The sequence below is a fragment of the Protomyctophum parallelum genome (genome assembly GCF_964188405.1).
Source record: "Protomyctophum parallelum genome assembly, chromosome: 4".
Classification (NCBI taxonomy): domain Eukaryota; kingdom Metazoa; phylum Chordata; class Actinopteri; order Myctophiformes; family Myctophidae; genus Protomyctophum; species Protomyctophum parallelum.
Window position 1 is genome coordinate 31,420,462 of NC_139700.1, and position 60,948 is coordinate 31,481,409.

General features: G+C 43.5%; 1 protein-coding gene across 1 annotated transcript; it reads right to left on the minus strand.

Annotated features, from left to right (window-relative positions):
• Positions 1 to 42,189: 42,189 nt before the first annotated feature.
• c25h12orf75 (chromosome 25 C12orf75 homolog) lies at positions 42,190 to 60,682 on the minus strand (the record flags this gene model as incomplete). The annotated part of the gene is made up of 6 exons (XM_083764160.1): positions 42,190 to 42,233; positions 42,784 to 42,818; positions 43,978 to 44,057; positions 46,668 to 46,703; positions 48,037 to 48,061; positions 60,640 to 60,682. 5 exons carry the CDS (start codon positions 60,680 to 60,682, stop codon positions 42,814 to 42,816), a joined length of 189 nt encoding a protein of 62 aa, XP_083620286.1. The 3' UTR covers positions 42,190 to 42,233; positions 42,784 to 42,813.
• Between the last annotated feature and the right edge of the window lie 266 nt (positions 60,683 to 60,948).

Sequence of the window (60,948 nt, forward strand, 5' to 3'; positions counted from 1 at the left end):
AATTACAATACCATTCACCAAATTATGAGTACAAACCACCACAAAATAAATGGAAATAGCTGCTCCACCAGCTCTCCATGTTCACTCATTTTGCCTGTGATAGCTGCCAGGTGCCATTTTGTCCTGATTCCCTTCATGTACACTATTCAAGGGGGGGTCCATTTTTTTTTTTACAGAGGGCTATTAGCTACTAGTGTTGTGCCACATTGTGGACACAGTGTACATATATTCACTTATATTATTAACTTAATGTATAATTTTCTTCTATATTTTGTCGCCCCAAGTTGAACATGGCTAGATTTCAACTACTTTTATCGCAATTAAGAACACAACTTATAACCTGTGGTCAGACAGCATAACCATAGTATATAATGATAATTCAAAAAATGTTGTTTTTATTAATTTTTCCCTGGCTGTGTGGTGCATTTATGACTATAGACCTGATGGTACTCTAATGAAAATGATTGTTTCCGCTATACTCTGGTACTCCAGCGAAGGCTAAGATCAATTTGCCCTCGTGACCTACACTTCGAAGACAACATCACGACCCTGCCCACTTTTACTGACCCACAACATCCCCCCCCCAGTGACCACCCGACAGGCCTTTAATCAAGGCCTCCCATCTTCTCACTTGAGTCTATAACATGAGTACCTTTAAGCTATATAACATACAAACACCACAGTTCCCACAACTCAGTGCGCGTCCACACTTCACTGCAACAACTCTTATACAACAAACAAACTATGAGTCCGACTGATCCCAGCCAAACCTCACCCACACAGACCACTTGCGCACACAGTTACCGACCAAGCGTTCTGTCACTTGCGTCCCCCCCCCCCCTTTTACCTCTCTCTTATGGAGGGAGGTAAAATCAATATAAAAATCCCTCCTAGATGGTGTACACACTTACAATATCCCCTTTAATGTGAACCCCACCCCTCTTACCGTTTTATTTTATTTTAGTCTGGTTTACATGTATTGAATACACTGGGGTTTTCCCCTGAACTGAATTCACACTTTGCAATTTATTCAGTCATTATTATTTTAATCAGACCCTACCCAACCCTCCCATAGTTCACGTACTATTATGTTTTATACTTGACTTTATTTATTCGATTATTATGATACCTTTCTCTCCCCCCCCCACCCACTGCATGTGAAATTGAATATTATTGGGGCTTATGGTTTTGTAAATTGATTTCTTCCCAGATATCAAGCTTAAGGCCTGTCTACCGCTCAAATATTAGAACATTATTCCCCCCTTCTTTTAGAAGCGCACAAACGCGCACAGTCCAGATGGCAAAAAGTATTGACAGAAAGGCTATCTATGTTTTGTGAAGAGTGAATTCCTACTCCCCGGAGTATTTTTTACTTAATTACAAATTTTAGTATCTTGAGCGCTACTGGGTATCACGTGACGTCAACTTCACACATTCTCTATCACACAAACCATCACACAAACCATCACACATGCACGCGCGTGCACACACGTGCATATGCGTGGCGAATATTTTACACGACATTCACTCTCAACCATTTTAATATGCATACAAATACGTTTTACAGAAGAACATAATCAAAAATGTACAGTTATTTTATTTATTTTTTTGTCTTTTTCTGGATCCTTAATTTTCTCTTGTCATGACTATAGCCTTCCCTGGCTTTTCTGTGCTTATAAAGCAACAGATCTCTTAGCCCCCTGGCTTTTGCCTTCCCTGGCATCTCTGTGCCCTAAGCAACAGATCTCTTAGCCCCCTGGCTTTTGCCTTCCCTTAGGCTTGGTTGATGTATCGATATTACCATTTACCGCGATATTTGAAATCAATATCTATAAACAACTATAATTTGCCTAATAACTCAGTGCCCATGCATTGACTGGCACCGACGCCGAATTTCCAGCCAACCTAAAAAAGGTAATTGATAATACCGATATCAAAAAATCAATATCACCCAAGCCTCGTGCTACAATAATGTCTGATTAGGACATATTGAATTCACCATCTCTGTGCTTATAAAGCAACAGATCTCTTAGCCCCCCCTGGCTTTTGCCTTCCCTGGCATCTCGGTGCTACAATAATGTCTGATCAGGACCTATTGAATTCACCCCTTCTCTGTCTGATCAGGACATGGCCTAATGGCTCCTCTGTGTCTAAGAAACAGATAACTTATTTACATAATATACATTAATCCGGATATCTCCCTTCATTAGACACTCAGGACCTTGAGGTTCAACCATGGAGCCCTAAGTTTCCATCCTTGAACCACAGTTTCCCCAGTGAACTCCACCTAGTAACTCTATTCACCAGACCCCTTATATAGGTGGTCGGCAATTATTAATAATATTATTATTATTTATTCTATTATCATGACTATTATTTTCTATCTAGTTTCCCACTGGCCAGGTGAGAAACTGAAAATATTGTGGATATTATTATTATTTTCACAGCACCACTTGATTGATTGATTGGTTTTTTTATATTTATATATTTATTAAATCACCTATAACCCCTTTTTAGAAGCGCACAACAGTGCACAAAGGCGTCTTTTTTAAAGAAAATTCCAAGCAGCAAAAAGTATATAATATGCATGTGGGCGTGGCTTATCTGGGGAAGCGCCCAGGGAACACTTGAGAAAAGGAAATTATGATTTATGCCTCCCGGTTCAATAATTATTAAACAAACACATGAAATAGGCTGTTACCAGGCCACCGTGTGGCCACCTTGTGCAATTTTTCAATTAACTTTTCGGAATTATTATTATTCTCCTCTCCAATGTTATGATGAAATGGAATGGTTATAACCTTTTTATTAAAAGTAAAAATAAAAGTCAATTAAGTCAAATGTCACCTGTCTATACGTCAAGATAAGCGAGCAATCAGTCCATGTCAGGTAACTATCAGTTTCCTACTGTCCAATGCAGAGGGAATAGCCGGTCATCATATCTGTCTACTGGTCGTCAGAAGAGGAACATGGTCTATGTTTGTCAGTCAAAATAAAACCAATAAATATTAAATCAAATCCAACCAAAATTATGGGCTTTTATAGTGCCACCATGTGGCCAACTTGTGTACTTATTTTCCAATTAATTTTCATAATTATTATGACACTCCTATTATATTTTTGTAACCATGGCGCTTACAGTTTCCCAAGGAAAAATGTTTGCTCCCCTTTGAAAACGGTCTTGTCTGGAGCTGACGTCAATGTGTTAAATGGTAATAGTGAAATCTACATTTTTCACAACCTTTGTTTTTAGGGCTTATTTTCACACAACCTTTGTTTACACAACCTTACCCACCTCACTGACACCTTATCTGACTCCATTTGCTCTCTCTCTGGGTAATTTGTGTCCCCCAAAAACTGGGGAGGTTGTATTTTATGATTTGACATAACGGGACAACTTGTGCATGTCCAGTGGTGGAAAGTAACCAAGTACCTCTACTTAAGTACTGTACCTAAGTACAACTTTGATGCCGATACTTTAGCACTTTTACTCAAGTACCTTTTCAACTCCGTACTTTACTTGTGAAGGAGTAGTTCTAAATTGCAGTATTGGTACCTCCACCCAAGCAAAATAACTGAGTACCTATTCCACCACTGTGCATGTCCCAGGTTGGCATTTTTTTTGACCCACTCAATGTCGCAAATCCCTCCTCTGAGTGGCAGGACTTGGTGTACTTTTCAATTTATCAATATTTTTTAGACAGGCGCCAGGCAGAGACACAACAAAACCAGTTCCCATCACATTCCGGGCCCAGACGCACACACACATTGCACACACACTGATAAGAAAAGCGCCTCGCTGTGGCAGGGTGTGTGGGGCACGACACTGCACTAGCACACACACACATTCAAATACGCATGCCCACACACACTGCCCGCACGCACACACATCCAACTACGCATGCACACACACACAAAGGCGCATGCACAGACACTGCACTGTCATCCCCACTGCTAGGCGCACATACACACACATTGCACGCACCTTCCGCTTCCCCTTACACACCGAGTCACACGCACGCACACGCGCGCACACGCCCGCACACACACATACTTTTACAGCGAGCGCCTCCATTTTCCATTCTTTTTTTTCAGCAAAACATCAAAATCAACAGAGCTATACCAGCGGGTATAGGATATTTCACTTATGCAAACACAACACAGTTGGCAACAAACAGAGCATAGCGTGTTCACAATGGTATCACATCCAAACATTTATCACTTAAATTTTCTCCACAGTCCCACATTTTTAGCTTGAACGCTGTCTACACCATAATCCCAGGCTGGCAGAAATCTGCATCAACATGCATATTTTAAAGGCCCTTTCTAGCCAGCCAATGGGGCCATGTCTAGACGGCTATACTGGTCAAAATGACCCAACCTGCTGGACAAGATAACCGCTTTCAATCACGTCGCGGGTCGTCACGCTGATGCGCCATCCTGTTGAGAGGGTTATCTAATAGTCCAATAAACAGGCTGTACACTTAAAATTATGGATTCACAAGATCTGGCATTTATTGATTGCCCACAATTATCCCAAATTGAATGGTCATGTGATATATACATGTGAACAGCAAAGACACATATGAAAGCAAATACGACCTGTTACGTCACGAATTCGGATTCGATCATTATCAGTCCACAGATTTGGGGGCCCCGCGAAGCACAGGACAGAGAGCTTGTCTATCCTGGAGAATTCTGACGTGTCCCTCTCTGCCCTGACAATATATACAGTACAGTAGCAATCTCACTGAAGTGACCTTGCATACACACAGCTCAGGCGGCACACTCTGAAAGTAATGGTAACTGCTTGAAGGGTCTACTTTACCCCACCACGCTCTACCCCATGGCAGTGGCTGACTGGATCATGTGTTGTCGATCTCAATTCTGGCAGAGACCTTTATTGCATGTCCTCCCTTACTCATTTCCTGTCTCTCTACTATCTTATCTTAATAAAGACAAACCCCTACCTCCCTATAAGAAACTAGAATGACTCAGTCATAATTGCCAGCTGCAGCAAGCTCTCGTTTATGAACATCTATAATCAGTTTGCGTTTGCCTTCACACCGCATTCAGTTTTTACGGGGGCAAGTTTCGAATTGCAGCCGTCCATAGGTGCCCTTTGAAAGCGGTTTTGAAGGAGTCATCCGCAGCAATTGGAAACGCAGCAGGGACCTTTATCAATGTTAAAATTATACTCCGAGCAGTAGTTAGGACGTCACATAAAATTAGGGTAACGTGCATGCAGTGTGGGTCGGGGCCATTGGGTACTGGACCCCCCCTTTCTCTCTCTCTCTATCTCTCTCTCTCTCTACGCACGAACTGTTCTATTAGGCATGGAGGCACAGCGCTGAGCGCACTGAGCGCAGACAGCAGCGCAAAATGAATCCGACCTCCAACATTTACAAGTTTATCGAGGTGAAGAAAGTCCCTACTCCCCACACAGTGACTGCAGCTCCATGTTTATGCAGATACAGAATATTCTGTAGGCTACACTACACTGCATTGTTTTTATGTGTTTCCTTAAGCAATTGGTAAAATATGCCTTCTCCGTCTCCAACTGTGTTTCCTCATCATTCATCCGCCACATTGTTTGCTTAATTTCCTTTATTTGATGCGGGTTGCATTCACACCTGCAGTGAATCGAAGTCAGGTGCTTGGAAGCTGAGGCGAAACCCCCGTTTTTTTGGCGAAGTAGCAAATGCTTTTCTTTGATCTGCATCAGACTTCGATTGAGCCTTCACACCTGCCAAACGAAGCGCACTTTCCGGCAATACGCAGCAGGATTGCGCAGGGGGGTGACATGCAGTAAAGGCCGTCGGGATCGGGAGTCGAACCCGCGGCACACTGCCAGACTGGATTACCAGCCAAGGTGCCTGGACCACTGAGCCACGGCCCAGGCCTAATGTGATCGTCTGACCATGATGAGGGCTTCAGTCTCCTCATTTGACCACATGTATCCATATATATAAATATAAAATATGCCTTCTCCGTCTCCAACTGTGTTTCCTCATCATTCATCTGCCACATTGTTTGCTTCATTTCCTTTATTTGATGCGGGTTGCATTCACACCTGCAGTGAATCGAAGTCCGGTGCGCTAGGACGCGAAGTGAAACACACGATTTTTGGCGAAGTAGAATGCGGTTGTTTAATCCGCATCAGAGTTCGAATGAGCCTTCACATCTGCCAAACGAGGCGCGCTTTCCGACAATACGCAGCAGGATTTGTTTTAATTACAGTAAGCCTATAACATTCTGGTGTGAATGCGACAGCCCCCAGGCACAACACCAGAGGGAGCTCCACTGATCTCCGAAACATGGTAATAAATTCAGTGTAGGCTATCTATTATGCCATCAACTCTGAGGATCAGGGTTATTATAGGGGGCCGCCACACTTTGTGTTAGGGACCTTTCTTTTTTTCCTTTACATTAACCACTTCAACCCACTAGCTATTCTGAGTGGTACATTAGTCGAAAATAGCCAATCATAAGTTCACAAGGCCTCACGTTATGAGCTTGAACTTGGACTGAAAAATGTCAGAAGACGCCTAGCTGGCCTAACATGTTGTTGTTGTGCCAGACTGGGGCCATGCAGTCCACTGAGTGCAGACCTCTCTGCTCAAATGGTCTGTAACAAAACTCTACGACGTCGGGGAGTTCGTCCTCCTCCTTTTTAGTGCCTGAGAAAAAACTGTATACAGTCCAACATTCTCTTTTATTGACCTACTTTCCAAGGTGGTGGTGACTGTACGTATGATATATGAATGCCGGACCAGGCCGGGCAGCGGGCTGACTGTGTGTGTGTGTGTGTGTGTGTGTGCGCTGGGGGGGCTGCATACCTCTGTTGTATGTACATGGAGTAGCCTTTCACCTCCCGCCCTGCCTCTGCACTGCCTTTGTCTCTGCCGAGAAGCTCGTAAATCACCGGGAGTCCAGCATGCGGAACAACACCCCCCGCTACCCCTACCTCCACCCCCTCCCCACCTCACCCCAAAGACAGAAAAAGGAGGGGGAGAGATGCAGGAAGGGGGGGGGGGGGGGGGGGGGTTCAGAGGATGGGGGTGAGGGAGGAAGAGGTAATGGTACAGTCAAATCCATGAATGTACATTCTAATACAGTATATTGACTGGGGTCCCTTGCAGCATTGACTGTATGGCTGATTGTGATGCTATGTTAACTATACTTTTGCTGGGGACACCCCCCGCACTTTCTTTACCTGCACACCAAACCTCGGATATGGTACGCGCTGCACAGCTTTTAGATGGTATACGGTACTCGCTGCACAGCTTTTAGATGGGCTTCTTTCGCAGAATGTTCGCCTCTTTTCACCAAATCTTTGCCTATTATGACATTCCCAGAATAGGGATCGAAACTAGGATCATGTGGTTAACTCCGAGTGTGTAAATTGACCCATAAACTATAAGCATTAAATTAACACAGCATTTTTTCTTTTTATTGGGGAGGGGGTGCTGAATCGAGGGATTCTTTCTGAGAATGAAAGCCAGCCCGCACTCATCCCACCCCTTGTGTGTGTGTGTGTGTGTGTGTGTGTGTGTGTGTGTGTGTGTGTGTGTGTGTGTGTGTGTGTGTGCGCACACACACACGCAACTGCACATGTGTGTGTATACATAGAGAAACTTTTATTTATCCCACAATTCTGTTGTCATGGCAGTACCACTGCATGAAACACAGCACAGATCCAGACCAAAATAGATCCAACTAAGATTAGCATGCCGGCGTGCGTGCGAGTGCAACGCATGCATTCAAGTGGCAGAGTTTAGGCACTAGCTAGCTACAGTGTGTTCGACAGTCTGGCACAAGTCTGTAATGGAATACAGAGAGGGAGAGAGAGCAGAGAGAGATACGCGGTGTCTTCATTAGACATTATTCTTGTCAGGTCAGGCTAAGGAAAACACAGACAGCAGAGCCTGCCTGGTGCATGGCCAGGGAAAGGAATGCATGTGAGTCCATTAAAGCCACTTGTTCAAGCCTAGAGGAAGAAAACTCACTACCTTCTTGTGTTCTCACACAGAGGTGCTGCATTAAGTGTTTTCAGACCCGAGGTCCCTTCCGGTCTTGACCTTTCGACCTTTCTCACCTACATGTCAAAAACGTCTGCCGTGCACTTCTGGCATATTGTTGACACGAGACAGGAGGGGCATTGTCTCGTTGACTTACATGAACTGACATGTTAACTGATATTGGCTCCAGGGCAAAGTAGATATGAGACAAAAGGTAAGCCGCCGTGACAAAGGATTCCATTTAAGCCAAAAAGGCGAACGCTTGGAGAGACAAATCACATCACACTATTGGCAACTATATCACATTTCATTGGTAACTAAAAGGCTCTTTGTCACACTCTGCACATCACTCTTTCTAATTTTGGATGACAAGCTTCGTTTGAGTAATAATATGGGATCCCTCCATAAAATGGTTTCCACTTGGCTCGTTTTTATTGCACCTTATCCACTGTTAACCACTTAAGCCCTATTTTATACTGTGCCTATTTTTGAATTGTATAGGCTTTGAGAAAATAAACAATTTTGAACATTTTCAGCTATAATGACATATGCCCAAAATCAGGGTATCAAATGTTGTCCTTAGGGGAATACTATCTCCAGACAGCAATGGAAGCAGTGGTGGAAAGTAACTAAGTACATTGCGTACTGTAGGCTACTGTATGTACTTAAGTAGGCTACTGTACTTATTATCTGTATCAATTATAATTTAAAGTTACTTTTTCTTTACTTGAGTATTTCCAATTTTCAATAGGCCTACTAGTTGCACTTCTCCTCCACTACCAGGGGAAAATGTTGTACTTGATCTTACTCCACTGCAAAACTAGTGCTTATAGTTCCTAGTTAGTTTGTAGATTTTGATTATTACAAAACACACTAACCACTTCAGCCATATAGCCTTTTGAAAATAGCAGATCTACAAACTCACAATGCGTTGCGATGCAATGCATTGTGAGGATCGACTATTTTCAAATGACCTTTTTACATTTTGAACTTGTGAATGAGTACTTTGGTACTTTTACTCTATAGGCCTACTTGTAACAGAGTGCAGAATTGAAACTTTTACTTAAAGAAATTGAGAACTTTTTTCACCACTGAATGGAAGAAAGTGTTTTTTGTTTAGTTTTTAGTTTTAGATTTTAAAGATTTATTTTTCGGCTTTTTATGCCTTCATTGATTGATAGTGAAGTCAGACAGGAAACGGGGAGAGAGAGAGATGGGGAGTGACACGCAGTAAAGGCCATCGGGATCGGGACTCGAACCCGCGACACACTGTCAAGCTACATTGATGGAGCCTATAGGTCCATGTGGACCGGGCCAAAGACTAGGTGATTTAACTCAGACCAGTGTGAGTCCCTGGACGGCCTATACTGCTCTCCCCATGGAACTTCCTCAACCACTATTGACATTTCCACTGTTTTCCCTCACACCCACACCGTCTTATCTCCATAATGATGTCATTCATTCCCATTGTTATATTTTATTTTGTATTTCTTGGCGCTTGAATGAGGAGAAAAACGGGGGTAAACCTGTTTATACAGTCAATGCAATAAACCCATTTAGAATAAATTATTCCTACAGCTTTGTTTTCAGAGTGTATAGAGTTGACCTCTCTGCTGTTATTTATAGTCCAACTATTTAACCACTTAAAGGCGTAGTGAAACGGAAATGGTGGGCATTTTATTTTGAAGTTTCAGCTTGTATATGCTGGAAATGCTGGCTGTGAAGTTTCTGAACCAATCAGAGCATTGCATCCCTCCAGGCTATGGGTCCTATACGTCCGTCTCATGCACAGTGGTTTGTTTACAAAGTGACAGAGAGACAGCAGAAACGCCAGCTGATGTTTTTCTAACCTGTACACAACCTATATACATTAGCGTGATGATTCAGTTGAAAACGATTATTACACTGTCTGGATGTCATCTTCAATTGGATTAAAAACGGAGGATTTCTGTAATCCTGTGTTCTGACGGAGACGCAGATATGGGAATAAAACTGGTGGGCTTCATTTTTATTGGCTTGGCTTATGTGGACTTTTTATATAAAAACGCACAAAAATGAGAATTTGGCATTTTTTTGGCATCCATTGTTAGGTATGCCCATATGATGACCACGGATATGGTCTAAAAGTGTGAAAAACATATTTTTTTATATATTCTTTCCGCGCAATGGTGTTGCACCGCAAAAAGGACCAACTCAACTCGGTATCAACTCAGTGTTTCAAGCTTTCTTTCTGTGCCATTGCGGGCAAGTTTGTAACTTGCAATATAATATAGGCTAGTTTATCAGGCATGCAGAGATTAATCATTTTTGGGTTGAATACCATTTTTGGGACCAAATACCAATGTCATAGGTCAAGCTGGTCAAAATAGAGAATGAATAGGCAGATTTTCATGCAAGCTGGTGGGAAAGATCAGTGGGCTTATTGGGTTAAAGGGGTCAAAGGTCAAGGTCACAGTTTAAGGTCACAGCAGAGAGACAGAACAACAGATGTTGATGCAGGCCTGGCTTCCACCTCCAGGTGCATTTGTGTTTAATAGAGTGTGTTTCAAGATTTCTCTAAATACAGAAATAAATATAATCCATTTTTTTACTGCATCAAAAGTAGCAGATCTACAAGCTCGAAGCGTGTGGCTTTGCGCCAAGTTTTGAGCTCGCAGAACTTTGATACTTTTGCGTGACGCCGTAGAGACAAAAAAGTAAAATATGGAGATAAGAGGTTTCTGCTATGATGTGAAGGGGTGGTCATGACCCCCACCCCACCCCACCCCACCCCACCCCGCAACCCCCAACATGTTCATGTGTAATCGCTCATCCTAAAAACCACAGCCGTTACACTCTGCATTAGAGTGATGATGGTTATCAGTCCACACACGCACACACGCGCACGCACACACACTGAAGCCCACACACAGCAACATGTCCTAGCTAGCAGGCATACATGTATGTGCGGGGGGAGGGGGGGGGGGTGTGACATGCTACTTACTCAAGTGTACCATTACATAAGAGTGTTCAAGCATTCTTCCCGGCTGATTCACATCATGTGTAAAAACATTATACTACCTGTACATAAAAATGAGCGTCTCGGACGGTGCAGCCAATCGGTGAGCCCTCGTATGAGTTTAAGAGGCGAGCAGGCGGGGACAGGTGTTGAGCTGTTCCCCAGGTGCAGCTACCCAGAGGCCATGCTGCTACGGTAACCAGCACTCAACCACGGTAATGACAGGGCCCTGTCGTTAGGGAGGTACATATTACGCACACACCGTGCGCACGCACACTCGCATATATACTTTTGAGATCGTCAGGGTTTGAGGATGTTGTGATTGTGAATACAAAATTAAAATTTCTTTTTTTTTGCCATTTAAACGCTGTAATCCTAAAAGCCGGAAATAGCGGATCAACATAGCTCACAACCTGTTGCAGCGCAGTCCGTTTTGAACTTCTGGAGCTGTTATTTGTTTGCACGCACGCACACTTTTCACACCTCCTCTCAGACAGCTACCCATCTCAGAGATCACATCAGTAGTAAACGCAGGGAGCAGCTGTGCACTTACATAAGTCCTTCCCAACCTGTCCACAAACCCATTAACCTTCAGACATCCAGGGTCAAATCAAAGGTCAAACCAAACCTTCTCCTTTATGCTGGCAATGAGCAGGGGATGATCCTGACCAAACACACTACTTTGTTTCCCCGACAATTAACCCCAGGACCAAGGTCATCGTAAAATAATGTACCCCATTGTATTTTGCACATTGCTTTATGACGGCAAAATAGCCATGTAGCATCAGGACCCGCTGTATCCGATAAATGTCTGATATTATTATGTTTACATTCTTTCTCGGACAGATTGATGGGAGATGTTTATGAGGCGAGCCACTTAAAGCCATGGCGGTCCAAAGCCAACATCAGACCTATCGACAGATGGAAAGGATATTTGCCACCTGTGTGGCGTTAGCTTGATCCACTGATAATCTGAGAAGACGGGCAGGTGATAAACACTGTCTGTCATGGATAACAGGTATGTCAGGACATGCAGCTGTTGTCTTTGACTTTCTCTCGTGGTGGGTGGGAAAGCTCTGGTCCATAGCGGTAAGGATGATTTCGCTACTCACCAATTCAAAGACGGTTTTGTGGAGTCGAAAGCCTACACACTAGACTGACCCCAACACATGTCTAAAATACACCTTTTGGCCAGAAAAGAATATATTTCACCGGAAGGAAAATCCCATCTGGTCAATGGGATTTTTCTATTGGCAAGATCTGTGTAGGGTGCAGTGGAGTTACTAAAACATATTTTAATCCCGGTGAAAAAAATAAACAAATAAAATCCAGCCAAAAAGTGAATTTTATATGTGGGGCTCAAAATGCGTCCACTATAGGGAAAGTAGGCTTTCAACTCCACAAAACCGTCTTTGTATTGGTGAGTAGCAAAAGTGTTCTTTTTATTTTTGCAGCAGTTGATTCGACAGGCTGTGCAAAGTCCCATAGCGTTACGGAGACATCATAACGCTATGGACTGGATAGGGGTGGGGGTAACAACACCACTGGCACATTGTGTTCCCAGGCCTGGCTGGTGACAGCATTAAAAAGAAGAATGCAAACTGGTACACTTACAACCACCAGCCCTGTAGTTATGGTGCTAGATGTACCTATAACCTATATTCTTCCTTGCTGATACCGCAATTCTGATTCCAACTTGCGTACTCGTCGATACCGAGTACCGAACCGATACCGGTGTGTAATTTAAAAGAACTCTATAGGGCAGTGGTTCTCAAAGTGGGGTCCAGGGACTCTCCAGGTTCCTCGAGTGGGTTCCAAATGGACCCTTACAGAACTGTAACTCTGAGAGTGTACACTCTCATTGTACACTCCTTTGTACACTCCTTTGTACACTCTCATTGGGTCCTTGAAATTAAAAAGATTGAGAAACACTGATCTAGCAACAAATATGTTGAAATGTATCAAAGAAAGCGCCTAGACCAGGTGTCTTTTCCTGGTTTCTAAACAGCTGGTGGATAATGATCGACGCTCACTTCAACTTGCAGCATCGGCAAAGCAGTTCCGGTTTCTTTTGCCGACGCTACAAGTTGCAGCCACGTGCGAGCGTCATTTCCATCCACCAGCTGTTTAAAAACCTGGAAGAGACGCCTGGACTAGCCTTTTTTTGACGCTTAAGTGTGCCTGCGCCCTATCTCTACTTGTCTTAGCGCCATCGAATACCTCAGCCACAATGTATTCCCTCCCCTGTACATTTCCCCCTGCTGAGGCTGTCAGACATGCAGTGACTGAAAGCAAGTACGAGTTAACATAACCGGCCTCTGGTCGATCCAGGATGTCATTAAAAAGATACTAGAGTCACCGCATGCTATTTTTAAACCTCGCCTAGGCCAGGGAAATGTTGACCACAGTCACAGTCAGCCAGTCAGCCAGCGAGCCAGGGTGTGTGCATGTGTGTGAGTGGACTGTGTGCGTCCGTCCGTGCGTGCGTGCATGGTCGACACTGGGCGTGCGTGTAGGTGTCTGTGCCACCAGGGTCCTGGTTGGTTGAATCTGGGGCGGAAACGGTCTCGACTCGAGCAGTGGTTCCCATTTAAACTAGTGAAAATAGAGCTCACAACGCGTTGCTTCGTGCTGTGTTGTGAGCTTGTAGTTCTGCTATTTTCACTACTTTTTTATGTCAATTATTGGATTTATTTGATTCATTAAATACTTTTGAAACATGTTGGAATTCATTGAATTGATAAAGTTGTCATTTTTATTTATTTATTGTAGTTTTTTTAAATCTTTTGAAATAATAATAAGGTTTTATTTTATGGAAGACACAAAAAAGGGGGATATTTCCCGACACACATGAGAATCAGTGGTCTATAATGGAAGAAAGCCGCCGAATCTCTCAGACACATATTATGCCTCTGTGATTACAGGCCCTGTCAGAGTTCATTCCGTGGTATAGAGATGGCGGTGCATGGTATGGTATACATGATCTCTTGTCCATGGGGTTGAAGGGGACACTGTGCAGACCTGGATGTGGAAATATGACCGCAGTGACCGCCCTGTGTGACCCGGAGAGCTTTAAACACAGACCGGCTCTAATCCTCCGTGTCTTCCTGGGCCTTCAAGGCAAACAGGACCCTTTAACCTGTTGAGGAAATAATGAGTTGACCATATTGGACATGCTCAGCGAGTCAAAGATACCTTGACACTGGCTTGACTTACATAACATAACATATAGGGATAACTAGAACATAATACTATACTGTAGACTGGACTGGACTGGACTGAATGGATATATATGTATAGGCCTACTTAAGGAAGAACATGGGTTGGTTATACTATTGTCCCGACGCGTTATTTCCCCACCCTACTGCAGTGTTGAGAACCACTGCAGTTGATTTCGTCGACTAAAACTAAGATGAAAAATGTTCGTCGACTACCTTTTTTCACTGACGAAAACTAAATGGAAACTAAATGAAAACTAACCTATGATGACTACAATAAGACTAAATATATTGACAATTTCGTCAACAAATAAAAACTATACTAAAATGTTAGAAAGGGACTAGTGGACAAGAGGTCCAGTATAATTCAGTTTACACTTGGTTGCATGCTGAAAATAGCGCTGCGACGCATTGTGAGCTTGTAGATCAGCTATTTTCAGCAAGTGTAAAATCAGCCATTATGACAGCATCAAGGCCCGCCAAAATACATTTTAGTCGACTAAATCAACTGTAGACTTAGTCGACTAAAATCGCATGCCATTTAGTTGACTAAAACTATACTAACACTAAGACATTCCAGTGACTATGACAACATTGATATTTGCTGCCAAAAACAACACTGCAGTGCAGTGTTGTTTGTGGGGAGCTATGGAAGATAGCAGCACCTTTTCAGGCCACGGGCGGCCCATATTTAACTGGGGACCCCGTCACCCCCCAGGCCCCCACCTTTACAAGCAGAGACGAAATGGTTTTATAATCGTCATTGGATCAGCAGCTGATTTGTGTTTTGTGTTTGACCTCTACTCCACCATCCACACCCTAACTTCTTACCGTACTTTGGATTCTTGGAGGATACCCCATCTGGTAGGATGTAATAGCCTACTTGTACTTCTGAATCCTGAAAAGGAACCATTTTGGACATACAGATGAGATTTCTACCCGAGAAAGATGATATACTTATAACCTAGGCTGTCGCCTCCCACCTACATGCAGCATTATTTAGAAAATAGTTCTACTTTCATTAAACTGTTCATTTATCTATTTTATTAATTTATTTTCCGGTTTATCCGGCTAAGATACTGTTGATGTGGAAGACGTCCCTGTAATTGTATTGAGATGAAAAGTCTCTGTCTAAACTTGTATCAATGGCGTTTTGATTTGTACCAGGACCAGGAAGTGTGTGCTCCAGGCATGCTTGTCGTGTCTGTTGGTTCGTTCCCTGCTGGGGGCGATAAGGGTGAAGGTGAGTAGGATGTGGGAGGTGGTGGTGGTTTGGCACAAGCCTCTGATGGTTAGCAGCAGTGCTTTTTGTTAGCTGACTGAGGCCAGAACATGATGCTAGACTCCACAGATTAAGAGGAAGGTTTTATGGAGCAAAAAGTGAGGGAGAGAGTAGAGAGAGAGAGAGAGTGGTCATTATGACTCTTAGAATAGAATAATTAGAGAGAAGCGCAAAACTCTCTAGTCTAGTGTGTGTGTGTGTGTGTGTGTGTGTGTGTGTGTGTGTGTGTGTGTGTGTGTGTGCAATTTGCAACACTAGATTTTTTTTTATAATGGGTTGAATTTAGAGTTGCAATACCCTCCATTGACAGCCCATTGATCAAATTGAAATTTCTGATCTGTTTGTATTAAACAACATTAAACATTGCAGCTGTTGTTTCCTAAAAATCCACCGTAGACATGTTATCAGCTATACTTTCTGTCAAGAAATTCCATGCAGGTGATTATTTTTCTAAGTGCTGAAATTTGGAAGCCCTCGTTTTCCTTAACGCGTCGCTTTCTGCCTCCATGTGCAAATTTCGAAACAGGTGGTACGCAGGGCCGTTCAGTGACTTTGACGAGCAAACGGAGTAGAGAGAGACAGGGAGTGACACAGTAAAGTTCGTCAGAATCGGGACTCGCTAGGCCGGACCAGGCCCACAGACACAATCATAATCGTATGTCCTACCCTGCGGGAGAAACGTTTGCCAAAAATAGGCAATATAAAAGCTCGCAAAGCAAATTGATTTGTGTAGAATTCAATTAAATAAGAGTGTACCAAGTGCACTCCTTACAGGCCCGTTTCATCAAGTGTAGAGGGTGGTAGTAGAGAGAGCACCTCCAACCACTGCAGATGTACTAGTTATATTGTATTAACATAATATATACTCTACCATACTGATTGGTCAATCAAAATACAAATTTATTGATTAAAAATAAGTTCTGGACTGCAGTTTTAACACACTGACCTAGTCAGTGTGCTGTACTCGTGCAGCACTTTATTTTTTAGGCCGTTAACGATCTCAATTCAAGAAATGATCTTCGGATCTTTAGATCTGTCCCACGTACAGTTATGTTTCTGTCTGCACGAATGCAGGAAACGCTCCATCAGCAACTCTGCGAGGGCAAATCAGGCAGGCGCCGATTGAAACGGGTAAATTAAGTAAACATCAAAGTGATGGAGAGCCCTAATCATCCACATCCGAACAGGAGAAAAGGGGTTTTGATAGCGGTTAAACACACATCAAGGCCGCTTTCAGGAAATGGGAAGTGAACACTGAGCGGGGCTATCATAATGGGCAAATTGATTTGGCTCTATTAACAATAGCATAATCAGGCCTTTTCAAAAATGTCCTGCTACCCATTTCCGCAAAAGTTTAAATAACTAATGCAGAGATTAAAGGTCCTATGAGTGTGTGCAAAATCATCCAGAACACACGGTAAACATTCAGGGGCCCATGCACACGCAGTCACACGTGTGTGCACACATGTGCAAACACATGTAGACACATATCGTGCTCTTGAGAGTTACCGACGAAATTGGGTCCATTTGGTTCTATTTGTACACTCTCTGAGTTACATTAACATTGACGCATTTGCAGTCCCAGACATAAAGGTTTCTCAGATCAGGCGACCCCGGAACAGTCACCACCAGGTATTGTCACCTCAGTAAAACTATGTGAAAACATAACCTTATTCCTAAACACCTCAGTAAAATGATGACTAACCCTATAGCCTTAATCCTAAACCTAACCTCAGTAAAACTATACTAAAACCGCACGTGAAAGTCTTAACCGGCCACGTATGTCGGACTAATGGGACGTTGGAAGATAACGCGTGGCCCCTAGGTGTTTTGGGGCCACACACACTTTTTTATGCCAATACTTTTTGGCATAATGTGGCATTTTTATTACACACCTTTAACTTCTTCTAGCGGAGTATTTATTTTTATATAACTGTGGTACTTTTTATTACTAAAGTAAAAGAGTAGCCTACTTCTTCCGCCACTGTTCATTAGGGGAGGATTAGAACCTTAATCCGAAACACAGCCCAGATGTCTGTCATCCCAAACCATAAACACCCCACTCCTCCTGTTCCAACCAACCACAACATCTTAACACATCAAACGCTCCATGGGTCTGCCACATCTGTAACCCCCCCCGAAAACCTCTGGGTGCTGCTATCCCCTCTCTGTCAGCGACCCATATCCCCAGGAGAGAGGGTCTGTTGTGGTGTGGTGGGGTGACTGTACCCCATGCGGTGGTGCAGCTGCACGCATGCAGGATGATTTATCGTTAGGTAAATTGTTTAGTGAGAGGGAACTGAACCCAGAGAGGCTGCTCTGATTATGGGTGTTTGCCTACTATCAGAAGATGGTAATGTGCAGTTCATTAGGGCTATATTTTCGTCCATGCTAAACCCCTTATCCCTAAACTACTTTGCCTTTTTTTCTTTTCTTTATTTTTTTACTAATTTGAAAAACATTTTTGAATAAAATTAATAAGTTGAATAGTTGAAATAGTAAAATAAGGGATAAGGGGTTTAGCATGGACGCCGCCGTTACCATTGACGTGCCACTGTTACCCGCAACGTGGCCTGCAAGTCAGCCGCTGCCCTAAAATTACGAGTATAGGAGCTTGCTGTCCCTTAATGGTATTTTGGTCCAGCGCCACTCGCTATCTATTGTTTGTTGTTTGTTTACACATGATCTATCTATTAATCTGTTGCAATCTTGTTGCTGTGTATGTATAGCCTACATTCAGACATTTAACCACTTAAAGGACCACTTCACCACTTTTCAACCTATCTTCATATAATTGGTCCTCACTAATGTTTTTTTTTGTTTTTTTTGTTCCATATAAATTCTTTATTCTATCCAACTCATTTGTAACTTTGGCAAGGTTCCAAAAGTTTCACATTCCCATGTTTGCATAATACAAGTGCACACCATCATAATCTGAACGATTCACAATAATGAAATGAGCCATTTGCATCCAATGGCAATGCACTGATGTGCTCCATGGAGCTTCACACGTTCAATCACATTAAAAATACATACAAAAAACAACTTCCATGCTTTAGGCTCTAGTCCCCTGAAGGAGGTCATGTACATATTCAGCTCACATGGCACTGCGGTTTCAGCCATGTCCCCGTCTTGAGCCCTCTACAACCACAGGTCTGTGACTGAATGTTTGAGGAATGACACTCTTGAACATGGGATACATTTTGAAATCTCTGGTACAGAGTACAGACAGGCCCCAAGAAAACACCTGAAACACCTGTCTTTATTTGCTGTATAGATCAGCACTGATCAGTGATTGTCTTGCAAGTGGAACTTAGATTCTTTGACCTGAATAAATCATTATACTGTATCATTTATGTTCTTGCATAGTTTTATCTCTGCTACCAAAAGATGACATATGTCATGTACAGGCAATTTCCACAGTGGAACATTCCTTTTGGTTATCAAACTGAAACCTTACCAAAGTTGCTTTTATCCAAGAAAAGCAACAACCCACAAGCAGGCACTGGAGTGAGGCAAAGTTTGTGGGCTGAAACAGCTGAACATGAAAATTTTGTTAGTTCTTGCATCAAAGTGGTGCTGGAGTGAACACCTAAGAATGTGTGGTCCTCACTAATGTTCATGATAAAATACCACAATTGTTTTATACTTGATCTGTGTGTCATAGGAGGGCTGTGGGCAGTTCATAAAGCCTACAGTTGAGTTGAGTTGAAAAAATGTGTGCTATTTTATCATGATTATTAGTGAGGACCAATTATATGAAGAAAGGTTCAAAACTGTTGAAGTGGTCCTTTAAACACTCAATACTTGCAGTAATACACTTGGGCCTTGGGCTCTAGTACTCGCAGTGGCCAGACGTCAATCTGCTGGTGCAAAAATAAATACAAATACAAATTTGCCCTCTGCGGATTGTGTGATATTAGTATGTTCAAGCCAGGCTACTGTACTTAGTGTTTTATCTATACACCAAACCTTCATAAAACATTGCCGATCTACAAGCTGACAACACAAGATCTGCTATTTTTGGGGAACTCTGAGGATCCCCTAGGGGTCCCGGACCCCCTGGTGAAGACAGCAGTAGAGGAGGCCATCAGGGATTGATGATTAGGGATAATTTAGGAAGGGTTTGAGGGTTTTTTCCTGTGTAGGGCCAGGCCGGGCCAGCTGCCTGATGTCTGTCCCACACTACAAGCCACTGGGGAGAGAGGGGGGTTATGGCCAAGGAGGTGAACTGATGGTTAGAGGCCACCCTGCAATCAAGACTACACACATGCTATTCCATCCCTTCCAACGGCATCAACAACCATGTGCTACAGTGTCACCGTGCCTCATTATAGATGACAATCCTGTCCATTCTTGGGGGTTAAAGGTGGTGCAAGTGATATGTTTTTGTGATATGCGGTTTGTGATATGTTGTGATATGTTGTTAAAAGCTTGTATATTCCGTAGCAATCAGAACTGCAGACTCAATCCCAATCTTCCGCAGTTGTCTGAAACCCGACCTCTTCAGACTCCATCTTAGCCCGTAGCACTTGCCCTAGCCTTGACGACCTTACACGCGTATGCAAAGGCTCAACTCATGTATAACTAATGTATATGCATTGTTTCATTATATAGATATTCCACTGACATTCCACTGTAGCTTACGTTTATGAGTCTTTATGACTATTTTAATGTATTACCGTGTTTTGGTTGTTGCTTACTGTAAATCACTCTGGATTAAGAGAGTCTGCCAAATGCCTAAATTGTAAATTGTCTAACGACTTCCCAGCTCTGCAGTAAACAGAAAATAACTTTTCAGGTCGGGATACCAATTTAGGCAGGAGAGGGAACCCCTTAAACTTAAAGAACCCCACAACAACCATTTATAAAAACCATTACATTTCTGCATCAATTTTATAGTATTCCAGTTCCAATTATTCCAATATTTTTCACTCCCCCCCCCCCCCCCCTCGGCGTTATTGTCTTGGAGGTGTCTCTGTATCATTTGCAACAGTCAGTCACTCATATTTGATACAGTCTGCTTCTAGCGAAAATGTAACTAATTCAGTAGCAGTAACATTAGCGTTTTCTCTCAGTCAGTTGATTCTTGATATCCATAGGAGTGAAGCGGCCGGGATGTTTATTTTTCAAACACAGTTCTTATATGAGGCGATCTAAAATCCCCCTATGAGGATTATAATGCAAATAAAAAGTACATGAACCTGTGGATTTGCGCCCTCTACCGATATTGACGTCAGACTCCGGTGCTCTATAGAGCGTCGCAGTCCCGCCCCCTCGAAGGACCCGGAAAATAAATCCCCGTAGACTTTTCAGAAAGTATTTATTTAAAGATGTTTACGCTGCGGACAAAGCCAACTCTTCTCGTGACAAATCATGACAACAAACATAATTTTTCGGGCCAAACAAATAATTAGAAAGTAGAAAAAAACACTTTTTTTGTTGTTTTTCTTCTTTGTAATTATTTGTTTGGTCCAAAATATTGTGTGTGTTGTCATGATTTCTCACGACAAGAGTTGGCTTCGTACGCCGCTTAAAAGGTCTTTAAATAAATACGTTTTGAAGTGCCTATGGGAAAATTGCATTGGGATTAATTTCCTGGTCCACTTGTTCTGAAAGGGGGCGGGACTGCGACGCTCTATAGTCTATACCATCCATTTTACCTGAGTCAGACATAACACAAACATCTAATTTAGCAGGATATTAGGATTCTGGGACTGATATATGGTACGAGGAAGCCAGTGAGTAAGTCCATGGGTACAAATTTGGATTCTACATAGTGAAAAATGTATGATTTGACACCAAGATCATTCAAATAGGACAAGTCTATGGGATTCTATTGCGAAATGCAATATTACTGTATATTCAATGGTGGCCATCTTGAAAAATGGCCACCATCTTGAAATTGTATTTGGCCAGATGGTTTTATCAAAAGGGCAAACCCTAAGGAGTATGTGTGCCAATTTTGGTGCTTGTATCCGCAAGTGAACGATTCACCTGCATTTGCATGTTATCTGCCCCGCTAACTGTAACAGAGAGTATTTCAACATTACAGTAGGTGATACTTTTACTTAAGTTAAAAAAAAAGGAAAAAAAAAATACACCGCTGAATGCGCTGATTGCGATCCATGAGTGGCAGTCGTACTGCCTGCCCGCAACGGTATGGTTTAACAAAAACAATAAACAGGGTAGAGGGAGAGAGAGCCTGGGTGATCCAAACGGAGAGACAGAGAGAAGGTAGTGATGGAGAAGTGAAGGGTGGAGGAATGGCGGCATAGAAAAAGAGAGAGGCACATAGTTTGTATAATCAGTCTTGGGACATAAGCCTAATGGACCCGCAATCTACTGTTTCCTGATATTAACTGCAATCAGCAATCAAAGTGTGCTGCAATTCACTGGCTTGTAAAAACACATTTTGGAACAGTGCATCTGTCACTAATGCTTGCTTGTTCCTACTTTTTGGAGTTCTCTGGCCCCAGACTCTAAATGAAAGGAAGAAGGTCTCTCTTGGGTGGTGCCTGGTGGATCAGCTCAGTTAGTGCAGAACATTAACTGATCATAGGGATCATGGGATGATGTAATAAATGTAATACAATATCACGATTATTGTGGTGAAAGTAATTGTGATTAACAATATTATTGTGCTAGTTAAAATATGCTTTAAACTTAAAATGCCAGCTGAGGGGTCCCTTTTTTATTTTATTCAAAGGTTAAAGCTGTATATTCCGATAGTAGAAAGAAAGGAAAGTTTAAAGAAAGACAGGTGGTTTGCCCTATTTGTGAGTGTGAGTGTGACTGTCCTGTGTGGCCTCTTCTTCAGTTCCTCACTCCCTCCCCTCTTTTCTGTGGACTTGATTGAGAGAGGTTCCACCTGGGGAACCCAGCTGAAGCTTAATTGGACTTGGAAGCATATGGAGTGTTCTGTTACTGGGGGTTGCTGGATTTTTTGCTTAAAGCTTAAAGGAGCATTTAGTGATTTGGGTAATTTGGAAGAATAACCCGGTCCGCCCTGGTAACAAGTTGTGCACATGCACGCACTACAGTGGGGGTGACATGCGACAGGCCAACAGCCCATACACCAAGGCCCGCCCCCGCTCGATCATGATTGGCGGAAGGCCCCTCTCTATCCTGATTGGATGAAGGCTTTGCCACCTAGCTAAAAACGAAACCTACGGTTTGTTGACCCCCAGGGGTTAACTGGGGACAGGGAGGAACTCATTATATGGTCAGCACACTCTATAAGGACGATTATCACAATAAAACAAATAAATAAGTGATATTTGAATTAAGTGAAATAACTGAATAGGCTATACCTTTAAGAGGTTTCAGATCAAGTGTTTTTTTATTTTGGGTCCTAGTCCTACTTTCCGTCACCCGGGTGTGAGAGTGTGACAGGAACACAATCGATCTTACTGATTATTAAAATAAACATAGTCTGAAAATGGCAAACTCTTTCAAAACCCTAATCGGGAACATATTAGGAACCACTGATGTATAGGCTACTATTACTTCGCAGGATCTAAACCAGGCTGACATGGAATAAAGCACATGGTCCATGTCATGGAAAACCATGTTCAGCGGTGCAGTATTCTCCGGCCCACACCCTCAGTCCCTCACTCACACCACCAGCATCATTCACTGCCATCACTGGGTGTGTGTCCCTCTGCCTTTCATCTCGACCCCTAATTGCTTTCACTCTTCTGCACGTGAGAGCTTGCTCACTTGGTGCACGCTCTGGGGCTGAAGCCTACATAGCTCCTATCCATAAAGTAGCGGGACGTCCGGAGAACATCCGAGTGATTTACAGTTTTGGAAAAGCCACGCCATGCACGGCTCCTCTCCTCTGGGCTATAAAAGGCAAATGAGAGTGAGATGTCCGGATACCGCGTGCTATATTAACCTACATTCTTTCCAATAGAGTAGAGAGAGCGCGAGCCGCATGGACTGACTACAACCACATGCTGAAAAGCGGCGGAACCCTTCCAGGGCCGACCAGAGAGGGCTCACGTGAAGGGCTAGATGCAGTCAGAGAGGGCTGAGTTAGTGGTCTGATAAAAATCTGCCCGGTGCTGCTGTTGGATACACAGAGGGGTCAATAACATTCCTTGGCCTCACAACCAAGCATCCCAGCCCCCCCCCCACCCCAACAAACCCAGACAGCACATGCACACGCACGCACGCACGCACACACACACACACACACACACACACACACACACACACACACACACACACACACACACACACACACACACACACACACACACACACACCTATCAGCAACCGTACAGTATTTAAATCAAACTAGATAAAGTGCCCATCGGGGCACAGGTCTCCACCAGGGCAGGTCAGGTTGTGGCCTCCTGGTGGCGCTATAATAGGCCAATGTGAAAAGGGTGTCATTTCTTCTTACGCCTTGGATTGGATGATTTGAGGCATTTTGTTCCAAAAATGGGCTTTGCAAAAATCCACCTGTTGGTGGCGCAATAACAGGCCAATGTGAAAAGGGTGGGATATATTCCTCAGCCTAGTAGGAAAGTCTGTGAAAGATTTCACGTAAATTGCACACTGCATTCATGATTTGAGGCTTTTTGCCAATCCTGCAAACTTTGAAAGCCAATGTTAGCCAATTAGGATGGAATATGAATATCGGACAGATCCGTCTTGAACGCATGACTATAGAGATACTGTAACGATTTGCGCACGCACGCACGCACACACACACACACACACACACACACACACACACACACACACACACACACACGGACGGACAGATCGTGCAAAACATACTCTCCCCCCATGCCTGCATGGTGGAGACAATTAGATAGTTTCTCAGATATTTTGGGAGCATACAGGAACCAGGAGGGTGGTGGGGTGGGGGTTGGGGTCAGATATGGAGAGAGCAGCCCCTGGAATCCCTGGGCAGAACCACAACATAGGACTTCAGAGAGTTTACTAGATCAGGGGAAACAATAACAATCTGAGATGACAGAGAGAGAGAGAGAGAGAGAGAGAGAGAGAGAGAGAGAGAGAGAGAGAGAGAGAGAGAGAGAGAGAGAAGTGACGCACTGCAAGCTTGTAGATCTCCTATTTTTGAACAGCCAATGTATTCATGGTAGCCTGACACTCCGTCTGCATTTTCATTTCGTTTCACTTCATTATTCGCCAGAACATATTTTCTTAATGGGCGTGGCTAGCGATTCAGGGCTGGAGCCAGGCTATATTCATGGATAAAGTGGTTAAAATATTTGTGATGCCACATTAAAGGAGTAGTTCTCACAAAAATGACATATTTTCTATCAATTACATACCGTACGATATGAGAGTGATTTTTTATTTTGTCGCATTCCTGAGCCAATATTTTGATGACCGGCAGAGTTGACACAAAGAGACACATTGAGGCTCCTATTGACCAGTCATCAAATTATTGGCTTAGGCATGCCACAATTAATTCAAAGCTTCATGTGGTGATAGAAAATGTATTGATTGATTGAAAATATAGTAATTATTTTGTGTTAACTACTCCTTTAACTACTTTTGCTGGGGTCCTGGGACCATAGATATTAAAAAAACATAGATGCCTCATTGGTCGCTGCAGTTTGTTGGAGAGACCTGACTCCAACGGGAGGAGGAAGTCAAGCGGAATCTCGGAAGGCAAGTGCTACTGGGAAAGAGGGAGTCGCGCCTCTGATTGGCCTACCGAACGTCCCCTTCTGTTCTTCCGTTTTGCTTCCGCTATGCTTCACAAGGAATCTCAGGAACGCTTGCCAATGCAATTCAATCACGCATCAGACATGTGTGTCAAAGGACTAAGGAGGAGTGGAACAATGTACACTGGGAGAGGAAGTACACCAAGTAGTGTGGAAGGCACGCTATACGTCACACTGCCACTCAAGTGATTACTGGCCAATCACAGCGCATCTTTTCCGGGACTTAGTTATCAGACCCGAACATACACTCTGTGATGCACGTTCATGCTTCCACGGTGCTTCGCAAGGAATCCCTGGAACATTTTGCCCTCCCTTGAGCACATACGCTCCAGAGCCGGAAAGGGCATCTGGCGTCTACCTTTTTATATGTCTATGCACGCATTGCCATGTCTCCCGTTGCCTCCATGTGGCCTTCCGTTGAGATACAGACGCCCCCAGAGCCGGGAGAGGCGTGTACCTTTATCTATTATATATTAGAGAACTTGTACCCAACACATGGCAAGAAACCCAAAGCCACAACAGCTACGTCGCTATTGCAACACCCACAACACCATCTTACACACTACACCCACACACACTCACACGGCAGTGACGTCACACACTTACCTTCGCAGTGTGCGGGACCTATCTCCTCCTATCGCGCCCAACGCCAACACTCGACACCACCCGCAAAAAAATGATCATTGCAGTGCCACCAAAGATGCCTCCCGTCCACACTCACAGCGGCAATGCATTTGTTTACTACAAACATTATCGCCCGAAGCACCCACACCCCCGGAACACTGTTGCCCTTTCACCACGCTAAATTCGCCAGGTCTATGCAAGTGAGCACAAATTACATGTGAGAAAATTCATTCACAAGCCCACAAATGCCATTCAAATGCCATTCAACACACACTACGACTCGCTTACAATTCGCAAACCTGGCAACACTGCCCTGTCTTCTAATAGGCCCACACTAGCTCTCAGAATCTCATTCTGATCTCCCGCAGGAGAAGAGAAACGAGGAAGGGGAGAGGAATTGTAGCCTCACGATTTTGCCTATTCCTTCTAAATCTGTGTATTTAAAATATCGCTCTCTCAGCGAATCTCTTAGTTACATCAACATTGTACTTTGTCAGTAGTTTGTTTGTGCCTACATATTACGATTACATGGAACGCTTTGGCTATTTTCGCCTGCCAGCCAACTGCCGAGTACACACGCCTGCACACACACGCACGCCTGGCTTGCACACACACACACACACACACACACACACACACACACACACACGCGCACGCCTGGAAGCCACGATCTCTCTCTCTCTCGCCACGCCTCTCTCTCTTGTCATGCCCCACACACACACACAGGCTATATACGCACGGCGGCGCCGCGGCAGCGAGACAGGACGTTATAATCTTGAGTTTCATTAAATAACTGTCTTTCTCCGCACACGCACGTGCGCACACAACATTATTCAAGTGAAATGTGTAACGGCAATATTGGGCTAATATTGGCTACCAATACAGGACGTTATGATCTTCACTTTCATTAAATAACTGTCTTTCTCCACACGCGCACGTGCGCACACAACATTATTCAAGTGAAATGCATAACGCCAATATTGGCCTAATATAGGCTACCAATATGTGGGTAGCCTACAGGCTTTTACCCACGGAATGAATATATATATATATATATATATATATATATATTCATCTATACCAGGGCTGCCCACACTTTTTTTTTTACTTCAGAGCTACTTTCAAAACAACCAGCTCATATACCCACCAAATAAAACTATCATCCCATTGCAGAAAATAGTTACAAAATGTAATTGAGGCTACATACAGTGGTGTCCCCTTCGTCTGTACCAGGCTGACTTCTATAGGTTTTGAAAGGTACCTCTCTTTTTTTTTTTTTTTTTTTTTTTTATTTACCCAGGGAAGTAGCTGAGCACAGGTGCTCATTTTCAGCAACGCCCTGCACATCGAAACACACACACACACACACACACACACACACACACACACACACACACACACACACACACACACACACACACACACACACACAAAATGTCATGTCAAAGGTACCTCTGGAAGCCACACCTCTGATTGGTCGGGTTTAGTCTTAAGGGGTGTGTTTTTTTCACCCACTGTGTAATACAATGAATGGACGGTAGGTGGCAGTAGTACAGAGGCCAGAGAAACTATAAGACAAACGCACATGGAATGGGAAATAGAGGGGGGGGAAATGGAAATGGTAGGGTTTTTATTTTTGGTATTTGACTTTGCTACTGATGATTGCATTGTGTGTTTGAGCTGACAGGCCCTTTTTTATGTCAATCAATCAAGTCATCTCAGGTCATCTCAAGCGGCAGATGCAAAAATAGTTTTTTATATTAAAATTATATATTTTTTTAGGGCCATGTCATGTGCTCTACCTGCAAAGCCTTTGTGATCTATAACTTTTGGGCACCGCTTAACGTCAGATCAGGGGTTTTGTCGGCCAGCGCCAAAAATGCTCCCCAACAGCATAATCGGAGCAAATACCGGGGAGTGTGTATGAGCCATAACGTGTTGACTACACTACACTACACTAATAAGGACACATAATAATAACTAATAACCCATCCGTTACTACATGTGGAGTCAACTCCCGCAATTTCCTTCTTCCCATAGTGCGCGGCAACGTAACTCTGGGATGAGCGGCCGCAAAGCGGCCGCAAAATTCTGGTATGTCTATATGCCTGGGACCCCACTTTGAGAACCACTGCTCTATAGGGGCTTTGAAGTACTGCACAGGGTTCAATTGCAGAACCATATGAAGCCAAAGTCACACCAAAGACTGTAAAAATGGGACCCAATGCCTCCCTGCTTCGCACTCAGCATCAAAGGGTTGGATTGGGGGGTCAAATCAACTAATCAAATGATTCCCGAGCGCGGCACGGCTGCAGCTCACCACTCCTTGGCTGCGGCTCACTGCTCCAAGAGATGGGTCAAATGCGGAGAACAAATTTCACTGCGGTAACGTGTGTGACAAATCGTACGACTTTGACTTTAACTTAATCGTACAATGGCATCTCTTATTGCCAAAAGTAACTGATTCTCAAATGGGGAGAAAACCTTGTTTTCGGCAAGTGACGGACGTGATGGTCTTACGACGAAGTATAAGCCAGGCTTTAAAAGTCGACAGTCAGGACGGTCCCTCACCCTCATGTCTGATCTAGCGCCGTTTCTCACCGGCCTCTGGAATGCGACGGATGACGGATCTATTTTCCTACATTGTTTCACCTGCTCTAAATGGAACCACATGCTGCACAGAAACCGCCTCTCCTTTGTCTGTAATTGAAAGCACATGCATGAGAATTTTTATATATATATATATATATATATATATATATATATAGTCTTTGTCGGGTGTAAGCATTATATGTCGTCTCTGTCGGGTGTATTCCTCATATATCCAAAACTGTTACATCCAAAACTGTTACTTTTCAGGATTCAAATTCGCTTTGAGCTTGTAGATCTGCTACTTTTGATGTTTTTCCGTGACACTGTAGTTTACAAAAAGGTATATATATATATATATATATATAAAATATCAGGATATGAGGTGCCACATTTCGGTGCAGGCCAAGTGGTAGGCCGGATCGGATCGGAGGTAGAAGAGGAGGAGGAGGAAGAGTTGACTCCACTGAACTAACTGACCCCGGCATTATGTGTCAAGTTCAGTTCAACGTGACGACGGTATCGAGTGTCGCCAGCTCCCTCCCAAAGCCCTCAGTCTTGATTTGGACAGCAGCGGGGAGGAAGAGGGCCTTGACATTCTGTCTGACATGCCGTGAGAACACGAGACCGTAACAGCTATGGGACCGCTGTTCCCTCGCCATGCTCTTGTGCTGTCTACGGGACAGCCTGCCGGGTCCTTGGGGCGCATGGGGTCAGGGTGAATCTTTCATCACACACACCTTCTTTCCTTCCATCGGCTTGCATCAGCGGGGAGAGGTTGCGTAATAGAATGCTTGCTATTTATTAACCACTTAAAATCTTCTATAATTCGCTGTACGTATGACAAATGGAGGAAAATAAAATGTTGCCTATAGGCCTAGACGTGCCCCCAAATAGGCACAGGGGTTAATGTGGTTATATAACCTTATTGGTCACGTTCATTTTAACAGGTCCCTCAAGGATGTACAGGAGGGCGGCACACTACACTGTGTATGTAACACCCGAGATTCGAACCTTGGTCTCCCGCCTGGAAAGCAAATCCTAATATCCAAAGATATTAGGATTTCTTAGTCATCATCAGGCTCTGAGCCACGTTCACTACTGTTACACTTACGCTCTGCATTTTGCAGATTTTGACAGCGAATTTTGATTTAGTTTTAGTAATAGTCTTTTGAGTCAAAATGTATTTAGTTTTAGTCATGTTTTTGTCATCTGAAATGTTTTACCTTAGTCTATAGTTTTAGCTGACTATATCTATATATAAGATTTTAGTCGACTAAATACAGTTGATTTTGTTGACTAAAATGTATTTTGGAAGGCCTTGATGCCTGATTTTACACTCCGTTTCCATATGTTCCTGTTCTGTGCATCTTCCTTAGTCACGCCAGCCACCTGCATGTCCTCTCTCACCGCATCCATAAACCCATCTCCTCTTTGGCATTCCTGTTCTCCTCTTGCCTGCCAGCAGCCAGCTCCATCTCCAGCATCCTTCTTCTCCCAACATGCCCCTCGCGAATATTGTGTTTGTAGGAGACGATTAAAGAAATCGGCTTGTGTTTGGTTGTCAGTGGCGTAGGAAACGCTGTGCTGTGTTCATTGGGACCGCACACAAGTGGTTATATGAATAAACCTAACACTAAACCTAACCTCACAAAAACTATGCCTAAACCTAACCTTAACCTAACCTACTACTACTAGTATAGTAGAAGTTGTAGTATGGGTAAAAGGAGCACTCTCTAGGAAATCAACTACTACGGACACAATATTCGCTTACCCCTCAGCCTGCCTCTGCACATGTCCAAACCATCCCAACCTCGCCTCTCTTGTTTCATCCCCAAACCTTCTCTAACCTGATAATTTCTTTCTGATCCTAAATGAGAATCGTAGTAAAAAAAAAGTAGTAAAACCTCCAGAGCCACCTCCAGATCCCGGCTTTTTCGACAGTGCCATGACGCATGGGGTTAAATATTACAATTTACAATGTTAGTAGACCTCCCATTAACCTTGATTAAATTATATATATGATGAATTTGATCACAGAAATGTTGTCTGTGGTTTCCTGTCCCCTCTTCACAGAGCAAAATGTGAAGCTGCTACCAACTAATCAGGTTATAAATGAAAGCACACAAGTAACCGCTTTCAGATGGCAAGTACATTTTCTGTAAATGTTGACATTCGGTTTTTATTTGCTAATCAAGACCTGCCCTCCTCGTTTCTCCACTCGCTGAGCACATGGGTGAGAGCCCAGAACACAGCTATTAAAACCCAATTCATACTACTTTGTTCAGTTTTGTTGTATGGTGGCATCACGTGCCAAAAATAGACGATCTACAAGGTCACAACGTGTCACATCCGTGACGTGTTATGAGCTTGTAGATCGCCTCTTTTCGGTGAGCGACACCGTCGTAGGATGGGAGACATTACACTCAGAAGTCTTGGAGCACGCAAACACTTCTATTTTCAGCCTTCTGCCTCATTATTGTGAAAACCATAAAATGGCGTCCTCAATTGAGTCTGACACACTGCTATTTAACTCATCAGCGCTACCATATACGGGGGCCTCTTAAGTGGCCTGATAGCCATGGAAAAAGCTGGCAAGTTGCTCCACCAAAACAGTGATTAGCACCCCTGTTGGAGCCATTGCTGTAGATTAGCAACTCTGGTGCCAAAGATTAGAGCTACCGCAAGTTTCACTATAAGGGATGACGGAGAGAGAGCAATTCTGGCTGGCTTTTACCACGCTGTCACTGGGTATGTGGACCTCGACACGTAGGCCTTGGGGGAAGAATAAGGCCATGCTTCTCACTTTTCATGCATAACAGGGATGGAATGTAGAGATCAACCAAATATGTGATGTTTTTTTGTATCCTGCCAGAGACATACAGTATACTCACAGCATGGCTGCTGTGCTGGGTAGTGCTACAGTGGCATCTACTGGCAGTAAATGGAATTACCAGTAAGATGTTGTGAGGGGATGTTAATTGTTAACTGTATGTTTTTGGCAAGCTAATGTGAAAATGAAGCAAGCTTGGTTGCAACCTACTTTGACGCGCCTGAATGGAAAATGTTGGTGTTTTTGTTTTTTTTAAGTTGAACGAGTCTCGCTTCCATGATCTATTCTGGTAAGCTTCTTTGAACCATAGCTTGAGTCTGTGCATAACAGTGTTACGTGTATACTGGTTTCCCCGAAGGTGGCATACCTGTTTCCGCTTTCTGTTCACTCTCCCATAATGTAGCTCTGCTAGGACTTTTATACACAGAGCCAATGTGCGGTAGATTGGACAGGCTGTCAGCTCCCAAGTGTGATTGTACGAATTGCAGCATTCACTGACCCTGCAACCGCTACACCATAGCTAAAATTGGGTACTTATTTGGCTTCCCTACTTAACTGAACCCCGGTATATTTGGTGGAGAAGGGGAAACTCAGGTCTCGTTAAGTCTAGAGCAGGGGTCCTTTTCATAGATTTCATAGGATGGTTTGAAAGCAATATGTTCTGTGTTTTTGTTTGTTTGTTTACACATTCTATTAATAATGTTGGATTCATGTTTAATGTGTATTTTAACCCCTTGACCTTTGGCTCTGACAACAAGGACAGAGCCAATCAATCACAATTTTCTGCAGTTTTCATCGTCATAACTCGTAAGTCGATGTTTATGCGTCCTCACAGGTATTGTTTGTGTGTGTGTGTGTGTGTGTGTGTGTGTGTGTGTGTGTGTGTGTGTGTGTGTGTGTGTGTGTGTGTGAGCGCGTGCGGCTGCGCATCACTGTTGATTACAGTGGGGAGAAAGAGCAGCTGTGATGCGGTGCAGGGCCAGGCGCACTGATGATGTGATTAAGGATGTGTGCTTCATCACGTAGAGCCCGCTGTGTGTTGTCCTGAACGCCCACAGCCCAGATCCTTATCTGCTACAAAGGCCCTGGCTGCTCTTCAGTGCTGCACAGTATAGTAAGCTTTACTGGAGTATATTTCCAATTTTCTGTATACTTTTAAAAAGAGGAAAGATCCAAGCACTCCACAAAATAAGTAAAATGAAAGTAATATATATGTGTGTATATATATATATATATATATATGTGGGCTGTCAAATTAACTGAGTTACCAGAGTTAATTAATTTGTGCAATTAATTAGATCAATATTTTAACGCAATTAATCAATGCTTGGATGACCCGCCCCATAATCCCATTGACTCACCCTATCTGGATGGCAAAATGAATCTGATTAAAATTTGTAATCGTTTGGCCCGTTAGCTCAACCGGCTGGGCATGCCAGTCTAACTGCGTGCTGCGGGTTAGACTCCCGATCCCGACGGCCTTTGCTGAAAAAAAATATTTTTAAAATTTGTAATATTTTGCCAGCCCTAATATATATATATTATATATATATAGTTATCTGTTTACCTGCAAATACACATTGACTTTCTCGCTGTATTATGTTTGTTTTGGTAGACAGGGATGTTTCTTGGGCTACCAAAACAAACAGTGATAACACCAACATACAGTGAGGAGGCAGGGTGTTTCTGCAGGTACATTAAACACACTGTCACTGTCTGCATACTTGATGCTGATATTGGAGTTGCGTGCAGTGGCTGTGCGTGCAGCATGCATGCATGCGCGCACAGGGAGTTTAATCCACCAGTCCAGAACAAAATTCATTCCCACATCTGAACCATCAATGAAACCTTTTATATTAGTATATATTATATGAGTTGTCCTGACTGGAATAGTATAGCAAGCAACAGTTCAATTGGGTTAGTTTCTTTGTCTAATTGAAGGGGCCAAGTCATATGACGGTTCTACGGGTCCATTGGTTCCATTTGTACACTATCGCATTTGTCAACTCAAATTAACACACAGTGTAAGTGAGCCATGGGAAAAGAGGTCTGAGACAGAGCAGTTATTATTATGCTGGACGTCATTGAGTATAGTATGTGCCTGTTTGTGTGTTTCTGACTGTGGGAGATAGAGCAATACAGCACATTCCACAGTCCACTCACTGTCCCCAGTGTCAATATGGTCTCCAAAGGCATGAAAATAACAAATATCTGGTGATACTGTATAGGCTATTAGTGTTTCGTACAGAAGATTGATGTATGGCTAATTAATGGGAGAGAGAGCATAATGGTTGCAGGGGGTTCGCGTTGGTCCTTTTTAGACATTTTAAAGACCTGCTGTACGGGTGGAAACCCTCAGATGTGACTTTTGGACCAGGGCCCACTTGAAAAGGATGAAAACATATTTATTGGTGTTGTGCCCCTCGGGTCATGGTTTTCAAACTCTGACACTTAGAAAAATAATCATCTGCAAGGAATTTCTTGACAGGAAGTAGCTCATAACATATACGGTGGATTTTTATGAAACAAACACAGCAGATAGTAAGACGATAATTCAAGCTTTTCGTACAGTTTGAGTTTGATGTTATTTAATACAATTAAATAGGACTTTTCTGTTTGGATGAATGGGCTGTCTATATGGGAAGTAGCACCTCGGTAGCACCTTGCTGGCAAGATGGCAGCCGTGTGCATACAGTATCATAAATAGTCATGTGCCTCATGGCCTGCATATTTAAGTGTATTTCAGTGACTGGAGACAGAAATGTTTTGTGACTATAAAATGGAAATAATAAATATGCATTAGCTGATTAGCATATATGTATGTTTAACCAGGTATACTGGATCCATAACTCCATGTCTGGCATTTGATGCCAGGGAGGGAGATGTGATTTGAATAGTAACCCTTATCCCTAAACTAATTTGCCATTTTTTACTATTTAAAAAAAACCTTTTAAAATAGTTCAAATAGCCGATCTACAAGCTCACAATGTCTCGATGTAGATCGACTAGTTGAACTATTTTAAAATGTTCTTCAAAATGGCAAATACGTTTAGGGATAAAGGATAAGGGTGGCGCAAGATGGAACCCTGGAGAGATGGACATAAACGCAACTCCCTTCCTAATACGGTGGCCGTGGAGACGCAGTGGCCTCTAGGCATATCTATCTACATCTATGTTTGGTGTGTGTGTGTGTGAGTGTGTGTGTGTGTGTGTGTGTGTGTGTGTGTGTGTGTGTGGGGGGGGGGGGGGGGGAAATATCAGCTTCTGGTGGAACGTATTATGGCCTTGGGATATAACTGTCAACTTATTGTCCTTGTATTTGGAAGTCTGGGCCATGTCCATAAACTTGTGCTCAGGGGTCTGCAATTGGGTGGATTGCAAAAGACAAATGCAAAAACCTGGCTAAATACTGTTCTGTCTCAGCTATATGGGCAGTCTGTCTATCTGGAGAAGGCCTTGTTTCATTTTTCATTTATCCCTAGGTGGCTTAAAAACCCCAAAACAAACATCCTGTCTAGTAGTGTCAAGTAATAGTATGTCACCACTGTGCTATATATATATTTTTTTTTCCCCCCCCCTCTGTGTTAAGCATGGGCAGCAGTTATATCTGGTTGGACCATATAATGTAACCTAATTCTGATCAGTGTTTGGGTCTATTGTATTAAGCCTCTTGTGCAGATCCAAATAAAATAATTCAAATGTGTGTATGTTTGTGCGCACACACACATGCACGCGTACAGCATGATTGGAAAACCAATCTGATTGAGAAAGGAGCACTTGTTTTCTTGATAAAGTGGTTAAAATTATTGTGATTTTAACTTTATTCCGCCCCAATTAAGGATCTCTGGGTGTGCCACTTTGAGGACCAATGCATTACAGTAAACTTCAATCCCCCCCCCCCCCCCCCCCCCCCCCTCTACTGACTCCCAAAGCTGTCAATTAACTACCGAGAGCCGTGATTGATCTTGTTTTGGAGCGAATGGCACAAGGGATCCGATTCGGTTCAATAATGACGGATGTTCTCCGCTAGCCGCCCCTCACTTGATCTTTGTCCGACCTTGTACTGTACTCAACCTATTGAGCGGGCGAGCATGGGGCAGAGATACATTCAAGAAAAGACCACAATCAATAAACCACATGTGCACTACTGACAATATAAAAGTCTTTAATTATAAATAATATGAACAACCATGGTGAAACATGTGGCACAGATATGTTGGTTATGGATCCACAGATATCATGCACTCCCCGTGCATGATATCTACTGTACATCGTTGCAGTCGGGTTGATACCACAACACAGGGCCGGATTAACACCTCTGAGGGTCCCTGGCCCCTGGGCACTGAATCTGGAAGGGCCCCCCTACACATGCACGTGCAAATCTTTGTGCGTGCACGCAAACTTTGGGCCATTCTGGGGCAGTTTTATGCTGTTTATTGGCCTATTCCCGGCCGCATATTCCGCCCCAGAGTGACAGGCAGTAACAAGCACATTATTTTCATTTGACCCACATAGTAAGCAAATGGGCATCCCCAGCAAATGGGTGTTTTTAGCTTGTTGTGTCGAGCTACCTGACACTATGCATGCAGAATGAAAACACCTCTCCACCTGACCTCACACAGCCCAATGGAACCACCCACCTTGAACAGCCAATCTAGTGCATTGTTGCTTCTTTACACACAATTGCACAATTTTCAGCTGCATTCTCAGCAACAATGAAACACAATTTTTGTATTCGTGGGTGGTTGTTTAAGACACCATTTATTTAATTCTAATTAGTGATGGGGACAATTTTTGTGGAGCTAAAAATAATAATATATATATTATTATTTTTAGGGCCCCCTGGTGCCCAAGGGCCCCTGGGCACGTGCCCAAAGTGCCCATATGGTAGATCCGGCCCTGCCACAACTGTTACTGTTCAGAATTCAAGTAATAAGTATCAAGTATAAAAATATCTACAAGCTCATGCCGCAATGGACGGGTTTAGAGCTTAGATCGGCTATTTTTGCTACTTTTGTGTGACATTGTAACATGACAAAGTATAGGGCAAGATAAGAGGTTGATGCCTGACAATGACAGAGAGAGAGACAGAGACAAAGAGAGAGAGAGAGAGAGAGAGAGAGAGACTATAAAAAGGTGAAACATGGTAATATAAAAAGTAATTACAATAACAATCACAACATCATAGCTGGTGGGAGCAATCATGTACAACAATCAACAGCATAAAAAAGACATATCTTCAGTGTGTACCATTACATTATGAACCCTCGTCTGCTTTCTCTCTTTCCAGTGAGTAGAAGTAGTTACAGGTTGTGGCCTCCTGGTGGCGCTATAATAAGCCAATGTGAAAAGGGTGCCATTTCTTCTTACGCCTTGGATGGCAATTTGATGATTTGAGGCATTTTGTTCCAAAAATGTATTTAGCAAAAATCCACCCGTTGGTGGCGCTATAACAGGCCAATTTGAAAAGGGTTGGATATATTCCTCAGCCTAGTAGGAAAGTCTGTGAAAGATTTCACGTAAATTGCATGCTGCGTTCATGATTTGAGGCTTTTTGTTCAAAACGGGCCAATCCTGCACATTTTGAAAGCCAATGTTAGCCAATTAGGATGGAATATGAAATATCGGAACGATCCGGTTTGAACTATAGAGCTAGGCTGTAATGATTTGTGGGATTTTTGGGCAATATGGAGGAGTATCAAAAAATTTGTTTTACAAAGTCGGGCTTCTGGTGGCGCTATAACAGGCCGTTCTGGGAAATTTGGGGCAGAGGTTCATCGTTGGCATCTAGGGAGTGCAAAGTTTGGCATTGACTGGGTTAACGGTGCCAGAGATTAGCTGTACACAGACGGACAAACACACGGACCCACGGACGGAGTGCAAAACATACTCTCTCCCCATGCCTTCGGCCTGGTGGAGACAATAAAGGAAATAAAACTACTCTCAATCACTTCAAACCTCAATCATTTTTTCTATTTTCCTAGCCAAGAATGCTCAACTGTAGAGGGCAGGGGCCTTCAGCGTTTCTCAGGTCAAGGACCCCTTATTAGCTGAGAGAGAGATGAAGTAGACCCATATACTGTACATAATGGATTCATGTTAAATATGTTTTTCAAACATTTAACGACCGAAACCCCCAGTACTTTGTAAACTTGACCTTTAGCTCTGTACTTGGTCCTTTAGCTCTGTACTTTTTTCCCTGTACAACCTCTTCCCTCGGAAATAGCCGATCAAGTTCAAATTGTACATTGTACACATTAGATCTGCTATTTGTTGGTGAATGTTCTCAGAATAGGGATGCTATAGAGTTCAAATGGTTAATGTAAGAATTTTAAAAAAATAGGACCCCCTTGGGTCCCCGACCCCCTGTTGAAGACCTCTGCTCTGGGGCTTATATTATGTCCAGTTCTTCACACAAATCTGATTTGTGGCCTGTCCAGATTGGAATGAGAAAGGATTCATCTCATTCTCAAGTCTGAACAGCAGAAAAAAGAAAACCAATGGAAAGTGAATTGGATTTTGTGAATTGGATTGAACCACCTCAAATGTGATTTCTAAAGACACGCCTCGGTCTAGACACTCGGACGCTGCTGAAACCAATTTTATACAAGCTCACAAGATCACACAAGCCTAGACAGACTACTACAAGCTCCTACACAGTGAGACGTGTAGTCGAGCGCTTGTAAATTGTCAATTTTCGACAAGGGGAAACTGAGATTGGTATACTGCTCACAGTCACAGTCACAGTCACACACGTTTGACTCTGAGCATGACTCATCGCGCCTATGCGGTTACCAAAGCAGTATACAGTAGGTTGACGACATCTGAATAGTGAATACATATCCTCTCTGTCGGGTCAGGTCACTTCACGCCCCATTTCGAGCTTGTAGATCTGCTACTTGTGATGCTTTTGTGTGACACTGTAGTATGATAAAGCAAAAAAACACAAAAGTAAAAATATGAGGGACATGGTGGTGCAGTTGGTAGCGCTGTCCGCTCACAGCTAGAAGGTCCCGGGTTTGATTCCCGCAGGTGACGCTGTGGGCGTGTTCTCTCCTCATACCCTATAGGTGGGGTTGGCGAAAGGGCCTTTCTGTGTGGAGTTTGCATGTTCTCCCCGTGTCCCCTAGGGTAGGTACGCTCACAAAAAAACATGCAGTAATCCTGGACTCTATACTGCCTCCCCCTGGTCACCTGGGGCTCGTGATGGAGGAGAAAGGAACTGGTTGCAATTCCACACGCGCCGCTACACCTGTCAGATGATAAGGAAGGAAGCATGAGCTCAGTATATGTCAATGCTATTGAACACCCTTTACGTCTGTGTAACTCCATTGGATCCTCAAACTACGATATCTGCCAAACCAGCTAACTCCACCCATTTTCTTTCTTTCTTTTTTTTATGAATCGGTGCTATTGAACTCCCTTAACGTCTGTCACAGACAGACGTAAAAATATTAAACCAAAAAGGGTTAGCTGGTAACGGACGGACGGACGGACGGACACACACACACACGCACACACACACACACACACACACACACACACACACACACGGACGGAATGACGGACGGACGGACGGACGGACGGATGGAGTGCAAAACATACTCTCTCCCCATGCCTTCGGCCTGGTGGAGACAATGACCTGCATGTGAGCTAATGGCACACAGCGGAATAAAAATGTCTGGGTTTCCGAGGCTACTGTGAAGCTGACCGAAGAGCATCCAGTGAATCTCAAGTGAGTTGGCCTACTTCCACCGTCCTCTGGGATTCTGGCCAGGGAGGGCAGTGGGATGCTGTATACATTAATTAGAGGAGAGAGCTGTCAAGTGCCCTGGCTGACGAATGACCTTGGCCTCTAATGCACCCCCCCCCCCCCCCCTCCAATAAACCATATTAAAAGCACTGGTTCTCCAACATCCACATGTCAAGGATAGGCCCACACACATGCACATACAGTACATGTGTTTTGTTATTAGTTTTCTTTTTTCAAGATTTTGCAAAATAGTACAAATTTAAAATAGGGTATAAGTAGTTAAACTGGTTGTGATGATTAACTAATTTCGTTGTGGACCCCTTCAAGGAGCCCTTTGGGTCAACCCAGAGCCATCTAATAGAATAGTTGCGATATTGGGGGGGGGGGCAGAAAACAGCCCGGCCACGTGGTTCATGTGCTCGCGCGAGCCCATAGACTGCAATGCATTCCGCAAACTTCCGGTTGTCCCTATTTGAAGCCTTCAAATAGGGACAAACCAATAGAAGTCTCTGGGCTGTATTTTGCGTGTCTTAAAGGGACACTTCACTTCGTGGTTTTAGATATTTTAGATTGTAGCAGTGAGCCTGTTGTCTCTGATGTCATGGACACTGGGCTCACTTCCTTCCTGGACTACATGTTGTCTCAGTAAGACAGACCTCCCCTATCCACAAGGAGGAGCAGTGCACCAAAGAATTATGGGAATTGTAGTCCAGGAAGGTAGTGAGACCAGTGTCCATGACATCAGAGACAACAGGCTCACTGCTACAATCTAAAATAACTAAAACCACATATTACACACATAAATACCCCCAGGAAAGTGATCTAAAGCTTCTAAACGTCATTAACATATATTTTTTTGCAAAAAGGGTGAAGTGTCTTAGATGTGTCTTAGATAGCATTTCTGTTGGATTATATAGCATTTGATACAGACTTATAGCATGTTATGTAGACAGCACTGTAATTGTATTGTATGTAGTCATAGCACGCCATAGTACACATATATAGCATAGTAGTAAAGATGTATAGTTTATATGTATAGTGTATGTATAGTTTCACTATATAAATATTCCACTGTTACTTTCTTAGCTTACGCATGTTTCATGATAAATGCTTTTTATGTGATGTATTCCCATGCTTTGTTCTTGCTTAAATGTAAGTCGCTCTGGATTAAGAGCGTCTGCTAAATGCCTAAATTGTAAATTGTAAATTGTGTCCCTTTAAGTACCAGGTCTTATTCCCTAACTTGAGTAAACTAAAGACCTGGAGGCGTGATCAATGCTCTTTGGACACTCAGAATAGCCAAATGGCATTGATCACGCCTCCAGGTCTTTAGTTTACTCAAGTTAGGGAATAAGACCTGGTACTTAAGACACGCAAAATACAGCCCATATACAGTATGTAGACGAGCCGCCATGGGACTGGCCCCATGAAGTGAACGGAGCTCTGGGTCAACCCAACCCCCCCCCCCCACTGTCCATCCGTCCATCCTGTCCTGTAGGAATCAATGGGTTTGATCAATTTCGGTGTGCAAGAGGTCATTTTGCTTCTCATTTTGCTTATAACATACCTGTGACTGTACTCACTGATTACAGAATATAGAGTCAGGACCATAGCAGCTCTCATGATGCGTGACATTAATGAATTAATTAATTAACGCAATAATATTGAACAAGATTAACGGACATCATGATGAAGGGTTCGTAATGATGTTAATACAGTTCTGGAGCCATGGCTACAATAATATTTGTTTGTATCTGAGCGTCTTCATGGAAAAAAAAAAGAAAATCCCCCACTAAGAGAGAAAGAGACAGACAGACAGACAGACAGACAGACAGACAGACAGACAGACAGACAGACGGAGGTCTTTCAAATCAAGTGTCATGAGTCTTCTGCTGCACGCAGAAGGCATTACGTAACCTTTCTGTGGCACATCTTGACTGACAACACCTTGCTTTGGCTGGTGCGCAGACAGATACAGCAGGGTGTCTAGAGGGGAGAGCGGCAGGAGGGGAAGGGGGGGGGGGGGGGGGGGGGTCAGACTTAAGCAACAACGACAGCTTGTTCTTTGCTTCTGTTTTCGAAGCACAGAGTCCCTGATTCAAAAGCGCCTGTCAACAATATCTTGGGATTGGAATATTCTGTCTGTCTGTCTGTCTGTCTGTCTGTCTGTCTGTCTGTCTGTCTGTCTGTCTGTCTCTGTCTCTCTCTCTGGCCTCATTCACACATACCAAACACCAATCAAGCAATATTTTTTGGGCCCACCACAATGCTTTTCCAATGGGAGTCACATGGTGACATTTGTGTTTGATTGCTGGTGGTGTTCTGCCCCTCCCCCCCTCATCAAACAAAAATGTTTGGTCAAACCATGTGACTCCCATTGGAAAAGCATTGTGGTGGCCCAAAAAACAAAACGACCAAACATTTGCTTGATTGGTGTTTGGTACGTGTGAATGAGGCCTCAATAAACTGGTGTGACTAATAACAATTGAGCAGTTGAGATGAATAACAGTCTAAGTCCATCATTTATTCTGACCCCCCCCCCCCCCCCCCCCCCCGAAAAGGCTAGGTGTCCTGACCCCTTATCCATAATTTATATACATTATGAATAATAGTGTGGACTGAGCCACTAAAAAACCCATAAAATAAAATAAATAAATTGTGTGGACTGTTATTTGTCTCGACAACTGCTCACTTATTGCACTGCAGGGGCTGTTGGTTTGGATGCCATGTCCCAAACAGCCTTCCCGTGTCTCCTCCACCTGAGAGAGAAAAAGAGAAAACATCTCTGGTGCTTCTTCGACCCAACAACTCTGATGGCTGTCGTCACAACTCCCACAGTCACCACTGTAGTCCCACGGTGCAGGGTGAGAGAGTGTACACCGCTGATATATACCCCTCTTTGCAATGTGAATAGTGATGATGGATTCATGTATACTCCCTGCTTCGTGCCACTATATTTCATCCCACCAGGCTGCTTGCGAAATGTGTGGCTGTGTCACCCACGTCACCCCGAGCCCTGGGGCGCAGTCTCCAGAGCCCCAGCTAGCTGTTATGTCCCCATCCTGTAACTGCACACATCGATGACAGATGGTGGAGAAAAGCCTGAGACCTTTAATATCCTGTGTGTGGCTGTGGATCGCGGTGAGCACATCCCCTCTGATCTGAGTGAGCGTGGCTCGAGATGAGTGAAGATGCTGGAATCCTGCCAAGAAAAAGACAGTGAGACATGTCATGCAGTGTTAATTTCGTCTGCTAAAAATATGGCGAATTTTTTTGATGATATGATATGATATATGATGATGATAAAAACTATGACTGACATTTTGTCAACAACTAACTGACGGAAATGTTAGGGAGGACTAGTGCAGAAAAGATCAAGACAAGTCATTTTATGCTAGTGTCACGCTCACGCTACAAAATGTACAAGCTCACAATGCTCCGTATACTCTTTAAGAGTTGAACACCACAGTAGTCATGGTATTTCTTACTACGAAGAAATGTTAACAAGATAAGGTTATAAAACACATTTCGGTTCAGTCTGTGTCACCAGACTTAGCTCTTGTTCAGCAGCCAACCCATTTATACTTGGTGTAACCTATACGTTGTTTTACCTTTACCCCAACATTTTTAGTAGCAGTAGTTTTGAAGATTATATTGTTTTGAAGAAAACGCAAAATGGTCGAAAATCGTGTCCAGCCAGGCAGAGACAATTTAGATAAACCTGTATTGATTGTAAATCCAGGGACACTTACCCATTGTACATTTTTGCCTTTCCATGTCTGCTAATCTGCAAAAGGAGGAAAAAGGAATGTGGTTGCAGTTACAGAATATTTAGTTAATTATTTGTTGTGATCTCAGCATTATAATGTATTTTGTTCTCAACTGCGAACTGCCATGAAATGTCTCCAGTGGTATACATAACGGCAGTTAGTTGTGCTGGCAGATTATAAAACACGAGAACGTTAGCCCCACCGACTTCAAATTCGACATACGCGTTCCACACGTGCAGTGCCCGGTGTCGAGTCGGTCGGACCCCACGGTTGTCCAGAACCGCCCAAAAAGGTCTCTGCCCGGGCTCTGGACCGGGCCCCTGCCCAGGGTCCATATATGGAGCTATAGCCTGTTCTGACCTCACAACACTCCATATTTGGGCATGGCTGACAGAGAACTCCATATATAGGAATAAAGGGACACATACAGAAATCTGACATCATTCTGACATAAAAAGGGACACAGACATAATATATCTGGGTGGTCATTCCAAGTAGGCCAGTGCCCAACGGGCACCGCCGTAGAGGACCCACGGGCACCTCTCTAGTAATAGCTAATATAAGTAAATGAAAAAGTTCAGTCAGATAACTCACAAATATATTTAACAAATATGTATATAGAGAATACAAGTGAATTCAAGTGTGCCATATTTTATGTTGGCGTTCGGCTCTGCTGCATTTTTGTCCCTGCTCGGAACAATTAAACACCACCATTAAACATTAAGAGCACAATTACACCCCCCATGGGGAACAATTACAAACAAATAGCCGATCCCACTGGTGGTGCTGGGGAGGCGGTGGGAGCAAAACAAACAGGCGCATACCAACAGTCCAGGGACAAAATAATGACAGCAGGAGGAGGATAGCAGGAAGAACAGAGACTGATGTGAGCTTAAATAACCCGGCAATAAGCTTAGCTGACTGCCTGGTCAGCGTATGGTGTATGAATCATGAGTAGTAGAAATACGCTTCCTAATGCGTCCATGAGCATTGTGTGAACCTGAAGCCCCTCGAGTATACCTGACTGAACTAACTCTGCAAACTCAGAATAGTGCTGTCATTATTACAATTACACGAACAGACTAGAACGTCGGAGCACAGATCTCTGCCAGGCAATGCCTACAGTACATCATGACATGACATCAATGTTGAGTAGCTATACGATGCATTACAGACCTTTAAGTGTGGATTTGGACTGACTAGTAGCCACTGTGGACATGTCTACTGGGAGACCCACATACACCCCGCCATAGTTCCTGAGAAGAGATTAGAATAGAATATTATAAGATTCCCTAAAAACAACAAAAGTGTCCCTTAAGCCAGTTGATACTTACCATTTGTATCTGTGGAACCCCAATCTACACTGTAACATATTCTGTGTTACATTAAAGGAGAATTCCATGCTAGAAGGTTTTCTTACCTTTATTTGTAGTTGTTACATCCCCACCAAAGCGCATTATTGGTAAGAAAGCCTTCTAGCATGGAATTCTCCTTTAACTCTGAGGGCCATATATCCTGCACTCAGTGCAAATTGGCGCAAAAACACAGCATCATTGCTTTGGTGGTTTCTAACCACTGCAGTGGTCATTTTCACACCCAGCATGTAGTACTTTCACCCATCTATGGGCCCATTTGTCTTAAAATCAGTTGTGGTTTGGCGTGTAGCCATCTTGGATTCTTAAATTTTTCCTTTTAAGGACCCCCAAATTGATAGGTATTTAGACAATCTGAAAATGTTTTGTGCCAGGGACCAGTAGACAAGTAGAGAAATATAAGGTTTCCATATTTATTTTTTCATATTTTGTACAAGCTTGTAGTGAGGCACAAATTGGCGACATGCAGTGAGCTTTAAGTGTACATGTAGCAAAGCCCTCAATCCACCTGCAGTTCCTGACATCATTAATATCACATTATTAATGCTACTCATGTAGGTGGTCACATGCTTTTCAATTCGACAATAAAGCCTCTCCGACCTGCTCACGCCAAAACACAGCCATCATTTGGAGATGAAAGATAACCCCTAACATTTTATCCGCCGTCTATCCAAATCGCAGTTGGACACGCTACCCGAGGTGCAGCTTTAAAACTGCAAGGTACTACCATGCGCCATAGATCCTCCAGATAGGGCCCTGTGAGAGTGTACAAAACAACACAATGTTTTCCACTGTGGGTCCATTTGTTTCCGTTTTGTACTCTCTTGCAGAAAAAAAGAAAAAGAACAACTAAATAATACCAAACCATTTAGTTCCCAACTACAGTGTCAATCGTTCAGCTGTGAATGCCTTAGTTGGAACCCCCCCTCTCCTGGGCAATCACATTGAGTATAGTATACCAGTGAACTCCAAGTTCAGCCAGACAGATTTTGACGAGATAGATTAAATAGATTAAAAGTATTTATTAAAATAAATATTTTATATGAACTTAATTCGTTATTTATTACTGTAGTCTACTTAATTAGTCTATTAAGTCTGAAGTTGTACTGGCATCGGTCTAGGGACCAATTTCCTCCTGCTAATGTCCTCTGCAGCATCTCAGCATTCCATTAGGTAGCTGCTGAACATTGGTGCCTTGAGACAAGTATGCCACCACAACAGCGTTAACAATCATAGATGGCATACAACAGATCTCATAATATAAGGCTCAAAGAGGGGTCTTTGGTGGGTTCCAGGGGGTCCAACATTAGTTAATACAGCATCACACAATAACACAATACATTTTCAGATGGGGTGTGCATGGCCAAATATTATATTAATTTGGGCGTCCTTGGCACAACAAGTTTTAGAACTAACTAACTACTGACGTAAGGCTGCCAAGTCGGATAAGGCAAAAATCAAGCAGTGCAGCAGGTGCCCTGAGCCTTTGATTAAACAGCGGTCTGTTATTGAGCTCAGCTGTCTTTATTCAGAAATAAACACGCCACTGAATTCAGTGATTGACCAATCAGAATCATGTAGCCAAAGAACCAATAGCTAGTATAGCATCAGTGATCTCACAATAAGGGTCTTATTCCAGTAAGCAGTGTATTACGATCCAAAAACCATATTATTTTGTTTAGTTTTGTTTTGTTTTTGAGTGGTGCATAACCGCTCCAATAAACAGCTATCGTATGTCTACTTGAGTACAGAAAGCTGCAATACCACTGGGTGACCTAAAGTGGCACTGTCGCACCGCACTCGGTTCACACATTGGTGTGATTTTGTTTAGGAGCCCTACAAGATTTATTGTAGCCTATAATGAGAATTGTACACAAAACACCTAGACAGTGCGAGTGAAGTGTTTGGGGCGGCAAGAGTTACTTTTAAAGCTGTCCTTGGGATCTAATGCATTGATTCATATGTTGTTTGAATTAATCTGTGAATAGCATTATTGTAACAGTATAAGTTACTATAAGAGCTGCACTATAGATAGTCCTCTAGCCTCAGGACACAAAGCCTGGATTTATAACTATCCCAAATGACCTGTCTAAGACGTTCCATTGGACTGTTTTTATTGATGTTTCTTGTAATTGATTTTAGATTTGTATATTGATCAGAATAAAGACATTCATTAATTCATTCTTTCATTCATTCATTCGTTAAACTCCCTGTCGGTGAATTATCTCCCGGCAATGACCACCTAGCCATTATCCCGCTTATTACATTTTGAGAGCAATGTTTAGCTGTAAATGACATTGTGTGTGTGTTTACATGGCTGTCATGTTGGAAACAGCAGTAAATCAAGCGTCTGCAGCCAGGTGCTCCGAGGGTTTGATTAGGAGTGTTATAGAGCAGAGTGGTCATTATCCAGAAATAACAGACCGATGAATTCAGCGATTGACCAATCAGAATCAAGCATTTAACCAAGCCATGTAATAAAGTGTTATATACCTTCTTTTTTCATCGTCTGGCGAGGGCTCTTCTGTCCTGATGGAGACAAAATCACAGGTCAGATTAGCCTTTAATGACCACAAACCATGCTGTAGGCTACACACATTTAGAACAACTCCAAAGATCTCAATTTCAAGCCAAGCTATCTTGAGAATCTGTTATTTTCTGCAAGCAGTAGAATCAATAAACCTATTGTGTTGTTTCATCATCAAATGCTTTTTCTGAATGAAAGTGGAGCAAATGATGAAAGAAGTATTACTGCTGTGACTGGTAATTGCATTGCAACATTTGTGAATAGGTTACAAGGTTACAAGGTTTTTCTTTTCAAAGATTATTATTTGTTTCTAGTTGCAGTGAGAAAGAGACATGGCAAGCTGTAATCAAGGAGGCTAAGCACGCGTGTGAGTCCTCCTACTGACTGCTGGATGTCTCTACCAGAGTTAAACACACACACGGGTGTTTTCAGCCCTCAGCTGTATATCTGTAAGAAATACAAGGGGTTGGGCCATGCAGCAGCAAGCCCAACCCAGTAGTCACTTTGAGTAACACCACACAAAGCCACGGGGGAAATGTACTGTATGTTGGACATTACTATTACTAACCCTACCCCAAACCTAACCCTAACCGCAAGCACGACGCAATGTATATCGGAAACCTTTTTTTTCTTCTTTTTTTTTAAGTTGTTTGCGGTGGACAAAAAATGATGGCATGAGCAGGATGAAAGTCTATTGCCTAGCGGCTAACGAGCCATGCTACGAGCTGGCTGCTGGAATGCATTTCTAGAGTCTACTAGATGCTAACACGCCCAACTCATGTAAAAGAAAATTAAAAACCCCGCCCAGTAAGGGAGGGGTAACAAAAGCCATGCCCAGTATTTCTTGAAGGAATAGCTGAGGGCTGATTTCACCCAACACCTTATGAATGTTGAAGGATAATATAATAGAACCGTCCATTTCATATGTCGTTCTTCTGACAAGAACATTTATCGTCTCTGTCGGGTGGAAACCGTTTGTCCAAATGTCCAAAACCGTTGCTTTTCCAGGATTCAAATTCAAAAGCATCATAAGTAGCAGATCTACAAGCTTGAAACATTTTCATCGTGCCGCGTTACAAGCGTGCGGATCTGGTGCTTTCGATGCGTTTGTGTGACGCTGTAGTATGAAAGAATAACAAACAGCGTTATCATCAATCATGGACAATTTGATTCATTCAGATTATACATGCCAGAGGCCACAGTGGCCGAATTTCTTTTTTCTGACCACTCTGATAGTAAATTATTGTGCCAGCATTAAGACAGGTGCATGTGCAGACCTTCTCCTGTTGTTCACAATTTGATCACAAGAGCTGCAGACTGACATGTAACACTTACACTTCTTTGGAGGCCTCCGCTGGTCCTGCAGATGCAATAAAAATGGAGAAAAAGGATCAATATTTAACCCAAACGTATTTATTTATAAAGTTAGGTTAATGCATTCTGGGGAGACATTTCAAGGATCTTTCTTGTTAACAAGCATTTTGTCGTGTAATTATGTTGAGTATTATGTTACAGTGAAATCGAGAAACCAGTCAAATCCCATAATATCCGTCCTCTCGCACATGGACAACAAGCAGCTGAAGGACAAATATACATGTACTGTATGCTGTTTGTTGACTACAGCTCAGCCTTCAACACCATTGTCCCAGCGAAACTGGACACAAAGCTTGACACAAAACTTGTGCAAATAAATACAAAACCTCCACGACACTACAGGTCGTGAGAATGGGCAGGCTGGGCAGCATCACATCTGACCCCCTGACCCTCAACACTGGAACACCCCAGGGATGCGTGCTGAGCCCTCTCCTCTACTCGTATGACTGCACAGCCACACATGACTCCAACACCATCATACACGTACACGGACGACACGACAGTGATAGGCCGAATTGTCGACAACGACGAATCTGACTACGTAGACGAGATCAACATACAGTACTGGTACTCTGGTATCAGGAGAACAACCTCTCCCTCAATGTCGTCAAGACCAAGGAGCATGGCATGAGTCTGCCATCAGGACACTGAGCAAGGCATGAGTCAGTGTCTCTGATGTCATCGACACTGGGCTCACTTCATGCTTTTGTGCACTGCTCCTCCTTGTGGATAGGGGGGGGGGGGGGGGCTGTCTTACTGAGACAACATGTAGTCCAGGAAAAAATAGAGCCTAGTGTCCATGACATCAGAGACACTGCATGGGTCACTGCTAAAATCTAATATATATAATACCACATATTAGACACATAAAGACCCCCAGGAAAGTGTTGTAAATCTTCTAAACGTCATTAACATATATTTCTTTGCAAAAAGGGTGAAGTTTCCCTTTAAGAGTATTGATCAGGGACTTTCCCTCGTTAACAAAAGTGGCGTAGTCTTAGCAGGTTTATCAAGTAACTTTTATTGGGTTCACTGAAATATGCACCTCGCACTTTTACACAGTGCACTTTAAATATATATGAATGTGTTCTCAAGAGTTGGTCAGCAAATGATAAAAGTTTCTATGTGACTCATTCGGCCACTGGTCACAATAGCATGTAATGCACACTGTCAAATACGGCGTGAGACGCATTGCATCTTTGACCCATTTAGGCTCGATGTCTTCTAAATCCTGACAGTTTTCTGAAATACCTATGTTTCTGTATCAGTGGTGCTCAATATTTCATGCCAAGGACCCCAAAAATGATATTGAATTGGCCCCCAACCCCCATCTGAAAATATGTTATTCCAGGAACACCCCAGAAGCAAATATTTGAGTAAAAATGGGTTAACCCAACCTCTTATCTAACAGCTCCCTGTCTGCTCTTTCAGAACCCGCCACGGACAGAAATCAATGAAGCAAACCATAATGGCTGCCATTAAAGCACCACTGTAAGTGCTCCTTTAATTGCGGTGAGGTGACTGCAAAGAAACAGAATAAGTCTGCTGGCTTTGCGGCTGCCAGTGATTTGGATGAGGCGTGCGTGCGTGCGTGCGTGCTTGCGTGCGTGGAGGGTCTTATAGAGAGCACTGTCGATCCATGTCTGAGAGATTTCAATGGGCTTCTTCCTTCTAGTGATCTGGTCCCTAATATCACTGAGTCTGCAGTTTAAGGCTGGGTTTAAATCAATAACCCCATTATTTGCCTCGATTGCGACTTTGAAGAAAAAAACATATTGTTGCCTTTTTTCATAAATTAATGCCCTAGACTTGAGTATACGACAGCGGCACACAAAACCATCAAAAGTAGCAGATCTTCAAGCTCGAAACCCGTCGATACTTGAACGTACAATAGTCATTGAATTTGAATCCTGAAAAATACCAGTTTTGGACATATGAGGTTTCCACCATGAGAAAGATGATTACAGTAGGCCTATGCAGTGATATTGTGACAGGCCTAGCCTAGGACTAGTGATGTGAATCTTCACTGGCCTCACAATTCGATTATGATTCATCTGTTGATTACAATTGATTCTGTTTCAATTTGTCTAAGCAGTTAGTTACATTAATTCCTGTTTTATAGAAAGCAGTTTAATGTGCATATTATGTATATTCATCCTTCAAACATGAATGTCTTAACATTAAATTGTAAACCAAAATTAATAAAATAGTGTAGGGTTAACAGTGTTGATCTACCTGAGCAGTGTTCATTATTTATGACTGGCGCTGCTAGGGTTGCCAATCGGCAACCATCCCTTGAAATATGGAATCATCCCTTATTTGGAAACTAAAAGACTACATGACTCTTATTGAACTGATAATAATAACATTCCTGGGGGTCTGGATGTTCCAGGGACCCCCTGGGGACCCCCACACGGTAACTCTGTAATTTCTCGACCGTTTCGGATGTGGGCGGCTTGGCGGAACCAGGCTGGCACCCTGGGCGCGTTCCTGTGGGTATGGAAGTTCCGGGGACCCCCCCACCCCGGGGACACCCACACGGAGTTGCAACACTCACTTCTTGTACGGGAGTGATTTTTTATCTTTTTCTGGGCATCCCTTAAATTGTAGGTAGTTATGGCAAGCGTAGTTTCGTAAAATGGCCCAATTGGACCATTTCAGCCCATTTACAACCATTACAAGCCACTTTTGGACCGCAGCACCAGTAGTATACTCTGTTTCTCATAATATTTGTATGTCCATGGCAAAAATTGAATTTTGACAAAAAGGTCCACCACAATGAACCCTGTCCTACATACTATGCCCAGTAGTGCTATAGCGTAGTACAGTTTATGCATAGAGAAGAACTAGATTGAATAATATGTGATTGTCTCTGGAAGATGATACGGAGAAAGAATGATTACACACAAGAATGAACTTTGCACAAGAAATAGTTGTGTGTCTGCTGACATGACACGGGGCCTATTCAGGAAGCCTCAGCACACTGGGGCCTGATATTCAGGAAGCCTTAGAAAAGCCTCACAAAAGCTTACATTCATATCCAAGGGTGCACATGTGGGGGCACAACAGTATCGATATGGAATGTCCATTAGTCTATGAAATGCAAGGACACAGCCAGTTGAATGAACAGAGACATTTTTGTGACATACACTTTGGTAGAGGTGGTGGAATATTTGACTTAAGAAGAATTAACAATACCACAATATATAAATTCTCCTGTTACAAGTAAAAGACCTGTGTTCAATGTAATGTTACTTACTAAAAATACAAAAGTATTGGCATCAAAATATATATAGTACCAAAATATACTAAGTACCAAAAGTAAAAGTACTAAATTGGTTGAAAATAACAGCGGTGAGCTTGTAGCCTATAGGCATAAAATAGGGCTAAAGTGGTTAATGTATGCTAAGTTACTTTACACCACTGGGTAGAGGTATATAAATGTAGTTTAAATGTGTCCAGTGTTGAGGGTCAGGGGGTCAGATGTGATGCTGCCCAGCCTGCCCATTCTCACGACCTGTAGTGTCGTGGAAGTTTTGTGTCAAGCTTTGTGCTCCATTAATTGGTAATTGAAAAGTATCCCACTAACATGGTGAAACAATACTAAAACTAAAGCCATATCAGGTTTTTGTTTTGTTCGATTGTGTTCTGAAAGAATGAGCTTAAAGTTCAAGGCAAGGTAACAATATGCAACCGTAGAGAAAAGTATTCGCACACCTAGAGTAGAGGCTTAGGAGCAGGTGCGTAGGCACATCAATGATAAAATAGAAAAATACGTCCACACTCCGCACACTGTGGATCTGCTTGCAGACAATACCGGAAAGTTGCCTTCAAAATAAATCTATTCTATTATACCGAGCAGATCCACAGTGTGTGGATGTATTTTTCTATCTATATATATTTTTCTATTTCTATCTGCTTTTCTTTAATTGTAACTCTATTATTAACTCTTACGGTTTATTCTGAAAACCTACATATCCTGTCAGTCGGTTGGTCGGTTGGTCGGTCACGTCTCCATATATGGTCACGCCTCGTGACATTATGCCTCCATATATGGTCACGCCTCGTGATATGTCACGCCACCATATATGGCCGTCTCCATATATGAAGATCGCAACACTGACCTCATCAAACCCTGGATAGCCATACATGGAGAACTTAAGACTGGATCATCACCTAGATCTATACTGTATGGAGCCGGCAAGCGACTCTACATCTGACCTCAAACCTCAAACCCTTAGATCTCCATATATGGAGCTGACCTGTTCTGACATTCCATTATGTTGATCTGACCCCCCATGCCAAAGCGCCAGCTCTCTCCCAGCATTCTGCCGTCATGCAGGCGGACCCGACCTCATTTCTCGCCCTCAGGGCCTGCCATGCCTGAAGGCATGGGGAGAGAGTATGTTTTGCACTCTGTCCGTCCGTGTGTCCGTCCGTGTGTCCGTCCGTCTGCCTGTGAACAGCTAAATCTCCGGCACCGGAGAACCTCTGCCCCCAAATTTCCAGAACGGCCTGTTATAGCACCACCAGGAGGCAGACTTTTGAACAATTCTTTTATATTACTCCTCTTCTGTCCAAAAATCCCGCAAATTGTTACACACTATCTCTATAGTCATGTGTTCAAGATGGATCTGTCCGATATTTGATATTCCATCCTAATTGGCTAACATTGGCTTTCAAAGTTTGCAGGATTGGCCCTTTTGAAACAAAAAGCCTCAAATCATGAACGCAGCGTGCAATTTACATGAAAGTGGTCACGTGACTGGGCTGCGCCATAACACTTTCATGGACACTTTTATGGGAGCCAAACTCACACCGGAATTGCAATGAATACATGGCAGTGAATGGAGCCGGCTGTACCAGCTCATAACAAACATTATTTATAAACAATTGAGACCTTTTGTAAAGTAATCACTTCTGGAAAATAACAGAAGACATATCACAGGTTGTTTTCCAATTACTTTTCGATGTGCACAGAGTGCACAGTATATAATTTTATCTGAGGATCTAAACAGCAGCAGGTATCGTTTCTGGCTCCGAAGTATCGCAAGATTTGGCTGCCAGACAGGAAACGGTGGGAAGTCTTGCGATACTTGGTGCGTTCAGAAAGGTGCTTTTTGCTCTTTAGATACCATACGACCTCAATAAAAATTACACAGTGTACACATCGAATAGCAACACAGCAGACAATAATGTGTTACATGATGTTCTGTTATTTTCCAGAAGTGATTACTTTAAAAGGTCTCAATTGTTCATAAATAATGTTTGTTATGAGCTGGTCCAGCCGGCTCCATTCACTGCCATGTATTCATTGCACTTCCGGTGTGAGTTTGGCTCCCATGAAAATGTCCATGAAAGTGTCATGGCGCAGCCCAGTCACGTGACCACTTCTGTTTCTTCTCAAAGCTTCCTTGACTAGGCTGAGGAATATATGTTATAGCGCCACCAACAGGTGTTTTTGCTGTCAGTAGTACGGGCATGTCGCTGCAGTTTGTAGGGGAAGTAGGAGGTGTGGGAGATGTGGGGTGGAAAGCTGCAAGGAGGAATGCAGAGAGAAACGGGAACCAGCAAAGTGCCTACATTGTGGAGGTGAACATTATGTATAGGGTCGTAACAGTGTCCCAGGAAAGTGAAGGAGATCCAAGTGAGTAAGATCAGAGCAGGAAAGAAGCTGTCATACGCTGAAGCGGTAAAGCGAGTGGAGGGGAGCAATGCAAGGATGGCCTCACAACAGGCTGAACAGGAACCTCTGAGGGGGAAAGTGCAGGAGCTGAGAGGGGTATATCTATGGACAAGAAAAGGTTTCTGCCATTTATTGCCATGGTGATTAATTTTGTGGCGGAGATAAACGGCAATGATGTTGGATGCAGGGAGAAGGTTTCTGGATGTGATGGATGTTTAGTGCAGAGGATCTGGACATAATCTTGAGAGAGGGATTCACACCTGCGTCTAGGAGGCCCATAACAGAGCGGACAAATGTTGTGCAGACACTAAAGTGCTAGGCAGCTGGGACATGCTGTTTATGGATCATGCATTCACAGTGACATACGTATAGGAAAATGTGTAAAGAGCAGCCGGTGTCCTTTCCTGTCGAGCCTCAGGTGACACCACGGATGATATACGAGAGTCGTGACTCATCGACTGACAGACAGTCATGAGAATATGCTGATTTCTCTGAAATCCATTGGAAAATGTGAGTGTGTATGGGGGTCTCAAATAGAAACAATAGAGCACGCACATGCACTAACTAAACGCCAGGTGCTGGGCTGAGGTCAATATAATAGAAAAGAAAGTAAGGTCCGCACACTGGACTGGACTGAGCTCGTCTGATGAAGAGCTGTGAGGCTCCAAACGTCATGTCCCCTGTGGTGAGAGAATACAACCTTAAGTTTCAGTCCGGTTCAGTCCAGTGTGCGGTCCTTACCTTCTTTTCTTTTGTGTATGGGGGTCTGTCACCCAGAAATGAGGACAGCTCCCATCAATCTCTTAGAAAGAAAACCACACCTGTGTGAACTGAGTGGTGTGGGATGTTCTAAACAGACATAGCGGTTCGTACTCTAAACAGACATTTCGTACATACATACCCATGCGGCCGTCATTGGGGCGGTTAGGGCCATAGAGCTATAATATATCTAGAGAACGGATTGAGGAGCGACAGCCCCACCCCCCGCTATTCACTTCAGTGGAAGTTGCTCAGTGGCGTTTTGAAGGACCTGGAAGAACGACAAAGTCTTCCGGGTAGTACCCCTCGAGCGTTGATATGATTGGTTGGCTCCTATCATAGTACGGAATGGAATGGAATGGAAAATACTTTATTAATCCCAGAGGGGAAATTGATTTGTTACAGCAGTAACAGGCAGCCAGCGTTACGCAGTACCCCTCGCACTGTTCTTGTGGTACCTCTGCGTCACGTCCTACGTCACAAATTCATTCATAAATTTAACCTGGGCCCAGCCCGCCTGCAGTACCAGGTTTTGACCAGTAGGGAGACAACTTCAATGCTGCCCAGCCATGCTCAACACTATGGATGCAAAATGGGTTGGATGTCATTTGCAGGACGATGAAGCCAGTGGACAGTGGAGGAAACACAGGGTTGCGTACGTGTCCCACTGGCTGTCTGTGATTATGTTAAACGAGCTAGTACCTGGCTGGCACTTGTAAATCTTTCCCCCTACTATCATTTTGCATTTTAGGACAGACTGAAAATGACTTTATACTTGAATACATTTGAACCCAGGATATCTGAAGGGAACATTCGCCAAACATAGCCGACCTACAAGCTCACAATTCGTGTCACAATGCGTCTAGTTCTGTTTTTGGTGAAGACAGTTGGTGTAGAGGGAAAATAACTATACAGTGTCCGTCTAGCGGGTCTAAGTGATTAAACTGAAGTGATGTTGTTCAATTCCAAATATGATCAAAATATTCAAAGGCACCCCTGGGCATGCGTCACTGCACCCTAGGGTGACACGGCACACACTTTAAGAAACACTGTCTAGTCTGTATAGTGATGGAGACACAACAATTTCATCTTGCTTTGTTTTCTTACACATTGATTCAATCTGATCTGTCGTGAAATTAAAGATCAGATTGAATCAGTGTGAAAGAAAACAAAGCAAAGAATCTATTTCCTTCACCGTGTAAGATCCTTTGGTGCTAGACGGATTCTTCTTTTGTTTTTCACTTGTTATTATGAGTTGTTCTTCAGTACTGTAGTACCACCTGGTATGGATGTTTGTCTGTAGCCTTAAAGTCACAACTGCTACAACAACTAAACATTTGTTCAAAGATTGTTGGACAACCACTTCAGAGGCTCTAGTCTATACATCCACGTATGATAACAGCATCCGAAGGTTAGCAAGGAATATCACCTCTAATACTAGCCATGTTTTGCATGGAGAGTATAGGTTGCTGCCTTCAGGAAGGAGATGTGTTCCAGCATACAATAAGGTCAGACTGAAGAGGTCTTTTGTCCATCAGTCGACTCTGAGGCTTGATCAGGATTTTGGCCAGGACTAGACTGAGCTGTGGACATTGCTCTCTGCACTTATGTTTCTATATATGTAACTGTACTTTCTGGTTTTGTCCTGTGTTATGTCAAATGTGTGTGTATACTGTATGTGTTGCATACAATACAAGGCTGCTGGGTCGCAAAACAAATTCCAGTGCAAACTGACAATAAAGTACTATATCTTCTTTTTACTTTTAGCAATAACTCACAGGTCATGGCATTGGCTGCTGCCGCAAAACCAATTTCTACAAGCTACGAAATCCACAAGTTATATAGAGGTCAGGCTATAGTACACACTGTTGCTTTAATGTACAGTGTAGTGACGGAGACGTTCTTCACAGTAGCACTAACCTACAGTATATAGGTCATAGCTGCTGCCGTACCAGACCTTTACTTGTAACAGAGTATTACATTGCACTGATTGCACTGCAGTATTAATACTTACAAAAGAGTACTTTTTCCACCACTGTAACTCTGTGTGAACAGCTGTTGTTGATTACATAAGGAAAAGCAAGGTGATCTTGACTGAGAGAGAGAGATGAAGCAGGGACCCCCTGTCTTTTTCATAGATTTCATAGAGAGATCCATACACTTGATGGACAGCACTGTCATCAGTATACAGTATATGGGTGTATTCATGTTGATGTGTATTTCCAGACATTTAACCTCTCTTTTTGCAGAAAATAGCAGATCTAAAAGCACATTGCGGGCTTGTCGATCTGCTAGTTCTCTTCAGAATAGGGTTGCTAGGGTTTAAGTGGATTTGATGGACTCCCTGTAGTAACTCTGAGGTCCCCTATGAGTCCCGGAGGCCCTGTTGAAGACCCCCTGTTGAAGACCCCCTGTTGAAGACCCCCTGCTCTAGGCTTTATGGATGAAAACACCACCTGGAGCACCACTTACAGTATAATACTATAGAACTACAGCCACTTACTGTATACTACTAACACTACAGCCAGCAAAGACCAAGACAGACCAACATCAATGAAAGTCCTGTTTGACTGTTTGAACCCACAGGGTGTATATATATGTGTGTGTGTGTGTGTGTGTGTGTGTGTGTGTGTGTGTGTGTGTGTGTGTGTGTGTGTGTGTGTGTGTGTGTGTGTGTGTGTGTGTGTGTGTGTGTGTGTGTGTGTGTGTGTGTAAAATATAGCTCATGGCATGAATCACATGATGCAGTAGTAAGTTGTCCCTCTCTAGTTCTCTGTATATAGTCCCTTCCTTATGGAAGATCCATCCTTTTTACAGTATATTTGATTATATTCAAAGATCAGAAGATAGTTGAAGAACATTTTGAAAATGGCGAAAGGATTGGTTATTTTCGCTATTTCCGCAATAATTTGAAGGCTATGGCTATTTGGAGGGGGGCCCGTGGAAACCATGGAAACCGCAACAGGTCCACTTAAAGTATACTTAGTTGCACACTACCACCGTAGCTGTGTGGATACGGCACAACGGACAAAGCAGGCCAATAAATGTTCCCCGTTTGGATTTTTTTTTGAGAAAACCAGTCATTCCTGCGGTCCACCATGTTGTCTCCTATAGCTACTAGAGCAGGTCTAAGGACCCTTAGCTGAGAGAGATGAAGCAGGGACATGGATTCATGTTAATGTGTATTTTCAGACATTTAACTTAAAACTCTCAATACTTTGTAAACTTGAACCTTTAAGCTCAGTACTTGGTCTACCTTTTTCCCTGTGCACCAAACCTCCGAAAATAGCCAATCATGCAAGCTGCTAAACTTGTAGGTCATAGCAGAGCTCTCTTGTAGAACTGCTACCTTTGGCTCTGTACTTGGTCTGCTGTTTTTACCCTGTACACAAACATGTTCGGCGGAAATAGCCGATCTACAGGTCACAACGGGTCACAGGCGCGATGTGAGCCTGTAGATCTGCAATTTTCTGCAAATTTTCCCCGCAGAATAGGGTTCAAGTGGCTAGAGTCAAACTGTGGTCCACCATGTTTTCTCCTATAGATGAATCCACACAGGGGTGCCCTGGGCGCAGCCATTACTGTAGCTAATCAGCACTGCATGATTAGCCAACATGTGCGTAGCCAGGTGTAGCTAATGAGTGCTGATTACACCTCAGTAATGGCTGGGTCCCATCTGCTTCAAGTCAGCCAGGGTAACACCACTCCTCAAGAAACCAACTCGTGACCCCTCAGATGTCAAGAACTACAGACCGGTATCATTACTTTCCTTTCTTTCCAAAACTCTTGAACGTGTTGTCTCTAACCAGCTCTCTCTCCATCTCTCACAGAACAACCTGCTGGATCCCAACCAAGTCAGGATTAAAAAAGGCCCACTCCACGGAAACTGCACTCACAGTCACAGAAGCACTACATGCTGCCCAGGCTGCTTCCCACTCTGCAGTCCTGATTCTTCTAGACCTATCGGAGGCATTTGACTCCTAGCTCCTAGCTGATCTAGGCATCGGCGGGATGGTGCTGAAGTGGTTCTCCTCCTACCTCACTGACTGGACCTACCAGGTTTCTTGGAAAGGTTTGCTATCACCCTCCCATAACCTCCAAACTGGGGTCCCACAGGGATCTGTACTTGGTACCCTCCTTTTCTCACTGTACACTAAGTACCTTGGCACTATCATCTCTGCTCACAATATATCCTATCACTGCTATATCACTGACACACAACTGTTTCTATCCTTCCCTCCCTCTGCCACCCAGGTGGAAGAGCGCATCACTGCATGGCTGGCTGACATCTCACAGTGGATGTCTTCCAACCACCTCAAGCTGAACCCAGACAAGACTGAGCTTCTCTTCTTCCCAGCTAAGTCCTGCCCTATGCGGGAGCTAACTATTTACGTAGACAACGCCCTGGTAACGTCTGTCCCAAGAGCCAGGAACCTTGGTGTTGTCTTGGACAGTCAGCTCTTGTTCAAAACACACATCACAGCTGTCACTCACACGTCTCCCACCTTCTCCGCCCCCTCCATTGGCTCCCGGTCAATGCTGATGCTGGCATTCAAAGCAAACAAAGATATGCCCCCCCCCCCCCATATCTTGCAAGTATGATCGAACCCTACAAACACTCAGATCAGCCAACGCAGGGAAGCTGGAAGTACCTTCACTAAAAACGCTGGGACAATGCTCCCCACATCCTAAACTCTTCTCCCTTCTGGCTCCAAAACTATGGAATGCACTTCCCATTACAATCAGAACTGCAGCCTCACTCCCAATCTCCCGCCGTAGTCTGAAAAAACCCCTTTTCAGACTCCATCGTGGCCCGTAGCACTTGCCCTAGCCCCTTAGATAGCACTTTACGTAGACTTAGATAGCATTTTATACAGACTAGCATGTTACGTAGACAGCACTAGAATTGCATTTTATGTAGTCATAGCACTTTATAGTATTATATGAATAGTAATAGTAGGCTATAGTATAGTATAGTTTAGTTTCATTATATAGATATTAACTGTTACATTCTTAGCTTACGCATGTTTCATGATAGTCTGCTAAATGCCTAAATTGTTTATTGTCCTGCCAGGGAAAGATGGCCGCGTGAGAACAGCCGTGGTGCAGATAGACAACCGCACCTACACGCAATCCGTAGCACGACTAAATAAACTCCCAGCTTTGCCTGCCGATGCCACCGGCGGCTTGCCGAGGCCGCCGGCGCGAGAGAAGAGATCAAGAAGACTGGGGAGGATAAACCACGCCGCAAAACTCGTTGCCGTGAGTAGCACAGTTAGTGAACTCAAGCGTTTACTGGGGGGGAGTGTTGCCACGACAACGGGGGAGTGACATCGCCACGACTATAAAGCCTGAGTTGGAGAGGGCAGAAATCAGATCAGAAGATAGTAAGTAGGTCATTTATAACGGATATAACTACTACCTCCATCCAACTTTCAAGATACCTCAGCCCACAGTATTTCGGCTTCGTAATCAAGACTCCTAGATGTCTTTATTACAGTACACATGCATTAGTAATCAAGACTCCTAGATGTCTTTATTTAGTACACATGCATTAGTACACACACACACACACACGCGCGCGCAAGCGCACGCTCACAAACAGTATGGAGAACAAGCCACAGGCCAGGCAACTGCTGCGTGCAGAAAATAAATTTGTACTGATCTTCTTCGAGCCACACACACCCGATCACATACTGTACATGAGACAGATGAAATATACATAACATAACTGACACACACGCGCGCACACACACACACGCGCGCGCACACACACACGCGCACGCACACACACACACGCACATGTACACACGCACACACGCGCGCGCACACACACACACACACACACACACACACACACACACACACACACACGTGCATGCACACTTCACATGAACAGTACAAACACGTACAAACTGAAGGCAAGGTAACCCAGGCTCTGCTCCAGCACATCATTTACATTCAAATTCAAGCACACGCGCACACACACACGCACGCACGCACGCACGCACGCACGCACACACACACACACACACACACACACACACACACACACACACACACACACACACACACACACACACACACACACACACACACAGATGTTGGGCAGCACTCACCCCCTCCTGAGGTGCTGGTGGCTGAGGAATTCCCACAACCCATGTTGCATGCAGGACACAGTCGGCCAAGCCAACGTCGGTCCAGGCACAACGCCCACGCTTAGAGGGAAGAGCAAGAAGACAGCAGGAAGGAGAAGGAATGCCTAAACATTAATCACATAAAGAGGGACAGAGGGAGAGTACAGGGGGGAGCTGATAACACGATAAAAGAGAGGGAGAAATGGAAAGGAGGGAGGAGGGTGGGAAAGAAGAAAGGGAAGGAAGAGATGAGAAGAGGAATGTCTTTTTTCTTTTACACTGAGATCTCCC